This window comes from Coregonus lavaretus (genome assembly GCF_964263955.1).
Source record: "Coregonus lavaretus genome assembly, contig: SUPER_35_unloc_2, whole genome shotgun sequence".
Taxonomy (NCBI): Eukaryota; Metazoa; Chordata; class Actinopteri; order Salmoniformes; family Salmonidae; genus Coregonus; species Coregonus lavaretus.
In genome coordinates, this window is record NW_028167180.1 from 1,346,058 (window position 1) to 1,418,146 (window position 72,089).

At 43.8% G+C, this 72,089-nt stretch overlaps 1 protein-coding gene across 3 annotated transcripts; it reads left to right on the forward strand.

The window, feature by feature from the left end:
* The first annotated feature begins 16,094 nt into the window (after positions 1-16,094).
* LOC311110166 (uncharacterized protein) lies at positions 16,095-46,043 on the forward strand. 3 transcript variants are annotated; one of them, XM_084188720.1, is made up of 21 exons: positions 16,095-17,501; positions 19,411-19,472; positions 20,564-20,593; positions 20,786-21,027; positions 23,140-23,384; positions 23,614-23,811; positions 26,443-26,538; positions 26,744-26,790; positions 26,903-26,952; positions 27,182-27,213; positions 27,454-27,543; positions 27,782-27,901; positions 30,508-30,642; positions 30,879-30,923; positions 31,218-31,358; positions 31,529-32,758; positions 33,430-33,822; positions 33,980-34,208; positions 44,824-44,952; positions 45,159-45,280; positions 45,735-46,043. In XM_084188720.1, the coding sequence occupies exons 1-21, from the start codon at positions 16,182-16,184 to the stop codon at positions 45,768-45,770; spliced, it is 4,992 nt and encodes a 1,663-aa protein (XP_084044846.1). In that variant the 5' UTR covers positions 16,095-16,181; the 3' UTR covers positions 45,771-46,043. The 3 variants fall into 3 exon arrangements, with proteins under 3 accessions (XP_084044846.1, XP_084044847.1, XP_084044848.1); XM_084188721.1 differs by lacking the exon at positions 27,454-27,543; XM_084188722.1 differs by lacking the exon at positions 27,454-27,543 and having other exon boundaries at positions 31,529-32,734.
* The last annotated feature ends 26,046 nt before the right edge of the window (positions 46,044-72,089 follow it).

Sequence of the window (72,089 nt, forward strand, 5' to 3'; positions counted from 1 at the left end):
TTTTGTAACTCTTCATCAGAAGCACGCTTTTTGTAAGTATTTGGCATAACTGTCCACTCCAAGTTTAGCTGGAATTTAGCCCGAAAGGATTTGAGAAATGTGATTGGTTGATGATAGGCCTATGACATTGACCTACGTCTCGTCTTGCGCAGAATATCAGATCTCAACAATGACTGGAGAAGGGTTTAACATCACCTGTACCACGTCCTTATCATACTGTATGCATCTTTTCATGAGGCGCAACGCGACTGCAAGAGACGGGCTGGAATGACTGAATTAAATACAGGACCAATCAACCTTTTATTTTCTAAATGAGTTGCATTTGAATTTGTTGATCAAATGCAGGACATGATTGTTTGGTTGCGGGATGTGGGACAAAGGGACAAAATACGGGACGCACAATCTGGGACAACATGTGGTCACCCTATAGTGAAGGACGGATCATTTACTACTGTATTCAAAGTATACCTATATCCTGAAGTTATATTTGAAAGTTTTAATGACAGGATCTTTCTCTAAACATATCGGGACAATTATTTATTTTAATAAGTAAACATTAGCAGCGTTAGCGAGGTAATAGGGACTGATTCCTGTATAGTAGTCTCTAAATATCATGTAAGCATTTGCAGCCTTAGCGAGGTACTAGGGAGTGATTATTGTATAGTAGTCTCTAAATACCATGTAAACATTAGCAGCGTTAGCGAGGTATTAGGGAGTGATTCTTGTATAGTAGTCTCTAAATATCATGTAAGCATTTGCAGCCTTAGCGAGGTACTAGGGAGTGATTATTGTATAGTAGTCTCTAAATACCATGTAAACATTAGCAGCGTTAGCGAGGTATTAGGGAGTGATTCTTGTATAGTAGTCTCTAAATACCATGTAAGCATTAACAGCCTTAGTGAGGTATTAGGGAGTGATTCTTGTATAGTACCCTAAATACCATGTAAGCATTAACAGCCTTAGCAAGGTATTAGGGAGTGATTCTTGTATAGTAGTCTCTAAATACTATGTAAACATTAGCAGCCATTAGCGAGGTATTAGGGAGTGAATCCTGTATAGTAGTCTCAAAATACCATGTAAACATTTAGACAATGACTCATGACATCCAATGAATCATCCTATCATCATAGAGTTGAACACTAACTAACTGAGGCTTAAGCTTAAATAAATCAGCTGTTTAATGTACTTGGTCCAGTGGGAGGTGGGAGTTAAGTTGAGGATGCTAAGTTGGAAACATATGGTGCGTCATTGCCCCTGATAAGGACATCTTCAGGGCAAATAAATACCTGCTGTAAAGCCAGCGAGCACCAGAGCCACCGGCTGTGCAGACAGAGGAGAGGAGTCTTGCCCCAGCAGGCTCTCTCCCTCTCTGAGGGGGATATGGGGGATATACGTTTTACGACTGGCAGCCGCGAGTTTTACGATTGGCAGCCACGCTAGCTGCCTGAGTCACTCACAGGCACTGGTCATGCGAAGCGAACGAGAGAGCAGTCTCACCTGTCGCATTCCTTTTTTTAAAACCCCTGTCTGGTCTTTTGGCTTTGGCCTTGGATTTGTTTGCTACATACGCACAATAACATATTCAAGTTTGTAGAGGCCTGTAAGAACAAAGTAGAGTTGATAGGGATTGTCCATGGCTGTAATAGTGACTGTTCTGGCTTGACACGGGTTGGCACGTGACACGGGTTGGCACTTGACACGAGTTGGTACTTGCTGAGCCCTACAATCCACTGTTTTCCTGGCTGACACCCCCTGGGTTTCCACTGTTTTCCTTGCTAACACCCCCTGGGTTTGCACTGTGTTCCCTAATAACACCCTCTGGGTCACTACTGTTTTCCCTGATAACATCCCCTGGGTTTCTACCATTTTCCCTGCTAACACCCCCTGGGTTTCTACTGTTTTCCCTGCAAACACCCCCTGGGTTTCCACTGTTTTCCCTGCAAACACCTCCTGGGTTTTCACTGTTTTCCCTGCAAACACCCCCTGGGTTACCACTGTTTTCCCTGCTAACACCCCATGGATTACCACTGTTTTCCCTGCTAACACCCCCTGGATTACTGTAGGGCTGTATCTCTACTGTCTGTGCGTGACCCTTTAACCCTCTCATTAACCACATTCTAGGACTTGTATGAGTCTTTGGAAACCTACTTGATTAGAGGTTCAAACAGGGTCCTAAATAAGCCAAATGATCATATCATGACGTGTGCACATGATCCTCTCTTAACTTGGCCAATTGTCTATTTCACCACAGTCAGAATGATCTCTCAGAATGAACTCTCAGAATGATCTCTCAGAATGATCTCTCAGAATGATCTCTCAGAATGACCGTGAAAACACCACACTGCGTATGTGCATAACCTATACCTCATCAAACTGCGTGGCATTCCACTGACACATTGTAACACGGGTTGCCGAGGATCTAAAATAACCACTCTAAAAAGGTTGGCCATGGCAGGGCTGCGTGCGAGAGAAAACAATACAATACGTTTATACACATGCAATGTGACAGAGTCACAGGTGGCCACTGTGGGTCAAGGGGGCCTTATAATTGTACTTTAACTGTCTCACATGGCTAGAGTCCGGACTGCAGCTTTTCACAACAGTGGGCTTGTAAACTAAAGGCGTAAATCAAAGCTTTCAGGCCCGTTGTTTGACAGCTTTGTGAGTCAGGGAATCAATGAATCAATGCCTGACAAACACTCGTGCCCCACAAAACACCACAAGGCATGACTGTAACATTTTCATAGCGGTTGTTAAAAAGTCAAAAGTCACCAGATCAAGAGTGAAATATCCAGATAAACCTTTAGAGGCAGCAGATTTCATTATGGATGGCCCCAGCAGGAATTGAATCCACAACCCTTGGCTTTGCAAGTGCTATGATCTACCGACTGAGCCACAAGACCAAACGTCTGTTCATTGTTATTACACGTGCTGTTATGCCTACAGTTATGCTTTGTCCATAGATATACCTAACAGAGACTGTTTCAGCACTTCAGTCGCCTAACTCTTAATTAGATACACCTAACAGAGACTGTTTCAGCCCTTCAGTCAATTGAGGAGATTCACATCACACCTCACAATTACTGAGCTCATCTGTTGGAAGCAGTTTGAAGGGTCAGTTTATGCAAAGGGGGATCTGAGTGGGGCACTCCAGATCAGGGTAAGGGTTCTGGGGTCTGCCAAGTAACAGAGGCTGAGAGGACCTCCCTCCTCCCTTATTCCTCTCATCAATCACACAGCGAGACACACTGGACCCAGTAGGACAGGGATTGGCAATTCCAGTCCTCGGGGGCTGGAGTGGTGTTACACTTTTCCCCATCCCAGCTGATTATTCTAATTTCATCCTAAACTGAAGATCATATTTAGTTGACTATTGGGGTCAGGTGTGTTAGCTGGGTCTGGGGCAAAAGTGTGACACCAATCAGGCCCCCGGGGACTGGAGTTGGCCAAACCCTGCTGTAGAGCATTGCTTTGAATGTGTCATGCTCAGAGGAAACAAAATTCTCTGCGTGACTGCAATTAGATGTAATCACAAGACGCTTGTCAATGAAACAGTCTTCGTGGCATTTATGATATCCACATGTGACGGGACAGCACGTAGGACGGTATAACTCAACTATAGATGTAGCAGAGAATAAAGTGTCAAAATCAGAGATGGTCTATAACAGTGCTTCTCAACTCCGGTCCTCGAATACCCCGAACAGTACACATTTTTTATTATAGTCCCAGACAAGCACACCTGATTCAACTTGTCAACTAATCATCAGGCCCTCAATGAGTTGAATCACGTATGTTTGTCCACAGCTACAACAAAAATGGGTGCTGTTGGGGGTACTCGAGGACCGGAGTTGGGAACCACTGGTCTGTAATGTTGTCTCTTAGTAACGGCTTAGCTGAAATGCGCCAAACCTATTCTGAGGTGCTTATTAAACACGAGTTGCCTATATCCCATTGCCTGTAGGAACATAAAGTCCTGCTAATGCACCTTATCATCAGGTTCTTCTGGGTTCAGTTTTAATTGGTGCTGTGCTTCTCTGCACTGAAATGTCACACCGTGTACCTGAATAGCACAAATTAGCAATGTGCTAGACGGACACGATGGCCACAGATTGGTTAAAAGGGAAAGGCGATACCGTAAATCATTATATTTGCCAGCAGTAAATCACTTGGAACTGGCCGCTACCCAACAGGCACTACGTAGCCTAGTTATTAGCATTGCATGTCATCCATTTATAAAGCTTTAGCTCAGGCACTTTTAGCTTAAGGCCACATTGAAGGGTGTGACAGCATGTTTTCACACAACTGGGAAACTGTGTGATTCAGTAGGTAGGTTCTGACTGTAGCATTGTGGAATTCCTCGCAGTCTCAGCCGTGACCTCCTTCACTCTTGGGAGCGAGAGGAGTCTTAAGCAGCATCCCAAATAGCACCCTATTCCTTAAATAGTGTACTACTTTCAAAAGTAATGTACTGTATGCAAAAAGCTGCCATTTGGTACGTTGTCTTAGAGTGATGGCCACTAGCCTATACCCACACCACATCACAGACCTGGGTCTAAAAATAAGAGGAGTCCTAAAAAAGATTTATGTCCTAAGCACTCGTGATGGGCACTTGAGAGACATGGTGTCAGAGTGAGAGAGTGTGAGCTAAATGAACTGCTGGGGAGTGAGAGAGGGAGAGAGAGCATATGGTTTAGTTGGTGGATAGTTTTTTAGCTCTCCTCCTCACTACTGGTATTCTGCAGCCAAGTCAGCACTTAAACCCTATGGTACATTTTCATTTCTACAGTGCTACATTCTCGCGTTGAATCTCCATTCTGCATTTGTATTGCCCAGTCATTTGCATAGAGCTGCTGATGGCTCAGCCACTCTGCGGTGTTGTTGAGGGCGTGGAACGGAACGGCTGGCGACGCTCTGAATTTACACCCCAGACTACCGCGTGCCGCTCAAAGTCATGAAGCCTACCCCTGTCGTGCATTACTGTCACACCGCAAAGTGGGGTCGGGGTGGGGGACCAACGGGGCAGTTCAGGGGTGTTACGTTGAGTGATTCATCCAATCCCCTTGGGTGCAATAGATACAGTAGCAGTCGTCTAGGCAACAGTGTGGGCATATTGAGTTAATCTACTGAGGAGTGTTCATGATGTGCAAACAAAGCTACCTTTCCCTGTTGATTGTGTTGTTACTTGGTCCAACTATGTGCTGTTGTATTGTCAGAGTTGATAGGAGTTGACCTTAACCGCTGGTCCCAGGGTCAGATATGTTCTATCCTAATGAGGATTTGGGCTCAGGACATCTGATTCTAGGTCTGTGTTTAGGGGCCAGTTCAACCTCAAGGTTAGGTGCCAGTTCAACCTCAATGTTAGGGGCCAGTTCAACCTCAAGGTGGCTTGCTGAGATACCTCTCTAGCACAGTGGTTTTCAAAGCACTCCTCTGGTACCCCCAGTAGTTTCACAATTTAGTTGTAGCCTTGAAATTGCTCACCTGATTCACCTATTCAAAGGCTTGATAATTAAATAGTTGACAAGTTGAATCAGCTATGTTAGCTCTGGAATACATCAAACACATGGAACGGCTGGGGGTCCCGAGGAGAGATTTGCTTTAGCATGGAAGTCTGACTTCTGAGTTCAGTTGGCTGGATGCTCTCCAGTCCACCACCTGCTCTTAATTAGTCCTACTCTACTGTAGTACTATATTACACATTGACGATATCGCATCCCAGCCTGGAAGCCAATCCATTATGCAGCACTGTTAACACCCAGGCTGTCTTCCCCGTCGCTGCCATGACTGCTGATGATGCAAACCCCATGGGGAGAAGTGAGAAACACCCCACACCGCTCTGTTTGTCCCACCGTGGCACCCGTATCATTTTCATCCTGTCTGCACCAAATCAATACAGTGTCTCCTCTCATCGTTCCGAGGTTGATTTGAAACCCCCGCCCACGTATCTTCCCAACCCGACTCCCCCCTACTCGCCCCACCTTGGAAGAAAGCGCCACCTTGTAGTACTTCCTCCTATCTGCCATATTAATGTGTCCCTAGCATCTAGGGTAGGCTTACGGCAGCAACGACAACCACACACCAATACAGCAGCAGTAGTAGCTGGGGGTCTGTAATCTGAGGACGCGGGCGGCTGATATAAGAGAGTGTTGGGTCTACGGAACAAGATGAGCAGTGAGATTATACTGTTGGGGATATTCTGGTAGCAAGAGCACATGGTCATCTTATTTAGTCGAGACTGGTCGAAATAGAGATATGCTATTTTCTCTGTGTGGTCAGTTGTGAGGTTTGATTATCAATTTGATATATGAAGTCTTAAATTGTTATATAAATTGACTTTGCCACAGAAATAGACTGGACATTTAAAAAAATGGTAGGCCCCTATTTGATTTGAAAGCGTAGTCACACAGACACAGTTTATGGAAAGGATTTACAGACATCTTCTCAATGTTTTTCCCCAGAACAATAACCATATTATTACCTTTGAAAATAACATGTCACATGCATCACCATGATCATTATCACCATAATCCTCATCATCATCTTATTTTCCCTTAGCTGGGTGAAATAACTGAAAACACCCTCCACCGTCATGGACGGACAGTAGTCATTGGTTTGTCATCACATGCTCATGCAACATGCCTACCAACGGCATCCATCTTGTCATTTTGTAATATGCTTGGTATTTATAGTACACATACAAGATGGCATACAGTGCATTCGGAAAGTATTCAGACCCCTTTTTCCACATTTTGTTACGTTACAGCCTTACTCTAAAATTAATTAAATTCAATTGTTTCCTTATCAGTTTACACACAACACCCCATAATGACAATGCGAAAACAGGTTTTTAAAATGTTTGCTAATTTATAAAAAAAAAAAAACATAAATACCTGTAATGAATACTCGGACAGGGTGATAAGATCCAATCGCAGAATAGCGATGCTTTATTAGAGTACAGACAAGGGAATAGCTTAATCGTGGTCGGGCGGGCTGTGGTCAAAACCGGGCCAGGCATAGACAGGCAGAGGTACCAATGGAGCGGGCTTAGTCGTAGTCGAGGGCACAGGCACAGGATCAGAGGACGGTAATCACTGGGGTAGACAAGCAGAGGATTAAGCAATTCGGGGAGTCAAACAACAAGGCACAGGTCGGATACACGGGTAATCAAAAACAACAAACTCTCTCTCTCTCTCTCTCTCTCTCTCTCTCTCTCTCTCTCTCTCTCTCTCTCTCTCTCTCTCTCTCTCTCTCTCTCTCTCTCTCTCTCTCTCTCTCTCTCTCTCTCTCTCTCTCTCTCTCTCTCTCTCTCTCTCTCTCTCTCTCTCTCTCTCTCTCTCTCTCTCTCTCTCTCTCTCTCTCTCTCTCTCTCGGAACAAAACGCTTAGCAAGTCACAATGGAACAATACCTCGCGCCGACTGAGCTTCTGAGCACACCTTAAATCCTACACTAATTACTGACAGGTGTGCTCAGAACTCAGGTGAACCAGATCGAGTCTGATGACTCCCCCTCTCTGTAGATCGGGGAAGTGTCAGACTCTGTCTAGACCCTGCCAACTCCCGATCCCTTACAATACCTTCCATTGATCATCCTTGAGATGTTTCTACAACTTGATTGGAGTCCACCTGTGGTAAATTCAATTGATTGGACATGATTTGGAAAGGCACACACCTGTCTATATAAGGTCCCACAGTTGACAGTGCATGTCAGAGCAAAAACCAAGCCATGAGGTCGAAGGAATTGTCCGTAGAGCTCCGAGACATGATTGTGTCATGGCACAGATCTGGGGAAGGGTACCAAAAAATGTCTGCTGCATTGAAGGTCCCCAAGAACACAGTGGCCTCCATCATTCTTAAATGGAAGAAGTTTGGAACCACCAAGACTCTTCCTAGAGCTGGTCACACAGCCAAACTGAGCAATCGGGAGAGAAAACCCTTGGTCAGGGAGGTGACCAAGAACCGGATGGTTACTCTAACAGAGCTCCAGAGTTCCTCTGTGGAGATGGGAGAACCTTCCAGAAGGACAACCATTAAATGTTTTACATTTAAGTCTTTTAGCAGACGCTCTTATCCAGAGCGACTTACAGTTTTTTAGTGAGTGCATACATTATTATTCTACTTTTTTTTTTTTTACCCCCCGTGGGAATCGAACCCGCAACCCTGGTGTTGCAAACGCCATGCTCTACCAACTGAGCTACATCCCTGCCGGCCATTCCCTCCCCTACCCTGGACGACACTGGGCCAATTGTGCGCCGCCCCATGGATTCGAACCAGGATGGATTCGAACCAGGATTCGAACCAGGATATCTAGTGGCACAGCTAGCACCGCGATGCAGTGCCTTAGACCACTGCGCCACTCGGCCACCAATCAGGCCTTTATGGTAGAGTGGCCAGACGGAAGCCACTCCTCAGTAAAAGGCACATGACTGGCCGCTTGGAGTTTGCCAAAAGGCACCTAAAGGACTCTCAGACCATGAGAAACAAGATTATCTGGTCTGATGAAACCAAGATTGAACTTTTTGGCCTGAATGCCGAGCGTCACCTCTGGAGGAAACCTGGCACCATCTCTACGGTGAAGGATGGTGGTGGCAGCATCATGCTGCAGGGACTGGGAGACTAGTCAGGATCGAGGGAAAGATTAAAAGAGCAAAGTACAGAGAGATCCTTGATGAAAACCTGCTCCAGAGCACTCAGGACTTCAGCCTGGGGTGAAGGTTCACCTTCCAACAGGACAATGACCCTAAGCACACAGACAAGACAATGCAGGAGTGGCTTCGGGACAAGTCTTTGAATGTCCTTGAGTGACCCAGCCAGATCCCGGACTTGAACCAGATCAAACATCTCTGGAGAGACCTGAAAATAGCTGCGAAGCGTCGCTCCCCATCCAACCTGACAGAGCTTGTTTTTGCTTTGACATTATGGGGTATTGTGTGTAGATTGATGAGGGGAAAAAACAATTTAATCAATTTTAGAATAAGGCTGTTATGTAACAAAATGTGGAAAAAGTCTAGGGGTCTGAATACTTTCCGAATACACTGTACGTAAATCTTCATTAGCTAATGCTGCTCGCCCATGATCCACTTATCTCCCTGCCTGTTTGCCAGCCGTCCCGTCCTGTCAACATTGTGAACACTTGTTTATCCATTCAGACAGGTGTTTGAATAATGTGCCTCTCTGTCCAATAAATAATGATTGTCGTGAGGCTGAGGGGTGAGGCAGGAGGCTAAGGGGTCAATTTAACTCTGCGAACAGGTGCAGTGGCGGGGGGTAGGGGCCTTGGGGCGAAGGGGGGAGACAACCCCCAAGCATGTGGTGAAACTTATACAGCGTTGTGGGTGGGGATGGAGAGAGAGAGAGAGAGAGAGAGAGAGAGAGAGAGAGAGAGAGAGAGAGAGAGAGAGAGAGAGAGAGAGAGAGAGAGAGAGAGAGAGAGAAAGAAAGAAAGAAAGAAAAAAAATGTGCATGATGAAGAAGACCAAAAACATATATAATCTGACTCAGAGTTCAGAGGTGAGGTGGAGTCCAAGGGTAGGGCTTGTGTGTATTTCATCCCCCGTACATGTCTCTAAACCTAGTATCGGCTGCCGGGGTACGTAGCCTTGCTTCACCAGACATTGCCCACTGGTGCACTTTGGTGATGCAAACAGCAACCAGTTATGACAGTTATGATTGAGAGGCAAGTCATTTGACCACCACCACCACCAAACCCCCTGAGAGAGATGTATGCATTGCGCATACAGTACATAATGTTGTCAGATAGTTCATCCCCGTATCGATTACCAGGACGGCATGGATGGATCGTGTTTCTGTGTCTTTTTTTAAATGTTTCTGGTATCGAATACAGTGCTTGGATCAGATGTCTGTGGCATGTTTAAATACTCCGGCTCTCATTCCTTCTCTCTCTCATCCTTCCTTCTCTCCATCATTCCCTCCGTCTCTCAAACATACAGCTTCTGTCTCTCATAAACACATGCACACACACACACACACAAAATGCACATTCTCTAGGACCTAGGCCTGTATCTCACAAACACACTATTTATCTTTCTCATACGTACACAGCCTCTGTCTATACCTCTCTCTCTCAGTGTGTGGATGACAGCAGTTTAATGTGACCCAGAGGGAATGGAGGCAGTAGCTGTTACAAGCGTGATAATTAGTCAGGTGACGAGCTAATGAGAGCATCATGGGAGCTTTGGCCACAGACACACCGGAATGTCAATTCGATTCAACTTTATTAATTCCCGACAGGAGTGATTTAAAAAATCAGTTTAGACATGTTTGCATTGTTAAGAAAATGACATAGTAGTGTTGAGGTTGATGCAGTCTCAAATCTTAATTTAGCCTCATCCTGAATTTATGTGCTGTTTTTGAAAAAAAAATATGTGTACGGTACATGATATGACACTAACATAACAGTAGGTATCTAATACAGAAGAATGTAACAACAGATTCCCATAACAAATGTCTAATATCACAATATTGACCAAATATGCAATCTGTCATAACTTCGCAAAAAATTGCAAATAGGAGCACTAAATAACTCTGATTTATGCTGGTACTGTGGTGGAAACGTTGTTTGTAGTTTAAATAAATTATATACTGATGAATAAACTATAATTTACACATTTGTATAGAAAATAAGATACTGTATGTGTGATGGTGGATATATATATATATATTTTTTTTGCAGAAAAAACGCAATAGATTGGATTCAATACCTTCGATATTACCATTGGTTCTGCTCTCGATTAATCAGCCTGTTTTCATTGTCGGGCTTTTTGCTCAGGCTGCCATATCCCTCATCACAGGCAAGAGAAGAGCCGATTTCTACAGATCCCACAAAGACAAACAAAGAACCACACCCGGTATTGTATGACAGGTAGCTATGTCTAAACAGATTATTTTCAAAAATATCAACTTCACGGATATCAATCACCGTTCATTCAGGGAGAAAATACCATGTATCCTTCCTTGTTCTGCTGGCATCGCGGCAAAAAACAAAATGGCTTTTGCAATGCAGCTAGTTAGCTAACCTAGGCCTGGAAAGCTGCATTTTGTCGGACACTGTACCTACTCAATGTGAAACGTTTATCCGCAAACGTAAGTTATGAAATGACAGGAATGTATTTGCACTAGTGCACAGCTGGTAGGTAACGTTACTAGCCAATATAATGGCGTTGCAGCAGTTTGCTTAAAAGGTTAGCTAGCTAGTCTTCTTGTTAACTAGCTAAATAGCATTGTAGCTAACTGTCCTAATTTCAACTGGTCAGCGTCAAAGCGCATCAAGGCGTTTGTAATTAAGCTGCATTTGACATCTGGTGCAGTTTGTATATATATTATATAGGCTAACTTTACAGTACAGTTAGAGAAAATCGTGTTATATTAGCGATCTAGCTCATATAATTAATAACCGGCCAGCTACAGATATGTATGTTGCTAGTAGCCGGATAATGGATTAAAGAGCCTACCGTTACTCCTTATAGTCCAAGGGCCTTAATACATGTTATATTTAGAGGCGAATTGGCTCTGGCAGCCAAATACGCCACATAAAGCTCTCTACTTTCATATCACATCAAAATAATTTCACAAATGGAAAACATGCAGTTACTGTACACTGTTTTAAAGGTCGACTTTGGGCAAACATGACATTTTTGTCATTTAGCAGACGCTCTTATCCAGAGCGACATACAGTTAGTGAGTGCATACATTTATTTTTATTTTTTTCTCATACTGGCCCCCCGTGGGACTCGAACCCACAACCCTGGCGTTGCAAGCGCAATGCTCTACCCATAACGTATTTAAACTGTGTAACTGATCAATGCACCATCATACCAGGTCATTTAATGCTTAAAAACACAATTGGATTAATAATATATTTGACCAAAGTGCCATTTCTCCAAAAACAAATCCTGTGAAAATACGTCAACACATGAAGTTACTTGCTAGATAAAGTGGCTAGCTTAGCTAACGAACTAGCTATGTCGGTTTCGGTGCGCATGGCCAGAATGACGGCACCATTTTCTTCTTCTGTTGCTTTTATGGCAAACTACATCCAAAAGTTGTATTGCCGCCACCAACTGGACGGTTTAGAATGACACATTGACTAACCACCAAAGGCACACCCCATTTCTGTTAGAAAATTTAGAAAGGGGCGGGGTTGTTTTTTTTCTTTCTTACCAAAGGTCGACCTTTAACCAGGTTTAACACAGTTGCAGCTGACAGTATTTTTCAGTGACAACACGTTTGTGGGGTCGATCTTCTGTTTACACCCAGGTCTTTAGAGACGCAGAGAGCTAATTAGCACAGATAGTTGACTCGGCCGTTTTCCATAAACAAGCACTGTAACATGCAAATATGGCAGTGTGGGAAACCTAACCCTATAAAGGTGTGTAGTAATTTAACCTTTTAGTTTTTTTGAAAAGTATTTCTTGTTGATATGAAAGATACATTCCTTATGTTTCCAAAAATGTACTGCAAGTGATGCATGTTAAAGTTTAGAGAAAGCGTCTGGTCTCTTACAGCCAGAAGATATGATCATCCAGTGGAGGCTGGTGGGAGGAGCTATAGGAGGACGGGCTCATTGTAATGGCTGGAATTAAATTAATGGAACGTAGTCAAACGTGGTTTCCAGATGTTTGCGTTTGATACTGTTCCATTTATTCCATTCCAGCCTTTACAATGAGCCCGTCCTCCTATAGCTCCATCCTCCACTGCTGTCATCAATAGGCGTTAGCTTCTATCAATGGGGTATGTTGCTAGTTACTGCTCCAGTTGTTGTCAATTTATCAGAATCCTATTGACAGTCAGTGCTCTAGCTATAAACTAGTCCTTTCTTATGCATAGAACTTCTGCTCTTCGAGGCTGATGTATGATGCCAACCCAGAGTAGCTGCTAACTAACCTATCCCTAATATCCACACAAGCTTGCTTGATCAGTAGACTGAATCTGTGCAGGATGCTGTTGGACCTCTCAATAGACTATCATATGAGTCTAATGGCAAAATGGGACGGACATTTACTCATCGACTCCGTAAGGCGTGGGCGTGCTTCAGTTGGACTGGCACCTAGTCGAACCGAAGGAGTGTTGCTCGCATACTCCCTTAAAATACTGTTGCTTGAAAAATGAGAAAAAGGCAGCAATAGTACTTTGTCTGTTTTGAGACTCCGTAGCCAGTATACACTTCCTCAAAAGTCAGAATTAATCTAAGATAACTCAAGAAATCTGTCATTAATTTTTATGTTTTTGCTGAGGAGATCTTAGTCGCCCAATTTTACATCTAACTAAGATGTTTGGTGCCGTATTTGTCAATGAAAAAATGTGCATGACAATGAGTCGTCTCATTGAATGACAACAGACTTTTTAAAAAAATCCCTACTGTTGACCAGTCACAGATGAAAGGGGCGTAGACTTCGACTGCCGACTTCGGCTTGCCTCGAGAAAAACAGTTGTGTGCCTGAACAGCTGAGGAAACCCTTATCGAAGTCCAAAACGAACAAAAATGTCACAAAATATCATAATACATGCACAAACTGTTCTGAACTGTTTCGGCTGGGAAGCATGCAGACGCCTTTACGATTGAATCGCTCTGTCATCTGAAATCTGTAAAAAATACTGCTGTTTGGGCGTCTATAGAATTTATGAATAATTTTTCCCATAATTTTCCTTGTTTCAGGTCAACATCATATCAAATTGTACATGTATTTGAATACAAGCAAGGAACCAGATTATGTAAAACATAACATAAGCAACCGAAAACAAAAGTGACATAGGGCTGGTCGGTATAGCGTATTTTACAATGTACCGGTATTGATGCACGGACCGGTTTGGGTTTTTACTTTACCTTCTATAACGGTATTTGAATATTTGCTTCGTCAAATCTGATACGCCATTTGTAACGTCCATTTTTATAGTTTACGCCGCTAATTGAATCATCTCTTTCCGCTCTGTCTCTATGCCGCTTTCCACACAGACCTAGCCCCGCCCCCTGTCACTCATGGAGCGCATTTGTTGTTCCTCGACCATGATACACTTGTGCATTGTCAATGCAGCACATGCAGCAATGTTTTCACTTTGCTTCTTAATATCAATCCACAAGTGTTCTATAATTACACTATTAGTTTGTGTTTCTTACATCTGCAAATGGCTAGTTTGTCTTTTCGTAGCAAGTTGGGCCTAAATCGTGTTAGCCGCTAATGCTAATTGCCAGTTAGATGGCTAGCTAGCTAATAAATGTACTGAGTCAGAGCAAGCGTAACTAGCTATGCAGCCTGATAATGCCAGTGATGGTGTAGATCTAAATCAGAATGTTTGTGCAACAGTATCTTCTAAATCAAGGAGGGAGACGTGAAGCCTGAATATGTTAGCTACATGATGTAGGTAAGAGAACATTACATGTACACAAAAATTATAGGGTCCCCTAGGAAACACTTATCAACTCTTTGGTTGCTACCCTGTCTCCTCCCTGGCATTTTTGTTCATTGTCATGTCAAACAACACTTTATTCAAAGTGTCCACCTATTATATTCTAACTGTAGAATTAGAATAATAATTTCCATGATGCTTCACCCAAGTGATCGTTTGGTTTACGTCCACTCAGTCCCTTAAGAGGGCAAGGTAAATGCCAATAAATACACAGCCATACTGAGTGAGTGATCACCTTCAACCTATGGTGAAGAATTTCTATCCTGATGGGCGTGGTCTCTTCCAAGATGACAATGTCCCCATCCACAGGGCACGAGTGGTCACTAAATGGTTTGATGAATGGAAACGATGTAAACCATATGCTATATGCCACCACCACCATCAACAAAACACCAACTTATGGAATTTCCTGTGGAAGAATGGTGTTGCATCCTTCCAATAGAGTTCCAGAGACTTGTAGAATCTATGCCAAGGCGCATTGAAGCTGTTCTGCGGCTCGTGGTGGTCCAACGCCCTATTAAGACACTTTATGTTGGCATTTACTTTATTTTGACAGTTACCTGTATATTACATTTTAGTCATTTAGCAGACGCTCTTATCCAGAGCGACTTACAGTTAGTGAGTGCATACATTTTTCATACTGGTCCCCCGTGGGAATCGAACCCACAACCCTGGCGTTGCAAGCGCCATGCTCTACCAACTGAGCCACAGGAGGCCTATTACATAACATTATTACATTTTTATTACATTAACAAAAATATACATTCTTTCTTATTACCCATTACACTTCTCAGGGTATCTGGAGGATTAGGGGAAAGATAGCATATTTCCCCCGTCTTTGTTCTGAAATATGAAATTTGTTTTCTCCAGTGACAGCCTTTTCAATGTCTCATAATACCACTGATTGTTATAGTAGGTTTCTGGTCTTTTATCCAATTCAAAGCAATACATTTGCAGGCCACAAAGGATATATGTTTTTAGGAGATTGAGTTGTGCTAGGGTAAGTGAAGGCCTGTTTTCTGTGACACCTAATACAAGTAGCCACGGGTCCATCCTTATAGGACATCTAAACATGCCCTTCAGCTCAGTTTAGACATTTTCCCAGAAAATTGTTAGTGTGGTGGGTAGGTCTAAAACAAGTGGCCTTGGGTACCTTTCATTGTTGTATTTACACATGTTATTATTTTATTGGCGTTTGTATCAAATTGGCGGTAAGTCTAATGGTGTTGATTAGTTACATAACATTGCTTTGCTTTTCCACCCTGCAAAAGAGCATGACTGCAAGACGTTTGAGAGAAGATGAAGATAATGGAATTTTCCCTCCCCTAACCACTCAATTTAAAAGGAAACAAACAGTGAAATCTTAGACATTTCTCATAGGGACCCCCTCCTGTAAGAAAATCAAAAAGAAGAAATAATTTTAAAAACAAATCAAATATAAGGAGGCCCAGCATCTGTAATCCTGTTTCTGCTTTCCACCTCTCAGCTTTGCGTTGCTCACAGAAAGTCGATCCCAGCTCCTACCCTCTATCAGCTTGGGCAGAGGAGCAGCCAGCGCCTTCGGTACCATAGGCCGGGGAGCCCCTTTCCTCTTTGGACCGGCCGCGGCTATCCGTCTGGCACAGATCGAAGCCCAGCTAGCCCTGCACCAACTCAGCGTCATCGCCGCTGCCAGTAACCACGGCAACCAGCAACTGGCCCTGCTCAACATTCTCCAGCAAGCAGCTGCCAACAACATCGCTCAGCAGCGCACCCCCGTCATGTACCAGCCTCAGCAACCGGGGGCGCCCTTCAACAGGCCCAGGATCATGCCATACCAACAACCGGGCCGCTCTACGGACGGCAACAATATGGCCCAGATGAACAGCTACCAGGTGGGTCAGTTCCCGCCGCAAACACCGCTACCCGAGGAGCTGGAGTCGGCCATCTCTGTCCGCGTTCAGGGCGGGAGGGACGAGGACCACCGCCTACTCAACCAGAATACCCAGATCTCCCGGCAGCTCGGTGTAGACCTCCGCATGCACGGGGTCGGTCAGGGTGAGAGGTCAGAGACTGGCTATTCCAACAGCAACAACCTTGTCTCGCTTTCCTGCGATGACCAGCAGAGTCAGATGCAGGATGTGGACTGGTCCAACTACCAGACTCCCAGTAAACTCTTTGGTCTCAATCAGCAGCAGCACCTCCAGCAGTCCTCCCACTCTCATGCTAACCCTAACAGCGGGCATTCAGGAGGGGGCATGCAAAGCTGGAATGCTCCTGTTTCTGCACAGGGTCGTCCACAGGGCGGGGACATGCAGGGTCTGTACGTACCCGAGAGCGCAGGCAGTATCCTGGCCGGCTTCGGCTTGTCAAACGACGACCTGGAGGTTCTCAGCCACTACCCTGACGACCAGCTAACTCCAGACACACTGCCCTTCATCCTACGTGACATACAGATACACAAAACAAACAGAAACACAGGCCCTCCTGCGTTCTCTCAAACTCTCCCTCCTATTCCTAACCTGCCACCACCGCCTCGTCTTTCTCCACATCAGCGGCATCCCGCGCCTTCATGTACGCCCGACATCCCGAGTTTTCTGAGTGTGACGCAAACGGCGGGTAAAGTTATCGACTACGGCCACGCGAGTAGGACGGCGGAGGAGGGCAGAGACCCTTACAAACGTGAGCTACTGCCTAAGGAGAGAGCGGCTAAACCAGAGTACAAGTCCACCAGCTCGTCTTTGAAACGTAAAGCTGAATCCCCAAGGCGGCACCACTCAAACGACGACTCCTCCGACTCAAAGAAAGACAAAGACTACAGGAGGCGTGCTCCAATCCCCGACGCTCACAAGCACAAACAAACGCCCGTCAGAGAGCCGCCATCGAGATCTCGGTCGGAGCGCGAAGGGTCCAGAACAAGGCCACAGTTTGAAGCCAGGAGTGAGTCGTCAAAATCAACCAGACCCTCCGGCGCCAAACGCAGCTCTAGTGCCCCCAAGAGGCTCCCAACACCCACCATGATAAGTGATTTCTCGGCGGACCCTCCGAAGGTGTATCCCCACACCTGCTCCCTGTGCGACATGCAATGTGAACGGGCTAAGGTGAGTACCGTACCTAGCCAAGCAGAGATTTTGTTTTTGTTAAACGGATACTTCCGGATTTTGGCGATGAAGCCCTTTATCTACTTCCCCAGAGTCAGATGAACTCGTGGATACAATTTGTATGTCTCTGCGTCCAGTTAGAAGGAAGTTGCTAACTAGCGTTAGTGTAATTGCTAACTAATGTTAGCGCAATGACTGGAATTCTTTGGCAACTGCTAGCATGCTAGTAGATACCTTAGACTTCCAGTTGTTGCACTAATGCTAGTTGGCTTTGGCTCGCAAAGCTACTTCTAACTTCCATCATACTGGATACAGAGATCTAAAAATGGTATCCATGAGTTGATCTGACTCTTGGGAAGTAGATAAAGGGCTTCGTTGCCAAAATCCCGAAGAATCCCTTTACGCTTTTAAAGGCCCAATGCAGTTAAATGAAAAATCCACTCAGACTATCTTTTGGTATTTTTATCATTAGTCCACTGTTGAAACAGTACCAAAATGTTTTGAATGTCAGCAGTCAAGTTTTCAAGATATTGGACTTTCAAGAAGCAAAGTGTCACGTGCCACATCGTCATGATGACGCAAAACCCTTCGCGACTGTATCAATAGTGGACTAAGAAAGGAAAAAAAGCAACTAGTTTTTGGGTGGATTTTTCCATTAAACACCATAACCACTTTTACATACACACCAGGCATAAAACATAGTGAAATACATCACAGAATATTGGATTCTACTTACAAAAATAGACATATTTTAAGCAATGGTTAAACAATTGTGATTCACATAAACAGTTTGTACATTGTAAATTTGGTGAGCTTACGCCGATTAAAACACCTGGTTTTCTGAGCAATCTTTCAAATGATTAGGACATGTAAACACCTTAATCAGCATTCCAGCAGTGTGTTTGATCTGCAGTTGTGCTAGCATCAGCCGAGCAAGCCTCCCTCTTTAGCGAGAGTGAAGTGAGTTCGGAACAACAATGTTTGCGTCTTACAAGTAGTTTTCACATACAAACTTTCTATGTCCGAAATCAGAATCAAATATGCTTCCCAAAAATAACATGGTCGCTGTGGTAGAATGTATATTTTGATTAGCAATTTTCTGCATTTGTCAGCGTGGCATCAGGTAGCCTGATTCCAGATGTGTCCATGTAAACAGCATTATTAGGGAAATCGTTCTTCTTGCAAAGCATGTAAATGTTTTATTAAACTATTATATTAATCTGACTAGCCACAATAATCGCATTATTGTGTGCATGTAATCGTACCCATTATTTTGTAAATCCATGTATGGTTGGTGTTACTTTTGAGTTGTTCAACTTTTTAATTTTTTTACTACTACAACAAAAAAACTAAAGGATAATTACAAATATAAAACATTTGCACCACAAAAAGTAGCCTAAGCCTAACCCATACTCGGCTGATGAAGAAGATGAAGATTGCAGAAGACATGGATATCTGCAAAAGCTGAATCGTATTTGTGGTGAAGAGGACTAACTTTGCCCAGTATTCGCTCTTCTGCAGTGTACCAAAACATTATCAATGCTGTTTATATACATTTTGTTTCTTTTACAGGTTGTTGCAAAGCCAAAATGTATCTTTATTCCATACCTTCAAATTTTGAAACTTTCTTTAATACTTTGCCATTTGACTTGATGCCTCAAACATGATCAAGTAGGATCGATACATATCTTTTGATTAGCTTGTTGAGGAATGCGTTCAAGATATGGAAGACCTATACATGTCGACAATACCCCTAAATATACATTCAGGAAATAACTCTCCCAAATACATACATAAGCATAGGCACTATGGTGGTGTAAATGTGTTCATACCAATCACATCACTCTGCTGGACTCTGGTAGATATCTAACCATGATTTCTTTATTTTCTTTTGTTTTTTTCCTCACAGGACTGGATCGATCACGTGAACACAGTCAACCATACAGCTAGCTGCAGAGATCTCCGCAACAAGTGAGTGGTTAAAAAAATTACTGTTCAAACCATGCTGGCAGTTAAAATCCTTAAGTCTATTGACGCACCTGTGCATCAGTCTAAGTAACAAAACTTTAAAAAATCCATCAAAATCCATCAGTTTAACTTAGAGATTGGCTGCGTCTCAATCCATCACATCCGTCTATGTCAGCCTTCCACATCTGCGGTGGAAGGTGGCAGAGCTACAGCGGTGTTTGTCAGACCATGAGACATCCTGAAAATCGGTCTTCTCACGTTGAGGTCTGTATCGTCCGAATGGTTTGAAAAGTGTAATGGGACTCGTCTGAAGTCAGTAACGTTGATGTGCCAACTACTGTCTGTAGCATCTGAACCATTTGAGCTAAAAGCTATGACCCCACTATGGAAAGGGGAGACTCAAGAACACAATAGTGTTCTCCGTTTTGCTCTACGACCCCCAAAAAGGACTCTTCTGTAGGTAACCCATACAAATGAAGGAAGTATGGAGGTAGTTTTGTTCCAACAAAAATAAGGGGTTAAATGTGTCCAAAAAAATAAAATGTTCCTGAGCTTACTTATATCTGCTAGATATAGGACAGAAACTTCAGATCCTTATTATTATTACTGGCTTTTTTGCCATTTATGAATGTGTTATTCAATGCTTTTCTATGGGCTATAGTAGTAAAGGCCAAATTCAATATTTCATTATTTCTTTATAAATTTTGGGGATACTTAAAGGGGTCCTAAAAATTCTAAATCAAATAGCTAAATGATCCATGGTATGACCATCTTAAAACGATTCCATATGTTAGTGGCAGGTAGCTTAGTGGTTAAGAGCGTTGTGCCAGTAACCGAAAGGTCGCTGGTTCTAATCCCCAAGCCGACTAGGTGAAAAATCTGTCGATGTGCCCTTGAGCAAGGCACTTAACCCTGATTGCTCCTGTAAGTCGCTCTGGATAAGAGCGTCTGCTAAATGACCAATTTAATTAATTTAATTAGCACCACACCCCAACGGCTTAGACTTCAAAAGTTAACTAACATGTTAAAACCAACAATAACACATGAATAATGTGTAGGATGATGTACTCATGTCTCTTCTTCCCCCCCCAAAGGTATCCAGACTGGAATCCAAATGCCCCAAGGTGAGAGATGTTTCTAAAATGTAGGACTACCTCTTTTTTTGCCCTGATTGTCCAATCGTACCTTTTGAGATCACAACTGTGCAACTGACAAACCTATCATTTTCCTCTGTTGGTGTTGTATGTCACTGGGACTTTGAGTCATGTATAATGTTATATTGTTCTTCTGACTCTCTCCCCTTTGCCCGAAACCAGGAGGGACCCGTCTCCAGGTCAGGATGCCACCTGGCATTCCCTGGAACGCTCTCCCTCCCGCTCAGTCTCCCATTCCCTGTCCTGGTCCCCCACCCCTCCTCCAGACCGAAGCAGAAGGATCTCTCCGCCCACCCCCCATGGACACGCCCCACACACCTCTGGCCGGCACAGCCCCTCCCAGTCCCATCGGGGTTCCGCCTCCAGCGCACACAGACCGGAGAAGAGGACCAGTGAATCCTCAGGTAAGCCACTTGGCTAGATGCTAATCTGGGCTAGTGGTTGACACTATGTTTACCAGACCCAGATGAAGCGTGTTCCTGAAGTGCTAGTCTGTTGGCACTGTAATATATCTGCCTTGTGCTGCATTGTCATAACCCAGACATCATCTGTTACCCCTACATCCAGGGATATCTACTGTACTACAGTTGAAGTCGGAAGTTTACATACACTTATGTTGGCGTCATTAAAACTTGTTTTTCAACCACTCCACAAATTTGTTGTTAACAACCTATAGTTTTGGCAAGTCGGTTAGCACATCTACTTTGTGCATGACACAAGTAATTTTTCAAACAATTGTTTACAGACAGATTATTTCACTTATAATTCACTGTATCACAATTCCAGTGGGTCAGAAGTTTACATACACTAAGGTGACTGTGTCTTTAAACAGCTTGGAAAATTCCAGAAAATGATGTCATGGCTTTAGAAGCTTCTAATAGGCTAATTGACATAATTTGAGTCAATTAGAGGTGTACCTGTGGATGTATTTCAAGGCCTACCTTCAAACTCAGTGCCTCTTTGCTTGACATCATGGGAAAATCAAAAGAAATCAGCCAAGACCTCAGAAAAAAAGTCTGGTTCATCATTGGGAGCAATTTCCAAACGGCTGAAGGTACCACGTTCATCTGTACAAACAATTTGACATTTTAGTCATTTAGCAGACGCTCTTATCCAGAGCGACTTACAGTTAGTGAGTGCATACATTTTTATTTTCATACTGGAATCGAACCCACAACCCTGGCGTTGCAAATGCCATGCTCTACCAACTGAGCTACATCCCTGTCGGCCATTCCCTCCCCTACCCTGGACAACGCTGGGCCCCATGGGTCTCCCGGTCGCGGCCGGCTACGACAGAGTCTGGATTTGAACCAGGATCTCTAGTGGCACAGCTAGCACTGCGATGCAGTGCCTTAGACCACTGCGCCACTCGGGAGGACGCAGCCGCCATACCGCTCAGGAAGGAGACGCGTTCTGTCTCCTAGAGATGAACGTACTTTGGTGCGAAAAGTGCAAATCAATCTCAGAACAACAGCAAAGGTCCTTGTGAAGATGCTGGAGGAAACATGTACAAAAGTATCTATATCCACAGCAAAGCGTGTCCTATATCAACATAACCTGAAAGGCTGCTCAGCAAGGAAGAAGCCACTGCTTTAAAACCGCCATAAAAAAATCCAGACTATGGTTTGCAACTGCACATAGGGACAAAGATCACACTTTTTGGAGAAATGTCCTCTGGTCTGATGAAATAAAAATAGAACTGTTTGGCCATAATGACCATCGTTATGTTTGGAGGAAAAAGGGGGACGCTTGCAAGTCGAAGAACACCATCCCAACCGTGAAGCATGGGGGTGGCAGCAGCATGCTGTGGGGGTGCTTTGCTGCAGGAGGGACTGGTGCACTTCACAAAATAGATGTCATCATGAGGAAGGAAAATTATGTGGATATATTGAAGCAACATCTCAAGACGTCAGTCAGTTGGTCGCAAATGGGTCTTCCAAATGGACAATGACCCCAAGCATACTTCCAAAGTTTTGGCAAAATGGCTTAAGGACAACAAAGTCAAGGTATTGGAGTGGCCGTCACAAAGCCCTGACCTCAATCCTATTGAAAATGTGTGGGCAGAACTGAAAAAGCGTATGCGAGCAAGGAGGCATTCAAACCTGACTCAGTTACACCAGCTCTGTCAGGATGAATGGGCCAAAATTCACCCAACTTATTGTGGGAAGCTTGTGGAAGGCTACACGAAAGGTTTGACCCAAGTTAAACAATTTAATAGCAATGCTACCAAATACTTATTGAGTGTATATAAATTTCTGACCCACTGGGAATGTGATGAAAGATTTAAAAGCTGAAATAAATCATTCTCTCTACTATTATTCTGACATGTCACATTCTTAAAATAAAGTGGTGATCCTCACTGACCTAAGACAGGGATTTTTTACTAGGATTAAATGTCAGGAATTTTGGAAAAACTGAGTTTAAATGTATTTGGCTAAGGTGTATATAAACTTCTGAATTCAACTGTATATCTACATCATTATAACCATGACATCGTCTGTTACCCCTACCTCCAGGGATATCTACTGGGAGCTCCTCTCGAGGCCTGAAGCGTTCTAGAACTGACACCGCCAAACTCGGTGGCCACGGCAACAGAGCTGGGGTTTCTGGGAACCGTGAGTCCTCCTTGTCATCCGCCAGCAAGTTTCCGGCGTCCATGTCTGAGAAGCCACATCGTCCACCTTCCTCTGCATCCTCTTCTTCTAAGCCCGGTGCCAAACCAGTGGCTGGGAAGGAGACCACCCCAGGACAGGACTCAGAGGTGTGCCCCTCGCAGAGCTTTTGGTTCTGTCTTTTGTTTGCTATGCACAGTGTCATTGGGGCTCTTAAGGTTAACTACATTATCAGTAATAATTACTTTCAGTAGTAATATCAGTAGGGAAATATGACAAATTGAATTGCAACTAACTTATATGGATAGCAGCTTCTTCACATGACTATCCAACCCAAGCAGTACCTGTAAACCTTCCTTCCTTGATTTTTTGGTCCAGTCTTCCAACGCACCACAGAAGAAGCCGAATCCAACACTGCAGAAGAAGAGTCATCCAGGTTCCTACCTGCTCTATCTGACGGGCCTCCCTGCAGATGCCAAGTACCAGGAAGTGGTATCACTGGTGCAGGCCTTCGGCAAGGTCACCAACGTCCTCATCATCAGGAACGAGGAGGAGAACCAGCCGCAGTACGCTAAAGTGAGTATAGATAACTGTGTATGAGTGTGTCACGTTAGGCATCATACCCTTTTAATGCTAAGTGCGCTGTCTTTTTGATTAATATGAATACATCTTGTTTAACCCCCTAATCTATTTTCCACTGCCCTGCATAGTAAATAAAAAATCCCCATCAAATTACGTTAGTTTAAGCATTGTTGTGGATTTAACATCCAATTTAGTTGTTTTCCTGTTATAAAAGTGTGATTTTTGAGAGCGAAAACCAGAAAAAAATGGGGGAAACGGAAACCTGAAAAAACTAAACGGAGCAAACAGAATTTTGGGAAAAACTGAATCAGGGAATATTTTTTGGCCTCTATAAATAGGCTGAAGCATTCTATTCTATTGGGCTAGATCCCAGATGTGATCTTTTAACTAGTTAGCTTCCTATTGATGAATTCGATGTTCCAAAAAACTTGCAATAACACAGTGAAATATAATGTAGGCCTACCTTTTAGGTTCACTTGGGGTAAACTGACACCCAGGGTAACACGCCCCGTGCCTGTACTTCTCACAGAAACCAATCATGTCACCATTTTTGCCCCCAACACTTTCCCTGGTGGCCACTACTCTTGCTCAACAAAGAATGTCATCCCTGGGGGGGGGTGAATTTGAAGTAGTGTGGCATTTTAACCCAAGTTACCCTACAATTGACCTGTGTTACATTTAGCCCCTCTCTCCCCTATGAACTCAAGGCACTGCTAAAAACTCCAGGTTTAAAATGGTGCAGCTCGCACATATTTAGGTGTTGACAAATATATAAAGTAGGAATGGGAAGATGGGATCCCCTCTTTTTAACAAAGGCCGTTCAAACTGCTGTTTTCCCCACGATTGCATTAAGAGTTGTTGCTCATAACTTGCATGTGCCTCGAGAGGAATAATTCTCTGGCATAGAACCCACAACAAGCCGACTAGGTAACTATTCCACTGTGGGGTATTCTGGTTCTTCTATTCATTACTCGTTTTGTTTGCAGAAGGAAAGTAAATGTGGACTGTTCTGGGGCGGCAGGTAGCTTAGTGGTTAAGAGCGTTGTGCCAGTAACCGAAAGGTCGCTGGTTCTAATCCCTGAGCCGACTAGGTGAAAAATCTGTTGATGTGCCCCTTGAGCAAGGCACTTAACCCTAATTGCTCCTGTAAGTCGCTCTGTATAAGAGCGTTTGCTAAATGACTAAAATGTTAAATGTTCTAGCATCATCAAAGTGCGCCAGGCAGAAATATATTTTTTTAATCTTCCAAATGCTTTTGTCGCAATGGCACTGATTTTGCCGTGGCACAGCGCCACATATAAATGACTGCAGCGGAAACACTGATGCACTATACAGTATATACAAAAGATTGTGGGCACCCTTTCAAATTAGTGGATTTGGCTATTTCAACCACACCATAGGAAACATTGGCAGTTGAATGGCCTTACTGAAGAGCTCTGTGACTTTCAATGTGGCACCGTCATAGGATGCCACCTTTCCAACAAGTCAGTGCGTCAAAATGCAACAGCTCAGCCGCAAAGCACGTAGCGCGTAAAAATAGTCTGTCCTCGGTTGTAAAACAAGTTTCAAACTGCCTCTGGAAGCAACGTCGGGAGCTTCATGAAATGCGGATGCCAGGAGAACGCTACCTGCCCCAATGCATAGAACCTGTTCTCAACTGGTTTACCTGGTTAAATAAAGGTGAAATAAAATAAAAATAAAATAAAAATAGTGCCAACTGTAAAGTTTGGTGGATGAAGTATAATGGTCTGGGGCTGTTTTTCATGGTTCGGGCTATGACACTTAGTTCCAGTGAAAGGAAATCTTAATGCTACAGCATACAATGACATTCCAGACGATTCTGTGTTTCCAACTTTGTGGCAACAGTTTGGGGAAGGCCCTGTTTCAGCATGATAATGCTCCATACAGAAATGGTTTGTCGAGATCGGTGTAGAAGAACTTGACTGGCCTGCACAGAGCCCTGACCTCAACCCCATCGAACACCTTTGGGTTGAATTGGAACGCTGACTGCGAGCCAGGCCTAATCGCCCAACATCAGTGCCCGACCTCACTAATGCTCTTGTGGCTGAATAGAAGCAAGTCCCCGCAGCAATGTTCCAACATCTAGTGGAAAGCCTTCCCAGAAGAGTGGAGGCTGTTATAGCAGAAAAGGGGGGACCAACTCCATACTAATGCCCATGATTTTGGAATGAAATGTTCGACGAGCAGGTGTCCACATACTTTTAGTGTATGTGATGTGGCTTGATAAATATGTAATATTTTAATATTGTTAAAAGGACTGGGTTTTGACAGGACTGAGAATTGCCAGGGACCTCACAATGCGATATTATCATGATACTTAGGCTCTGATACCATATGTATTGCGGTTCGATACTGTTATTTATATGTCTGCTGCAGAGGGACAAGAGTTTTGATCTGTCATGGAAATAAGTGCTAAAAACAAATTGGCTTCTTATTTAAAAAGAAGATGGAGAACAAGCTATGAAGGAAGAATACTGGAGTTTTGGTGCAGGTACAGCCAACTAGCGCAAAAAAATAATATTGCGATATGGAACTGTATCATTCCTTCCCCATCACTACTTTTTGATCCGTCTGTCTAACCTCTGCCCTTCTCTGTTCCTCCAGGCCACTGTGTGCATGCAGAAAGAGCAGGACGCTAAAGCTCTGGCTGAGTGCCTCACTCTCAACATACGGGAACACCCCATCACTGTCTCTGACCAGGTTTGTCCCTCCCTGCTTACCGTACCAAAGCCACCTCAGCTTCCAGCTGGGTATCCATCCACTGAACTTCGTATCATAGAACTGGCTCATGTTTCCCTTGTAGTGAAGAAGCTAATAGAAAGAGAACAGAAAGAGAGAACAGAAAGATGAGAAAATGAGGTGTATAAAATATAAATGTAAATATGTTTATTTCTTTGTTTTACAGAATGGTGAGGAGGATCTTACTTCCTCGATACCTGTCATTATAAAAGGGTAAGTATTATGCATTACCTGTATATACTAGGGTTGTCGTTGACCCCCTGAACTTTGCCACTCGTGTGTTGTTACGGAGGCAGTTATTCACACATTTCATTACTCTCCGTAGAGAAGTGGTCGGTGCCCCCAACGAGACCAACACGACCGTCAAAGGCCCAGGTAAAAATACATACAATTAATGTTATTTTAGGGTGAATCCCAAATGGCAGCCTATTCCAGTTATAGTGCACTACTTTTGACCAACGCCTATGTACCCTGCTCAAAAGTAGTGCACTAAATGTGGAATAGGGTGCCAGCCTTAAATGTCTAGATTAATATTCAACTAATTTGATAGACCTGATCAATACGAGTTGTGGAATTGAACATTTATTTTTATTTCTTCCCACAGAAACCAGCGTTGGTCAGAAGAATTTAAATGAGGTACTGTATTATTTGTCTCTGTCGCTTATTTGCCAGTATGTCTATTAATATTTTCTTATTGAGTATTTCAATGTTATATATCTACAAAAATACAAATAAGCTGATGGTTGTGAGCCTGGGTAGTGTTCCAGTTCATCTTTAACACTTTAAAACATTGGAGAACAGATTGTCAGCCAGTCAGTCAGCCAGTCAGCCAGTCAACAGTGTCTGAGCTGTAAGATGAAATGGGTTTCCCAACAGATAAACAGGGAGCAGGTGAAGAGGAAGAGGAAGAGAGGATGTAGAGCGGGACAGAGCCAGAGACTCAAAAGACTGCTGAGGGAAAACAAGGTGCAGAACTGAACTGATATCTCATAGGCCCAGGCAGGGGGTGCTACATTATGAACATTCAAATAGAATTATATAATGTAGATTAGACTTGATTTAGCCCCGTCAGGACAGGTAGAATAGGAAATTGTCAGCTCTATTCATGATATCTCTGTATACAACGTTCTGACCGTTTTTTCTTCTTCTTTTTTACCTCACTGAATACATGAATGTCTTTGTCTCCTGTGGTTTAACCTTTTAGAGGGGCATGGTCAAGATTACTGGACTTCCTGAAAGTGGCTGCTCCGAGATTGATATCGCCAAGCTGGCCCAGCCCTTCGGAACACCTGTCAAGATCCTCCTCATCACCACGCCCAGTGAGGTAGGCTGGCGACCCACAATACATCACTCACTGTCACATTGATTTGCATTATGTGGCTTAGGGCAGTGTTTTCCAACCCTGGTCCTCCACTACCCCAACAGTACACATTTTTATTGTAACCCTGGACACGCACACCTCATTCAACTTGTCAACTAATCATCAAGCCCTCAAAGAGCTGAATCAGGTGTGTTTGTCCAGGGCAACAATGAAAATGTGCACTGTTGGGGTTACTGGAGGACCGTGGTTGGGAAACACTGGCTTGGAGCACGATGCCAGTGACATCAGGTTGATTCCCACTGTCGTGACGTGATTACTTTAATATATGACTGTTATATATCGAATCGCCTGACTATGTTTAATTGTCCCTCGATTAAATTAATCATGTAACAATTAACTCATTAGGAATTTGGGGCACCACGGAAGAAGTTGTTTAACAAGTTACCATCTCCCGAATTAAACTCTTAGAAGATATATATGTTATATCGATAAGTCACTTATTAAATAATTACCTCTTATCAGTCTCATTCAGAACGTCGCATAATCCTTGAACCTGCAAGAACCCTAACCTTATTGATGAATCAGCAATACACAAATTGGCTTAATTATTTATTTATTTACTAACTAAATAATAACACAATACAAACACACACAGGTTATTGATTACTAATGTAATACAATGAAAACAGGTCCCTAGTGGACTGGACTAACAATAGCATGAATGCTTGGGTAGAAGGAGGGTCAGAGTGGAAGGGAGAGACAGAGATTCAAACTATCGTGGTTACTTTGGAAACAACACTCACGGAAATACAAATGCGTAAAATCCCACTAAGCGCACATTCGGATTAGAAATCCAACATGTATTTACGTGTAGCTGTCCTCAATAGTTGAGTTGATGATGTAGGACTCTGGTTTGCCCACCAGAGATCCCAATGTCCTTGGTAGAGTTTCTGGTCGTAGTGGTGGTTAGATGGATACTTCAGCACGTACCCTGTAGTTCGTAGAGTTGATCTGTTAGAATAGATACTTCAGATGTACCATTTACATTTACATTTACGTCATTTAGCAGACGCTCTTATCCAGAGCGACTTACAGTTAGCGCATACATTATTTTATCGAACCCACAACCCTGGCGTTGCAAACGCCATGCTCTACCAACTGAGCTACATCCCCTGCCGGCCATTCCCTCCCCTACCCTGGACGACACTGGGCCAATTGTGCGCCGCCCCATGGGTCTCCCGGTCACGGCCGGCTACGACAGAGCCTGGATTCGAACCAGGATCTCTAGTGGCACAGCTAGCACTGCGATGCAGTGCCTTAGACCACTGCGCCACTCGGTTGTCTGAGAGGGATTGTCCTTCCCAACTCGTGTCTTTAGTGAAAGTTCTCTAGACGACTATACATGCCAGCTGCAGACTGAGATGATAAGGTCTAGTGCATTGTCTTCTTCACATCGTGTAGAGGTTGAGAGTTTCAGTGTTTCTCCATTTCAAACGTGTGGACTAAAGTCTCACGTTTTCTGGTCTTTCTGGTCTAACCATTTTGTAACGTGTAGCTTCAGCTTCACGCTTCCTGGTCTGGTAGAAATTCAACCATTTGCAACATCCGGCTTATAAAATAAATAATATAATATGCCATTTAGCAGATGCTTTTATCCAATGCGACTTACAGTCATGTGTGCATACATTTTTACGTATGGGTGGTCCCGGGGATCGAACCCACTACCCTGGCGTTACAAGCGCCATGCTCTACCAATTGAGCTACAGAGGACCACTTATACCGTAGTATGCTTGGTCTTCCTTTAGAAATGGAGTTGTAGTTTAAACCATTTTGTAACGTTTAGCTCACACTTCACGTCTGCTGGTCTGTAGAGTTAATTTGTTTTTCAAGGCTTTTTATGCACTCGGGGTAAAAGGGGCATTCCATCATGTTTTTGCTCATCTGGGCGTGGCCACTGACTGAGAACAAATCAATATGGAAAACAATCTAATCTAGAATGCTAAAATCACATTGTCATCTTCACAAAAGTATTATTATACTTAATCATTCGTTTTAGACAACAATTAGATGCAAACCTCATAACTGGCAAGTGTACACCCCCAGAGATACAGTTATGTTGTTCCACCGTCTTTAATGACATCACAACATAGTAACAAATTTGACATGATTGCTCTTTAAGTCGCCACCGACCATTTCCCACATTCTTTGAAGTATGAATATTGTTTCATTATCCACTTTTGGATGTTGGAGTTTTGGCGGGAATAATCTCTGTGTTAACAAAGGGATCCTTTCTCCCAATACTTCATGGCAAGGAAGAGAAAGTCTGAACGGTATTTACGACCGGTCATAAAACTGGCCCCCAGGAGAGGGTGTGTTCAAACCTTTGCCTAGCCGGCATCTTTGATCCTCAGCCCATGAGGGCAAGTCATGACACTACAAAGGACTTGTTGTATACATTGGCACTTTTAATGTTCTGTCAGATGCTTTGGATAAAATAGTCGGTTTAATGGCAATGTCATATGATTTTCACATTGATTTAAACAATATAGCTTGTATACCCAATGTGACTGACTGTTGGTGACCGTTTGTCTGTCTGTGGTCCTCCCCAGGCTCTGGTCACCATGCAGGATGTGGAGTCAGCCCAGGAGATGGTGAAGGTTTACAACAACATGCCTGTCTGCATCAACGACTCTGTTCTGAACATGAGCCTGCTGCCAAACCTCCAGGTGGACTTCAACAGACCAGTAAGATACTGTGGCTTGACATACTTGGCTCATTCCTATTAGCTCCTAGTGGAGCACAGGGCCTCAAACGTGCATCTCCAGCAACCTGTTCTGGGCAGTTTTCTTGACTTAGTTTACAGGTGGTTGCTGCAGGGTAGCGAGAAATGTTTACTAATGATAAGTGTTTATGCACAAACTTGTTTTGCACTGATCTAATTCAGTGATGACATAACTTTTCATTCCATTTATTACCACAGGTGGCACTTTTCCATTCATTGATGGGACCAAGGAATCCTGTTAGTGTGAGTATTTCTCTGTGGGTTCAGGTAACCTAAAAGGCTCTTAATAATAACATTGTTTCCACCCCAAGGAAAAGGTAGAAAACACAAACATCCCACCTGATTTAAGACCTAAGTGTTGAAACATTTATCCAAATGAAACGAATCACACCCAAGAGCATATATTATTGCAGAGTGTCCCTTTTAAAATGTCTAATAACTATTTATAAAGTTGAGCTTCTTGATAATAATTGGTCAAAATAAAGTTGTTTGTAATTGATAAATAAATGTAAATGTTACCAATACGTCCTGCATAAGGCGGAGGTGGGAGGTGATGATGACTGGAACCGTCTCCTGGTTGTCAGTAACATTCCGGCCACGCCTTCCGGCCCAACAGAGATCCAGAAGCTGATCCAGCGCTTCGGCACAGTCCAACAGACTCTGGCACTCAAGGACAAGGTGAGGGACCCGTGGGTGGGGAGGTGTGGGGTGTTCAAGTGTCTGTCAAGGAGAGGGACATCTTAGTGAGGAACGTCTGTTTTTGTGTTTGTGTGTGTTCAAGTGTCTTGTGTCTGCCCTGCCTACAGTAATTCCACTCCATCCAATCCTATTTTCTTTACCCCATGCAGATCATCTTTGAGATGGGAACAGCAGAAATGGCCCAGAGTGTCTTCAACCGCTTCCAGAAGTTTCCCTGCATTGTTCAGAACAACAAGCTCGCCTTCTCCTGGAAACCTGATCCCAAGACTGATCTACCTAAAGTCAACATCTCTGCCGGCTCAACAGCGCCAACTGGTGGCAAAGTCTCCCAGACTGAAGAGACTACTACACCCCCTGGTGGACAGGAGGACTCACTGTCTCAGTCAGGATTAAAGGTGGCGAAAGGAACAGGGGTCGATTCTAACGTTAAAGGACAGGAGATTCAGCCAGGTGATGAAGGGATGAAGGTTGAAGGAGAGGTTGAAGCCACAGAGAAGGAGTCTCCAGCATTAGGAGGAAAGGAGCAAGAGGAGGAGCCTGATGTGTCTTCATTACAGCCAGCAGGAGTGAACCAGAGAGAGGATACAGAACCCAACACAGACCAACCTGGAGGTCAGGGTGGAGAGGAGGTCATGGAGAAAGTTGCAAACATTTCAACAGCGGAGTCCGAAGAGACTGAAGAACCAGTCGCCTCGGATGCTACCGCCGCTCCTCAAGCTGCTAAACCAGAGACAGCCACCTCCGCCCCAGCCCCAAATGTAATGGCGGCGATCATAGAGGCCTTACGACAGGAGAGCAGGAACAGATCCTCTACCAAGCTTACCACTGACCAGGCTGCAGCTGAGAATCCTCCAGGTAAACAACCAACAGATAAGGAGACTCCAGATGTCCAGGCGGCGCCTGCTCTACCCAGAGTGACCCCTGAGATCCTGAAGGTACTGCTGGAGGAGTGCAGGGTCCGGTCCTCCAGTAGGGCCAACGCTGAGCAGGCCAGGAAGGAACAGGACCAGGCGCCCCCTGCAGACCAAAAGGCTGGAGGAGAACAGGTCACCAAGAGGAAGACCCGCGAGGAGGAAAGGGAGGAGAGAGAGAGAGCGAGGAGGGAGAGGGAGAAGAGGCTGAAGGCCCAAGAGGAGGAGAGGGAGCAAGGAAGGAGGGACAGGAAGTTAAAGGCCCAGGAAGAGGAGAGGGAGAAAGGAAGGAGGGAGAGAGAGAAGAGGCGGTCCCACAGGGAAGGGTCATCAGGATCACCGGGGTCCAGGTCCTCTATGAGGTACGAGGGGAGCCGGCGCAGTGGGAGGAGCGGCGCCAAGTCTGAGTCCAGGAGAGGAAACGGAGAGGACAAACACCCCCATGTGGTCAAGAGCAGCAAACAGCAGGTAGGAGAGGTGCTAGTGTGTTGGTATTCACTCTATATACACAGAGGACAAAGCATTAGGAACACCTGCACTTTCCATGACATAGACTGACCAGATGAAAGCTATGATCCCTTATTGATGTGACTTGTTAAATCAACTTCAATCAGTGTAGGTGAATGGGAGGAGACAGGTTAAATAAGGATTTTTAAGCCTTGAGACAATTGAGACATGGATTGTGTGTGTGTGCCATTCAGAGGGTGAATGGGCAAGTCAAGAAAGATTTAAGTGCCTTTGAACAGGGTATGGTAGTAGGTGCCAGGCGCACCGGTTTGTGTCAAACCCAGCAGCGTTGCAGTTATTTTCATGCTCAACAGTTTCCCCGTGTGTATCAAGAATGGTCCACCACCCAAAGGACATCCAGCCAACTTGACACAGCTGTGGGAAGCATTGGTGTCAACATAGGTCAACACCTTGTAGAGTGTGGGGGGGAACTCAATATTAGGAAGGTGAGACTGTTAGGCATACTCAGTGCATATATAGATAGATCTCCAGTGAACAGTGTCATATCTATACCCATCATGATTATAGAAGAATGCCAACATCAACTTTCCAACCATTTTGGGGAATGACTTGCCATTTTGAGGAAAACTGTGGTTTTAAAGTTAACTGTCCTCTTCCCTGTGTTCTTTCAGGAAGAGGAGGAGTTAGGTGAGAAGCACGTGCCCTTCGACATGGAAGACTTTGTGACTGTGGACGAAGTGGGGGAAGTAGCTGCGGTGCCCCATCCGCCCCCCGAGACAACCACAGAGGTGACTGAGGTTACGGAGTTGACCGGCAACGACCCTGTGACCACACCAGCCTCTGAGGCAGAGCAGCAGGGACCAGCAGACACTACACCGATGGAGGTGGAGGGTGAGCCTGGGACAGCAAAGGTACAGGGGGAAGCGCTGGACAAACGAGGACAGAAGGAGGAGGAGGGGTTGGCCCCAGCAACCACAGAGGAGGGGTCGGTGAAGACTGCAGAGGGAACTGGGGAGGTGACAGAGGAGAAAGTTCCAGACTTTCAGGATGACATCATCAAAGAGGTCAGTGTGTCTTTAGTTGCATTCCTACTTACTTGAATAATCCCTCTCCTAAATGAAAGGCTTCAACACTATAACATTCAACAATGAGAAGATCAGTGATAAGGCTACTTCAACCGAGGAAGGAAAAAATGAAGTGTTTCATTACTCTCTCCTTCAGCCTGTGGTCACCGTGCCGAAGACAACCTGCGATAAGTTCACTGAGGAGTCAGAGGTGAAAGGTCACGATGAGGCCACACCCACAGACGCACCTGCCGCCGCTGGAGAAGAGGAGGTGGAGGAAGAAAAGGAGGATGGAGGTGTGGAGGATTTCAACAAGGGGACGTTTCTTACGGTGGACGAGGTGGGCCAGGTGGAAGAGGACGGGAAGAAGAGGTCTGCTGAGACAGGTAAGAAACATACTGTATATCACTGCTATGGTCGTCTCTTGAAAGGCCATCATTGTAAATTAAAATCTGTCCTGCTGTGCTTGCTTGTATAAATAAATGTTTTGAAAAAGTTGTTGCGATATGGTAGGAAACCGGCCAGTAGAGGTAAGAAACAAACTTAATGTTGTAAAGTCAATCTGCAACATATTTGTCTGAGGAGACTGGGTTGTGTTCAGTAGCGAAAACCTTTTGAAATGGAAAACAAATGAGTGTTAAGTCCTGGTAGTCCCTACTTGATGCCCTTTATCGTGAGGTAACTAGCCTCTGATGGGTCCTTTATCCTGAGGTACTTAGCCTCTGATGGGTCCTTTATCCTGAGGTACTTAGCCTCTGATGGGTCCTTTATCCTGAGGTAACTAGCCTCTGATTGGTCCTTTATCGTGAGGTAACTAGCCTCTGATGGGTCCTTTATCCTGAGGTAACTAGCCTCTGATGGGTCCTTTATCCTGAGGTAACTAGCCTCTGATGGGTCCTTTATCCTGAGGTAACTAGCCTCTGATGGGTCCTTTATCCTGAGGTAACTAGCCTCTGATGGGTCCTTTATCCTGAGGTAACTAGCCTCTGATGGGTCCTTTATCCTGAGGTAATTAGCCTCTGATGGGTCCTTTATCCTGAGGTAATTAGCCTCTGATGGGTCCTTTATTGTGAGGTAACTAGCCTCTGATGGGTCCTTTATCCTGAGGTAACTAGCCTCTGATGGGTCCTTTATCCTGAGGTAACTAGTCTCTGATTGGTCCTTTATCCTGCGGTAACTAGCCTCTGATGGGTCCTTTATCCTGAGGTAACTAGCCTCTGATGGGTCCTTTATCCTGCGGTAACTAGCCTCTGCTTTGCCACAGGAGGAAAAAGACAACAGGCTAACCAGCTCTAAGGTAGAATAGCGCTTGAGATATGGTAGATAGCACACTGCATATGCATAGTAGTGGTTGAGATGGCCATCCGCCTTTTGTTGATAAGTGGTCAATGAATGGTAACCTGGTTTACATAGATTAGTGGTTGTGGTCATTGTATATGAGTGGTTGTGGTGAGGTCAGATAACCAACTGTATCTAGATAACCGCTAGATATGGTAACCGCTAGATTGCTGGATCAAATCAAATTGTATTGTACTAGAAGGCTAGATGTTAAAATGTGGTATCTATGGTAACCACTAGATCAAATAAAATCAAAACTGTTTGTTGTAGGGGTGTAATGGTACACGCAATAGTACCGAACCGTTGTTATGGGGACCTCAGTTCGGTCCGCACTGTGAACCCGAATGAATAGGTAAATAAATACAAATATATATATTTAAACGCCTGCGCTGTGTTGTCTGCCTCCTGAGCTGAAAGAAAACATTCAGCCTATTCCGTTAACACAAGCCTATGTGCACCTTGTAGTCAAAATTATTTGAATTGTCACATTTCAAACTGTCCTTTTGTGAGGCGCAGCCGGGAACTAGTTCTGTATGATGGCGAGTGGTGGGGTGGATAAACCAAGAGGATTCGCCATCAATATTTAAATCTCCAGTTTGGGAAATTGTTGGTTTCCCAGTAGATGACAGCGATGGACAAGAGAGTATGTCGCCACTGCTGAACCAGAATAGCCTATGCAGCTGCCAACACCTCAACATGTTGACACATTTACTCAGAAATCACACCAGTATTCCTACCATCGGAGTAAGACGGAAACGCAAAAAAACAACGTTGTCTCCCCTCTGCATTCAAGTAGCCCGTCGCAACTGATTCTGACCGGGCAAAATAAATTACAAGAGCGATAGGTATATTTATAACCGTGAATATGAGCCCATTCTCTGTGGTTGAGAAGAATAAGGGGGTTTCAGCACTTCGTCAAAGTGCTCGAGCCACGATACGAACTTCGCCCTCTCGCACCCATTTCAGCAAACGGGTAGGACCCGCTCTATATAAGCAGGCTAAAGCCGAAGTTGTCCATGTATTGGCCAGTGCACCCCTGTTGCGCTTCCTGCAGATGGATGGACCTCCAGGGCTACTGAACAGTGGCAGCACATCACATGACCCCGGACTGGGAAATGAGGAGTACCGTGCTACAGACACGCCCCCTTTATGAGAGTCACACAAGTGTGCATATTTTCTCTATATTACAAAACATTATAGCATAGTCCTATGTCTGAGACGACATGTTTACATATTAATTTCACTAGTATATTGCACTTTATTTGAGTGTTGTCGAGTAATCGAAGTGTTATTCCTGATTGAGCGTTATGACTCATTTTACAACGGGTGGGTCTAGTCCTCAATGCTGGTTGGTTAAAAGCGCATTCCAGCCAGTGTCTATTCCACAAGTTACCACCGGCTAAATCTATGATGTTAAAATGCCTATTTACTCTGTTCCATCTGACTGCGCAATCCACTGTCTCATCAACCCAGCCAAGCAATTTATAAACTTGATCTCCACTATAAAAAGCATCTAGACCAGGGGTGTCAAACTCATTTTAGCTCAGGGGCCACATGGAGGAAAATCTGTTCCCAAGTGGGCCGGACCGGAAAAATCATGGTGTATATATAACTTAAAAACAACAACTTCAGATTGTTTTCTTTGTTTTAATACGATCAACATACAACATAAAGCTGGAGCCTGAGGACAGTGTGTCCAAAATAGTACAAGCACAACATCACTATTAATCATAAAACACGTCAAGTTTATTTGAAAATTCTAAAGAAAAAGAACACAAACACACAATGCGTCAGTGATTCACATAAGTATATCACAGATCACAGAACTATATCAGGGTGTCTCATGTAGCACTAAGTGTGGTTGCATAGTTTATTTGACTCCTGATACCTGGCATCTTTCAGCTTTCACCAGCGCATCAATATCAGGCGTCACATGCTGAGTGGCAGCCAACTTCAGGATGTGATTCAAGTGCTTGTGCGTGAGCCTTGAGCGCAGCTTTGTTTTATTTATGCTCATTACAGAGAGAACTTGCTCACAAAGATATGTGGTTCCAAACATGCACAACAGTTTTGCAGCGAGGGCTGTCAAGTTGGGGTAACCTGGCAAGAGATTCTGATAAAATGTGTCCAAGCCAGCTGCGGCAAATTTGCCCTTCAAATCCGAGTCACACTGCAAGTCTATTATTTCAAGTTGGATGCTGACGGGCAGATCAGAGGGATTCACGGTGAATGGCGAGCAAAACACGTTGAAGTCTTTCTCCAGTTCACCAAAAATCTGAATGCGTTGCTCAAACTCCCGTAACAGTCCCGTTATTTTATCTTTGAATCGCTTCATGTCTGCCACATGTTGGGTCGCGCACACATTTTTACATTTTACATTTTACATTTTAGTCATTTAGCAGACGCTCTTATCCAGAGCGACTTACAGGAGCAATTAGGGTTAAGTGCCTTGCTCAAGGGCACATTAACGTCATTTAGCAGACGCTCTTAGCCAGAGCGACTCGCAAATTGGTGCGTTCACCCTATAGCCAGTGGGATAACCACTTTACAATTTGGGGGGGGGGGGGGTTAGAAGGAACACTTTATCCTATCCCAGGTATTCCTTAAAGAGGTGGGGTTTCAAATGTCTCCGGAAGGTGGTGAGTGACTCCGCTGTCCTGGCGTCGTGAGGGAGCTTGTTCCACCATTGGGGTGCCAGAGCAGCGAACAGTTTTGACTGGGCTGAGCGGGAGCTATGCTTCCGCAGAGGAAGGGGAGCCAGCAGGCCAGAGGTGGATGAACGCAATGCCCTCGTTTGGGTGTAGGGACTGATCAGAGCCTGAAGGTACAGAGGTGCCGTTCCCCTCACTGCTCCATAGGCAAGCACCATGGTCTTGTAGCGGATGCGAGCTTGGGAAGGTTGAACACCAGACGGGCTGCGGCATTCTGGATGAGTTGTAGGGGTTTAATGGCACAGGCAGGGAGGCCAGCCAACAGCGAGTTGCAGTAGTCCAGACGGGAGATGACAAGTGCCTGGATTAGGACCTGTGCCGCTTCCTGTGTAAGGCAGGGTCGTACACTCCGAATGTTGTAGAGCATGAACCTGCAGGAGCGGGTCACCGCCTTGATGTTGGCGGAGAACGACAGGGTGTTGTCCAGGGTCACGCCTAGGCTCTTCGCACTCTGGGAGGAGGACACAGCGGAGTTGTCAACCGTGATGGCGAGATCATGGAACGGGCAGTCCTTCCCCGGGAGGAAGAGCAGCTCCGTCTTGCCAGGGTTCAGCTTGAGGTGGTGATCCGTCGTCCATACTGATATGTCTGCCAGACATGCAGAGATGCGATTCGCCACCTGGTTATCAGAAGGGGGAAAGGAGAAGATTAGTTGTGTATCGTCAGCGTAGCAATGATAGGAGAGGCCATGTGAGGATATGACAGAGCCAAGTGACTTGGTGTATAGGGAGAAAAGGAGAGGGCCTAGAACTGAGCCCTGGGGGACACCAGTGGTGAGAGCACGTGGTGCGGAGACCGCTTCTCGCCACGCCACTTGGTAGGAGCGACCGGTCAGGTAGGACGCAATCCAGGAGTGAGCCGCGCCGGAGATGCCCAGCTCGGAGAGGGTGGAGAGGAGGATCTGATGGTTCACAGTATCAAAGGCAGCAGACAGGTCTAGAAGGACAAGAGCAGAGGAGAGAGAGTTAGCTTTATCAGTGCGGAGAGCCTCCGTGACACAGAGAAGAGCAGTCTCAGTTGAATGACCAGTCCTGAAACCTGATTGGTTTGGATCAAGAAGGTCATTCTGAGAGAGATAGCAAGAGAGTTGGCTAAAGACGGCACGCTCAATAGTTTTGGAAAGAAAAGAAAGAAGGGATACTGGTCTGTAGTTGTTGACATCAGTGGGGTCGAGTGTTGGTTTTTTGAGAAGGGGAGCAACTCTCGCTCTCTTGAAGACGGAAGGGACATGGCCAGCGGTCAAGGATGAGTTGATCAGCGAGGTGAGGTAGGGGAGAAGGTCGCCGGAGATGGTCTGGAGAAGGGAGGAGGGGATGGGGTCAAGCGGGCAGGTTGTTGGGCGGCCTGCAGTCACAAGTCGCAGGATTTTATCTGGAGAGAGAGGGGAGAAAGAAGTCAAAGCATAGGGTAGGGCAGTGTGAGCAGGACCAGCAGTGTCATTAGACTTAACAAACGAGGATCGGATGTCGTCAACCTTCTTTTCAAAGTGGTTGACGAAGTCATCTACAGAGAGAGAGGAGAGGGAGAAGGGGGGGGGGGGGGGATTCAGGAGGGAGGAAAATGTGGCAAAGAGCTTCCTAGGGTTAGAGGCAGATGCTTGGAATTTAGAGTGGTAGAAGGTGGCCTTAGCAGCAGAAACAGATGAAGAAAATGTAGAGAGGAGGGAGTGAAAAGATGCCAGGTCGGCAGGGAGTTTAGTTTTCTTCCATTTCCGCTCCGCTGCCCGGAGCTCTGTTCTGTGAGCTCGCAATGAGTCATCAAGCCACGGAGCTGGAGGGGAGGACCGAGCCGGCCGGGAGGATAGGGGACACAGAGAGTCAAAGGATGCAGAAAGGGAGGAAAGGAGGGTTGAGGAGGCAGAATCAGGAGATTGGAGGGAGAAGGATTGAGCAGAGGGAAGAGATGATAGGATGGAAGAGGAGAGAGTAGTGGGAGAGAGAGAGCGAAGGTTGCGGCGGCGCATTACCATCTGTGTAGGGGCAGAGTGAGTAGTGTGGGAGGAGAGCGAGAGAGAAAAGGAAACAAAGTAGTGGTCAGAGACATGGAGGGGAGTTGCAGTGAGATTAGTAGAGGAGCAGCATCTAGTGAAGATGAGGTCAAGCGTATTGCCTGCCTTGTGAGTAGGGGGGGACGGTGAGAGGGTGAGGTCAAAAGAGGAGAGGAGTGGAAAGAAGGAGGCAGAGAGAAATGAGTCAAATGTGGACATAGGGAGGTTGAAATCCCCCAAAACTGTGAGGGGTGAGCCATCCTCAGGGAAGGAACTTATCAAGGCGTCAAGCTCATTGATGAACTCTCCAAGGGAACCTGGAGGGCGATAGATGACAAGGATATTAAGCTTAAATCGGCTAGTGACTGTGACAGCATGGAATTCAAATGAGGAGATAGACAGATGGGTTAGGGGAAAAATTGAGAATGTCCACTTGGGAGAGATGAGGATTCCTGTACCACCACCCCTCTGACCAGATGCTCTCGGGGTATGCGAGAACACATGGTCAGACGAGGAGAGAGCAGTAGGAGTAGCAGTGTTTTCAGTGGTGATCCATGTTTCCGTCAGCGCCAGGAAGTCGAGGGACTGGAGGTTGGCATAGGCTGGGATGAAGTCAGCTTTGTTGTCAGCAGAACGGCAGTTCCAGAGGCTGCCTGCGACCTGGAACTCCACGTGGGTGGTGCGTGCAGGGACCACCAGGTTAGAGAGGCAGCAGCCACGCGGTGTGGTGCGTTTGTGTAGCCTGTGCAGAGAGGAGAGAACAGGGATAGGCAGAGACATAGTTGACAGGCTGTAGCAAATGTCTACAAAAATGCAGAGGAGATCGGAATGAAATGAGCTAAGCATCTGGGAGCGGAGAGAGCAGGGCCTCCCTCACCAAAAACGTCTACCTCAGAAACTAAAATTGTTTCACTGAACCACCCGAACAAAAACTCTCCCAACTTCCGCCTTTAGAAATCAGAATTGTTGTGAACCACAGCGGTTCAATGTTTAAAGGAATAGACTCAACCCACTTTATTCAGCTAGCCAACTATGACACCATAGCTAACTAGCAAGCTAGCATCCAATAACAATAACACACCGTTTAGCACCAACACTTGGTCACAACAAACCACCAATAATGTGATAACACACTAAACAGATCATTCGTGTCTGTGTCAAGTTCCTTTCATGACGCAGCAATGATTAGACGTTGGCTAGCTAGGACAAGTATACTGTATTTAGCTACTACCGTACAGTTAGCTGTCGTGTTGGGTAGCTAGCAATGGCCACTTTGTTGACTTTGTTTGAAGAACAGCTAGCTAGCTAGCTTCGTGCTACACCCGGCACACAATGGCTATTGTGTTGACTCTGACTCTGTTCGAAAAAACGGCTAGGTAGCTCGCTTCGTGCTACAGCCGGCACTGCCAAGACACAGTAACTACACACAACAACCCACGATGCCTAGCTATGACGCCGTAGCTAACTTGCAAGCTAGCATCCATTAACACACAATTTAGCATCAATACTTGGTTACAACAAACTGCCAAGAGTGTGTTAGCACACTAAACAGATAATTCAAGTCCGTGTCTAGTTCCTTTCATAACGCATAACGCAGCAAAAAATTTAACGTTGGCTAGCAGTACATTAACATTGGAACCAGCTCTCCAGCGTTGCTAATCGTTACCAGTAGCTACCCGCTAGCTAGCTAGCCTCGTGCTTCGATACTAACCTACAATTACCTACGGAAACCTACAATAACAACAATACTAACCTATAATAAATACAATACCTAACTACGGCTAACTACCTACCTACGATCTAATACATGGTTAAGCAAAAATTAAACGTTGGCTAGCACTACATTAACATTGGGACCAGCTCTCTAGCGTTGCTAATCGTTACCAGTAGCTACCCGCTAGCTAGCTAGCCTCGTGCTTCGATACTAACCTACAATTACCTACGGAAACCTACAAAAACAACAATACTAACCTATGATAAATACAATACCTAACTACGGCTAACTACCTACCTACGATCTAATACATGGTTAAGCTTTACTCAACACCAAATGAGAAGATTACCTCCTGCTTACCTCCAGCTAGAGAAAAACACGACCTCTCCCGACAACGACCAGATCATCATTTTTCAGACAGGGGAAGTGAGCTGCATCACCACCGGCAAGTTGCGTCTCCCACAATGACAGCTTCAACTTGAAAGAACGTATGCTGTCATAATACTGCGTGACAACTTTGTTGCGCCCTTGCAGCTGTTTGTTGAAGTTATTCAGGTGCTCTGTAACATCCACCATAAATGCAAGGTCCTGCATCCATTCTGCGGAATGGAATTCTAACACTGTTCAATTTCTTCTCGTAAATCAAAGAAACGCCTCAGCACCTCGGCTTAACCATCTTACCTCAGTGTGGTATGGCAGGCCATAGATGTGGTCTTTCTCTCTGAGAAGGCTGTCAAACTGACGGTGATTCAGGCTTCTGGATCGGATGAAATTAACAGTTTGGATGACCACCTTCATGACGTTATCCATCTTTAATGACTTGCAACACAAAGCCTCCTTGTGCAAAATACAGTGAAAAGTCAAAAAATCACGTCCTCCATTTGCAGATTGCACTTTCTCTCTGAACTTTGTCACAACGCCTGCTTTTTTCCCGATCATTGAGGGCGCACCATCTGTAGCCAGGCTGACAGCGCGGGACCAGTCCACTCCGACCCTGTCCAGCGCGCCGACGAGTGCGGTAAAAATATCAGCTGCTGTCGTTGTATCTGTCATCGGCACCAACTCCACGAACTCCTCGGTGACGGTCAATGTGTCATCAACTCCGCGGATGAAAATGGCCAGTTGTGCAACATCTGTAATGTCCGTGCATTCATCAATTGCAACCGAAAACGCAATAAATGACTTTACTTTTTGCTTCAACTGGCTGTCCAAATCCACTGAAAGATTGAAAATCCTGTCTGCAACTGTGTTTCTTGTCAGGCTATTTACAAAAGCCTGGCGCTTTTCAGGGCACACAATCTCCGCTGCCTTCATCATGCATGTTTTTACAAATTCACCCTCACTAAATGGTTTTGAAGCCACTGCGATTTCATTAGCAATGAGGTAGCTAGCTTTCACTGCAGCGTCACTGATGTCTCGGCTGTGAGTAAACACAGACTTGACCTACTTGCTCTGCCCCGGTATAAACAGTTTGCTTGCTTAACACAATTGCTATTGCGCCATCCAGTGGACGCAATTGGAACAGCAGTTTATGTTATTGAAAAATTGCAGCGCATTTTTATACTTTACAAAATCATCTCGCGGGCCGGATTAAACCCGTTTGCGGGCCTGATCCGGCCCGCGGGCCGGACGTTTGACACCCCTGATCTAGACAGTATCTCATTTCTTTTAGACTAACATTTAGTTTTCAACAGCTGAGATTTGTATAAACCTTGCTGTATGTCTCTCCGACATTTGCAACATTGTTTCAATATTCAAATTCGATCTCCAACTGTCCCATAGTAATGAACGTGTAGGGGTCGGGAGGAGAGAGAGAGGCAGGCAGCGTTTCTCAGCCAGTCGAAATCATGAATCAGCTGGCTTCATTTTTATGGATATATACAAAGAAATGTCAATTGAGAAAAGTTAAAACGAAACGAAGTGCAGCTAGTTTGCAGTCTTTCCAGCTTCAGTTTGAAGTTATTGTGTTAGCTGTGTTGTTGGCTAGCTCCTCTGTCCAACAGTGTCCTGACGAGAGAGCACATTTTCTATGCCAGGTGAAATCACGCCTCATTAGCTCATTGTTATCAATGTATCCAAATAAATGTCACTAGAAAACAGCTTATGCAAATGCAGCTACTTAATGTAGCTGTTATTCTGGTTGCACTTTTTGACGTGGCTGTAATTTAGCCGTAGTTGGCTAGCTAGCAATCAAGGGATAAGAACGTTGCCAGCCAGTATGCAATGGAACATTTAGAACGAACGACTGGGTCACGTCCATAGATACAGAACAAAAAGACTGAACGACTGGGTCCCGTCTCTGGCAACCGAACCAATAGAACGAACAAACAGCCGGCTTGGGTATCAACCCTAGATTTGTGTCGGGACAATATCTTGTGGAAGGATGAAATAGTATGAATAAATTCATCAAAATAACGTTTTTAATTAAAATGTGTCAATCATTATTTGAATATGTTGGTAACCCGTTGTGTAAAAGTGATAATGCCCTAGAAGCCGGTGTTTGGAGGCCAATATATCCTCAACACCGGCTTCTCTGGCATTATCACTTCATTATCATATATGGAATCGGGAATATCAACACTGTATTTTCTTAAATAAACAAAAATTAACTACAGTAACGGTTGGCATTTAATTTTCCCACTGAACCGTGACCCCCAACACCGCAATACATATCTAACGACGGGTTTGGTGAACTGTTACAGTCCTAGTATGTAGCTCAATGGTAGATATTGTAACCACTAGACAGCTAGATGTTAAACTGTGGTAGTTGTGGTAACCACTAGACGGCTAGCTGTTAAACTATGGTAGAGGAGAACTCAGCCAAATCAACGGTGGTAGCAAGCTCATGTTAACATGGTTACCAGTCTGTTTGTGTTCTTATTCCACTCAATGCCACTCCTCGTCATGCCAAACGTGGCATGATGGCACAAAATGCTGGGTTCTTTGAGAGGTTGTAGAAAATGATGGTTGGTTGACAACCTGAAACCACATTTGTTGGATTGTTTCTAAGGTGTCAGTGATTTTATTTTTGTGATTTAATGTTTTAAAGATCTTTCACACAAACCCACATACAAAGCCCTGACTTTTCAACAACAACAAAAAATCCTACCTTTTTGTAAGGACATTCTGGTGACTTGTCAAGTCTGGGAAAACCCACACACCAACAAACAGAACAGAACAAACAGAACAGACACAGCTACGGTGTCAGTGATGACCCTGTTCCTTCCTCCATCTTCTCTTTCATCTCTCAGTGGAGTCGAAGCGAAGGAGGACATCTCAGGAGGAGAGAGAGGAGGAGGCAGCGAGGAGGAAGATGAAGATGGAACCCCTCTTTTCTAAAGACTACAGCATCCCTCCTTTCAACCCTGACAGCCCTGTCGGTGAGACTCAATTGATGCTGCTTTCGACATTCAACCATTTGTTGTAATTGATTAGGGTATTTTTTGATGATAAACTAGCTCATCTATTATCAGAATACTGTTTGTGGTAGGTGTGGTGTGTATATGTTTACATAGGTCCCATAGTATAATCACGTCATTTGTCATTTTAAGCTGGTTTTGTTTCTGGTGTGTTTGATCACTATCAGGCATGGAGTTTCTGGTCCCCAAGTCAGGCTTCTTCTGCAAGGTGTGTTCTAAGTTTTACAGTGGAACTTACGAGGCCAAGAAGACCCACTGCAGGAGCCTCAAACACCATCAGAACCTGGAGGTGAGAACCCCAAACAACCAATCAGCCACAACACTGACAAATCAACCACCAATCAGCAAGAACATTTTGACAATCGGGTGGGTGGGGCCAATTCCATTTGGTAAAACAAATTGGAATTTCAGTTTGCTTCCTGAATTTAAATATTGAACGTTTTTACCTTTTTGATTTTTATCGGATTCTACTTTACTGATTTTAGTTTTACGTGCTTGATTATTAATACATTGACACTCATGAGTGGAGAAGGAGATAAAGGAAGGTGTCCTGTCATGGAAAGCATCCCCAGACAGGCGTAAGATCAGCAGTAGTGGCTCTTTCTCTCTCTCCTGGAACCCTTATGTTCCACATAGGAATCAACAGGATCTAGAATTTCCGTTTGCTTCCTGAATTGAAATGGAATTGCTAGTAAGTAAGCTACTCATGAGTTTGTTATTTTTGTCTTTTTATTATTTTTCAGAAATCTCTGGAGAAGTGGAGAGCGAAGAAAGACTGACTCTGCATGAGTTAAATATTGACTCGCTGACTGACTGCGTCCCAACCACTCACTGGCTGATTCATTCCTGTCTATTAACTCTTTCCCCCTCTTTCCCCACTTTCTTGTTTTTGTGTTTCTTCCCCATGGGTCCAAACTCTCACTCTCTCTCTTTCTCTCTCATAACTGTTTAATTTTGTTAGTTATTTTCCCATTATATAGAAGAGAAGTGACTCAATAGAGAGAAATTAAAATAGAAACCAATGAAAAATAAAGTGTTTTATTCAATCGGTATTTCTCCCTTTTGTAATTGAAACCGTAATTTAAAGGCAGATATGTTTACCAGAGTTATCTTTTACCCTTATTCAATACAACTTTATTCATCCCCCCTGGGGCAATTATGTCTATCTGCTTATGCAGCATCCCTTCTGATTTGAATACTGCTAGTTCAGCAGTGTGGTTTCCCCTTGGCGTCCATGCGCACCAAGGGAAATGTACTGATTTCCATGTTCAACTCATGCATGGACCATTAGCTTCCCCCCAGCTATAGCACCACTAGCCACTGTGCAAAAACAGCTAACCTCCTGTTAACATGGAAAGTAAAAGGCTTGGCTTGAGTTAAGGGGTCTTGCTCTTTTATATACGGTAGCTATTTCAAATCCATACATTCCAATGACTCAATACTTCACTGCAACTGTTAATTTATGTAATAGGGAATTCTCAGTCAACATATATATTTTTAATTGATAATACATGAGTAGCATTTCATAATAATATTTTTTATCTATATAGTGCTTTTCAATACAAGATTCTCAACAACTCAATTTGCCTAAATGATCCCTTGGCCTCTGTGACACAGACTTTCAAATCACAGCTCCAGTCATTTGCATCAGCAGCCTCAGCCGCTGGCCATGTTTGCCATGTTCACATTTTCCACAGTGATCATGACTTTGCATAGCGCTCCCTCATCCTGATGCTTCAGTCTGACACCACCTTGGTGTGTGTGGCCTGTGGCTCTAGAATCACAATCTGTCTATAAACCATTCACACAGAGACCAGAGAGAGTTTTCCATCCAGGTATATCATGTTGATTCTTTATGATAGTGGGTTTACATCAAATATAATGGTGGGGAAATGCATGTCATAAGTTAATGGCAATCTACTGAACTGTAATTGTGAATTACCTTTTACAATGCTTTTGTTATTTAATAATAATTTAAGTTTAGCTGTTTAAATGTAAACTGCAAAAAAAGAAACGCCCCTTTTTCAGGACCCTGTCTTTCAAAGATAATTTGTAAAAATTCAAATAACTTCACAGGTCTGTTTACCATCCTTGTTCAATGAACCATAAACAATTAATGAACATGCACCTGTGGAACGGTCGTTAAGACACTTAACAGCTTACAGATGGTAGGCAATTAAGGCCACAGTTAAGAAAACTTAGGACACTAAAGAGGCCTTTCTACTGACTCTGTAAAACACCAAAAGAAAGATGCCAAGGGTCCCTGCTCATCTGCGTGAACGTGCCTTAGGCATGCTGCAAGGAGGCATGAGTACTTCAGATGTGGCCAGGGCAATAAATTGCAATGTCCTACTGTGAGACGCCTAAGACAGCGCTATAGGGAGTTAGGATGGACAGCTGATCGTCCTCGCAGTGGCAGACCACGTGTAACAACACCTGCACAGGATCGGTACATCTGAACATCACACCTGCGGGACAGGTACAGGATGGCAAAAACAACTGCCCGAGTTACACCAGGAACGCACAATCCCTCCATCAGTGCTCAGACTGTCCGCAATAGGCTGAGAGAGGATAGACTGAGGGCTTGTAGGCCTGTTGTAAGGCAGGTCGTCACCAGACATCACCGGCAACAACGTCGCTGGACCAAACAGGACTGGCAAAAAGTGCTCTTCACTTATGAGTCGCGGTTTTGTCTCACCAGGGGTGATGGTCGGATTTGCGTTTATTGTCGAAGGAATGAGCGTTACACCGAGGCCTGTACTCTGGAGCGGGATCGATTTGGAGGTGGAGGGTCCGTCATCGTCTGGGGTGGTGTGTCACAGCATCATCGGACTGAGCTTGATGTCATTGCAGGCAATCTCAACGCTGTGTGATACAGGGAAGACATCCTCCTCCCTCATGTGGTACCCTTCCTGCAGGCTCATCCTGACATGACCCTCCAGCATGACAATGCCACCAGCCATACTGCTCGTTCTGTGCGTGATTTCTTGCAAGACAGGAATGTCTGTTCTGCCATGGCCAGCGAAGAGCCCGGATCTCAATCCCATTGAGTACGTCTGGGACCTGTTGGATCGGAGGGTGAGGGCTAGGGCCATTCCCCGCCAGAAATGTCCGGGAACTTGCAGGTGCCTTGGTGGAAGAGTGGGGTAACATCTCACAGCAAGAACTGGCACATCTGGTGCAGTCCATGAGGAGGAGATGCACTGTAGTACTTAATGCAGCTGGTGGCCACACCAGATACTGACTGTTACTTTTGATTTTGACCCCCCCCCCCCCTTTGTTCAGGGACACATTATTCAATTTCTGTTAGTCACATCTCTGTGGAACTTGTTCAGTTTATGTCTCAGTTGTTGAAACATGTTATGTTCATACAAATATTTACACGTGTTAAGTTTGCTGAAAATAAACACAGTTTCTTTTTTTGCTGAGTTTATATCTTTCTTCCCCAATGTTCATTGAATTGCAGAAACCTTGTGCCTGTCACTACGGCTGCTGTTAGGTTCTCTACTCAAGGTACAGACGGACACCTGATAAAAGCTCAAAGTTGATTAAATCACCCAACTGGATGCTTCAGCTGAATAGCACAGTGCTAGTCACACAGTAGTTTATCTAAAGTACATGGGGTAAAAGTCTCCGTAGGATGACCCAGGCTGGGCCAGATGGCTGTCTCGGTTCTCACTTCTACCTGCGTCCTGTTATTCTCACTCCACTCCCCAACTCCCACGTTGAAAGCCATCTTCACTTCCCACAGAAACTAGACAGTTGGACAGTAACTCAACCTTATCATAACCCAGACAGGTGGTTTCTATTTATTTAACCCCAGACAGATGGCTCCTATCCAACACTTATGGAATCATTGTGGCACTCAGACATGCCCCTTCTGTACTTTCCCTATGCCTAAATACAATTCACATGGATTTAACCTATCAGTAGTCATTCGGTTCAACCTAGTGACTACTGATACACTAATTATACAAGAAAAGGTGATCAGGTCATAACGGTCTCCAATAATACCAATCTCATTCTAGAGTCACAATCTGTCTATGAACCCTTCAAACAGTGACCAGAGTTTTCCATCCAGATTTGTCAACAAACATGAATTCAACATGAAATCAACAAAAGGTCACCATGTCATTGGATTTAGGCTGGCTAAAAAAAATATGTTGATGACTTTTAGCAAATCCACTAAGTTTTCAACATTGATTCAGCATCTAATTTATTTAGTGTTTTACCCCTTTTTTCATGATATTGGTAGTTAGTCTATTACCATCGCTGTAACTCCCCTACGGACTTGGGATAGGCGAAGGTCGAGAGCCATGCGTCCTCCGAAACACAACCCTGCCAAGCCGCACTGCTTCTTGACACACTGCTCGCTTAACCCGGAAGCCAGCCGCACCAATGTGTTTTAGGAAACACCGTCCAGCTGGCGAACGAAGTCAGCTTGCAGGCTCCCGGCACGCCACAAGGAGTCCCTAGAGCATGATGGGCCAATTGGTCTTCTGGTCACGGCTGGCTGTGACGCAGCCTGGGATCGAACCCAGGTCTGTAGTGACGCCTCAAGCACTGCGATGCAGTGCCTTAGACCGCTGCGCCGTTCGGGAGGCCTACATTTGTTTTGTTGTTGCTTGAAATGACTTTTTTTGCCCAGTGGGCATGTAGTGGTTGAATACATACTTGCCAAGGCTACTATTTCAACAGCGTGTGGAAGACATAACTATACTAATTTATATGTTGTGAATATATATGATTGGCAGATTTTGTATGGTTACGAAAGGCGGTTACACTAACCCTGATTTGCCTATCCTTAACCTTTAAGCTAACATTAAATCCAAACCGTAGCCCTAAAGTTAACGCTAAACCCACCCCCCTAAACCTAACCTTAACCGTGAATTTAACACGTTTCCAATCCCTGTCTCTAATCATCTTCCTAAATGTAACATGGGTCCTGTGTGACTCAGTTGGTAGAGCATGGTGCTTGCAACGCCAGGACTGTGGGTTTAATTGACCTGGCCTCTGTAAATTGGTATAGAATCAGCTTGAGCCCCTCTGTCGAAGACGCTTCGACTTTATTTTTTGATGTTTTCAGTGGTATTGTTAACAAACTCCCACCCATAAAGAAAATGAGTTAAAAACAGGTTCAGCCCCTGGTTCGACCGTGAAAAGCTCGGCACACGCTTACTCAGGCTGACTGGCAATCATTAAGGCAAATGAGAAATAAGTGCACTCAGGCTATCCGGAAGGCTAAAGCTAGTTACTTTAAGGATCAGTTCTCTCTCTGTGGGTCTAACCCCAAGAAGTTCTGGAAAATGGTTAACGACCTAGAGAATAAACCCTCCTCCTCACAGCTGCCCATGTCCCTTAATGTTGATGATGTGGTTGTTACTGACAAGGAGCACATGGCTGAGCTCTTTAATCACCACTTCATTAACTCAGGATTCCTATTTTACTCAGCCATGCTTCCTTGCCCGTCCAATATTTCCTCATCTCCCAGTCCTTCTAATGTGACTAGCCCCGATGCTCCTCCCTCTTTTTCCCCTGCCCCGCTTCAAAGTTTCTCCCTGCAGGCAGTCACGGAGTCTGAGGTGCTAAAGGAGTTCCTTAAACTTGACCCCAAAAAACAATCTGGGTCAGATGGTTTAGACCCTTTCTTCTTTAAGGTTGCAGCCCCTATCATCAACAAGCCTGTCTCTGACCTTTTTAACCTGTCTCTCCTCTCTGGGGAGGTTCCCATTGCTTGGAAGGCAGCCACGGTGCGTCCTTTATTTAAAGGGGGAGATCAAGCTGATCCTAACTGTTATAGGCAAATTTCTATTTTTCCCTGTTTATCAAAAGTGTTGGAAAAACTAATATTCAGCTGACTTCCCCTCAGGTTATGGATGTGTCACTGCAACCTTAAAGGTCCTAAATGATGTCACTATTGCCCTTGATTCAAAGCAACGTTTTGCTGCTATTTTTATTGACTTGGCCAAAGCTTTTGATACTGTAGACCATTCCATCCTTGTGGGCCGGCTAAGGAGTATTGGTGTCTCTGAGGCGTCTTTGGCCTGGTATGCTAACTACCTCTCTCAAAGAGTGCAGTGTATAAAGTCAGAACATCTGCTATCTCAGCCACTACCTGTCACCAAGGGAGTACCCCAAGGCTCGATCCTAGTCCCCAAGCGCTTCTGAATTTACATCAACAATATAGCTCAGAAAGTAGGAAGCTCTCTCATCCATTTATATACAGTCTTTTACTCAGCTGGCCCCTCCCCGGATTTTGTGTTAAACTGTCTACAACAAAGCTTTCTTAGTGTCCAACACGCTTTCTTTGCCCTTTAAACTTGTTCTGAACACCTCAAAAACAAAACAAAGGTCATTGGGTTTGGTAAGAAGAATGCCCCTCTCCCCACCGGTGTGATTACTACCTCTGAGGGTTTAGAGCTTGATGTAGTCACCTCATACAAGAACAAATGTTCACCATAAATGCACCTTTATAACCAAGGATTGTATCTTTCATCACATTTGCAGATTTAAACTCTCTACAATAAAGCTTTCTTAGTGTCCAACACGCTTTCTTTGCCCTTTAAACTTGTTCTGAACACCTCAAAAACAAAACAAAGGTAATTGGGTTCCCTAATGTGATGAGTAGATTGGATAGTCATAATTTAGGCTATTCATGAGCGTGTAGGGGGCGGCAGGTGGCTTAGTGGTTAAGAGCGTTGTGCTAGTAACCGAAAGGTCGCTGGTTCTAATCCCCGAGCCGACTAGGTGAAAAATCTGTCGATGTGCCCTTGAGCAAGGCACTTAACCCTAATTGCTCCTGTAAGTCGCTCTGGATAAGAGCGTCTGCTAAATGACTAAAAATGTAAATGTGTAGTGGCTATACGTTATCAGAGTCGTTTCTTTCCTTTGCACAGGAAAAGTGTGGCCTTCGATCAACATTTCATGCAATTCTATTAGACTATATATGACTGGAGACCTTAGCAGATTATTTTTAATAAGATGGTAGCCTAGGCCTACTCTGCTGACACTGACAACAGAGCAATTTCATAACCTTAACCTGCTGAATAAATTCTGCTAATCTGCTACGGAAAGTCAAATATTACGTTAATTTGACAAAAGCTTAATCCCTTCTAGCCATGACCATGAAAAGTGGAGAGACAAATTGTACAATATGATGTCCATATAGCCTGGAGGAGGACATTATTATTGTAAAAAATAAATATAAAAAAACAGTGGCACTGACCCAATGATAATTTGTTGACAACTTTATTAATGAGGGGAAATGTATGGACATTATAGCATAGGACAAAGGCTTCAATGGGATAGGACAACCTGCTGGGCTGGCTGTTGGTTGTTCCATCCCAACAATAGATATAATCTTTATACAACACCAAAACACCTGAATGAATTAAACACAACCGAAGAATTAAGAGCCCTGATGGCATAGGTGACCTGATGAAGGGATATTCTAACATCAGGTGTGTTTTTCATTTGTTTATGTACTGTAGGTTCACCGGCTGACCTCTATCAAGACACTCATGTCGACTGGATTCCCACTGTGAAGATGAGCAATGCTGCAGCAGCATCAGTTTCTACTTCTTCTACTTTGTCTTGTTCCAGATGTGAAAGGAGACTCAGTTATACGAGATGGGTGTCATATGCTGTGCTTTGGTCAATCTGAATGATACTGTTGTGCCATTTCAATAGAAAGCACCTTCACCTTAAAGTGCCCCCTTAAACCTTATGAATATATTAAATGTATACTGAACAAAAATATAAATGCAACATGCAACAATTTCAAAGATTTGACTGAGTTAGTTCATATAAGGAAATTGGTCAATTTAAATTGAATTTATTAGGCCCTAATCTATCGATTTCACATGACTGGGAATACAGATACTGTATGCATCTCTTGGTCACAGATACCTTTACAAAAGTATGGGTGTGGATCAGAAAACCAGTCAGTATCTGGTGTGACTACCATTTGCCTCATGCAGCGCGACATCTCCTTTGCATAGAATTGATCAGGCTGCTGATTGTGGCCGTTGTCCCACTCCACTTCAATGGCTGTGTGAAGTTGCTGGATATTGGCGGGAACTGGAACACGCTGTCGTACACGTCTATCCAGAGCATCTCAAACATGCTCATTGGTTGACATTTCTGGTGAGTACGCAGGTCATGGAAGATCTGGGATATTTTCAGCTTCCAGGAATTGTGTACAGATCCTTGTGACATGGGGCCGTGCATTATCATGCAGAAACATGAGTTGATGACGGCGGATGAATGGCACGACAATGGGCCTCAGGATCTAGTCACAGTATCTCTGTGCATTCAAATGGCCATCTCTAAAATGTAATTGTGTTCGTTGTCCATAGCTTATGCCTGCCCATACCATAACCCCGCTGCCACCATGGTGCACTCTGTTCACAATGTTGACATAAGCAAACTGCTCGCCCACACGACCCAATACACATGGTCTGCAGTTGTGAGGCCGATTGGACGTACTGCCAAATTCTCTAAAACGACATTGGAGGTGGCTTATGGTATAGAAATGAACTTTCAATTCTCTGGAAACAGCTCTGGTGGACATTCCTGCAGTCAGCATGCCAATTGCACTCTCCCTCAACTTGAGACATCTGTGGCATTGTGTTGTGTGACAAAACTTTACATTTTAGAGTGGCCTTTAATTGTCCCCAGCACAAGGTGCACCTGTGTAATGATCATGCTGCTTAATCAGCTTGATTTGCCACACCTGTCAGGTGGATGGATTAATTTAGGGGAAATTCTCACTAACAGGGATGTAAACACATTTGGCCACAACATTTGAGAGAAATAAACTTTTTGTCCATCTGGAAAAGTTCTGGAATCTTTCCTTTCAGCTCATGAAACATGGCACCAACACTTTACGTTCATATTTTTGTTCAACAACATATACAATACTGTTTATGATATTGTAAACATACTGTAATTTAATAATAGTCTGTATTGTTTTATCGGTGTAATGAAAAGTTTTTGTGTCATCTCTGCTTTGCCCCACTGAATACAATGTCTTTCTTATAGCCTAACTATTCATTATTTTACAATTGAAACAAATTTAGCATAGATAATGTAGTTGTTGTAGTAGTCTTAAGCAAACCATCTTCATTATTACAATGGCACCTCCAGGTGCTACTCAGACCTGGGAGAAAAGTATCTGGAATTGAACTTGGTAGTAGTAGTTGTGTGTATATTTTAAGCTAAGTATCCCATCATCTCCTGTTTCCAGACATTTCACCACCTAGATTACAAGGGTTGGATTTGCACAAGGCATGTACAAAACCTAGTATAATGATTAGCCTCATATACATTGTCTACTGGTATTGTTTTAAAATTGAGAACATATAGCTGAGCAAAATGTAAACAATGTGTGAGTTAAGCGATTCTCTGCTTCAGATGCACAATGTCAATGGGTGCATTGAAAATGCCCATAAGACCAATGCGATCATACTGTAGTGTAGGCCTATGGCGGCATTGGCGTTGCATACCATTATCAGCTGCAAAATGGGTTCACATGGCTGATATCCTGAAAGAAACGAGTGATAATCAAATAAAACTAATTGGAGAGCTTACGACTGAACGAAAAGGTCATGCTCATTTGAGAATACATCTCAGATACACACAAATTAGACAGATTCCCTTCCCTTCTTTATTGCAGGATTGTGATCTGTGATTAATCAACATTGACACTTGTTCATCTTGAATAATAGTGTTAAGTTAACAATTAAAACTAGGTTAAACACTTCAAAGAATCAACACTATATCATATAATTTCAAAGTGTACAAGTAAGTTAACTCATATGTAAAGGCTAGATATCTTAGTAACAAGTAGGCTATTATTAGACAAGAATAATTTCAGGTGAGCAGACTTCTGTTTTAGCCCAGCAATAGCACACTTGATTATCAACTAATTAGGTTTGATAAATTGAATCAGGTTTGTTACTGCTGAGCTGGAACAGAAGCCTTCACACTCATCAGGGTTGGCCTGCTCAAGTTGTAATAGGTATATACATTGTGTAACTTTTAAACTGTATTTTTATTTACAGAATGTGCTGACATAGGTAAACATATAATCCATGGTATACAAGGATGTACTCTTATTCTCTTGGGACATTCATTGGGACCTCTTGATCTGCAGACTTGCTTGTGGGATGAAGCAACTGCAGACAGGGTTTCACGGCTCTCTGTATCTGAGGCCAGAAAACATCCCAAAGAAACAGACTGCATTATACTCAAATTAGACAGCACTGAATATTATGTTGCTATATCTCTGTCCTCAGTTTCTCACTAGGGACTAGAACTGGATAATCTTTTCATAATGTCCTCCCACAAAGGTACCTGCCCTATCCAGAGTAGCCTACTCTCCCTTCTCTGACAGCTGGAACTGCTGGCTAATCCTTTCACCCTGAGGGTGACCTTCCAAGGCTGTTAGCTAGCTAGTAACCTACCTACAAATGCATCAAGAGAGCTAACTTACTAGCAAATATGAAGTTATCTAGCTGGTGATTTTTTATTCACTTGGCTAGCTATACAGTTTGAAAAGTTAGCTAGCTAACGTTAGCAGCTCCTTTGAGTTAGCCTGTACAAACAGTTCATGTAGTAAGCAAGCTAGCTAGCTAATAACAGCTACATTTTCAAAATATATTTACTTACTTGAAAAACTAAAAACTTGACTGCCTTAATTTTGCTGGACCCCAGGAAGAGTAGCTGCTGTTCCGGTGGTAGCAAAACGCAGCCAGCCATGTGGACAATTGGAGGACTTCCGCCAAACTGACTCTGGTCTTCCAACATGGCGCCTGGTGCGGTTGCTAGGTGATTTGTGACGCGACTGCAAGCCCTCTATTGGTGCTGTCACTTAACCCTTGTTTACATTGGCAGTTTGAAGTGAAGTAATTTTTTTAATAATAATAATAATATGCCATTTAGCAGACGCTTTTATCCAAAGCGACTTACAGTCATGCGTGCATACATTTATTTGTGTATGGGTGGTCCCAGGGATCGAACCCACAACCTTGGCGTTACAAGCGCCGTGCTCTACCAGCTGAGCTACAGAGGACCACATTTTTGCATATCTGATTCAAATCTGTTCTTTTTCCTGCAGTCTGAATAGCCAAAATGAACATGGAATCAGATATTTCAAGCCACATTTCAAATGACCTTCGTAGGTGGTTTGAAATCAGATACAAATCAGATTAATAATAATAATATGCCATTTAGCAGACGCTTTTATCCAAAGCGACTTACAGTCATGCGTGTATACATTTTTTGTGTATGGGTGGTCCCGGGGATCGAACTCACTACCTTGGCGTTACAAGCGCCATGCTCTACCAGCTGAGCTACAGAGGACCACAATGGCCTTGTGAATTGTGTCTGAACAGTCAAATCTGATTTATTAGTGAATGTGCTAGAAAGTTGACTGTTGTGGCTAGCCAAAAAGGAATTGTTTTTCAAGATGGATCATCTTATCCTTTGATAATTTAAAAGTGTTCTTACACTGTGATTTTGAACATTCAAAGCAACTGGGAAATGTCCATGGAATGCGTTGTTGTCACCTTAGTTTGCTACATAACTTCTGAGATATAGGAAGCACCACCACCAATCAGCCTACACCGCTGCGCACACACCTGTCATTACTATGACAACTAGCGTAGACATGTCAGCAAATGCCTGCTGTCTGAACACACACAAATCCAATTTGGTCACTTGTAACTTGCTGTTTGGACAGTCAGTATTCCAAAATGGATTAATATATATATATATACAGTGCCCTCCACAATTATTGGCACCCCTGTTTAAGATGTGGTCGAGGACTTCCAAAAATTATCATAAAAAAAAAAAAAAAACATAGAACCCAAATGCAAAAAAAATAGAAAAATCCAACCTTTTATTTAAGTACATTACTTTGGTGTAAAAAAAAAAATCACACATTTAGAACAAAAAAAACTTGAAATCATGTGTCCCACAATTATTGGCACCCCTGATGTTAATACTTTGTACAACCCCCTTTTGCCAACAAGACAGCACTTAATCTCCTCCTATAACATTTCACAAGATTGGAGAACACAGAGAGAGGGATCTTTGACCATTCTTCTTATGCACTCTCCTCTTTAGCTCGCCCCACAGGTTTTCGATTGGGTTGAGGTCTGGGGACTGAGATGGCCATGGGAGGACCTTGAGTTTGTGACTGCTGAACCATTTTTGTGTAGATTTTGCCACATGTTTTGGATCATTATCCTGCTGAAAGACCCAATGATGACCCATCTTCAGCTTTCTGGCAGAGGCCATCAGGTTTTTATTTAAAATGCCCTGGTAGTTCAAAGCGTTCATAATGCCATGCACCCTAACAAGGTTCCCAGGGCCTTTGGAAGAGAAACAGTCCCACAGCATCACAGATCCTCCACCATACTTCACGGTGGGCATGAGGTGCTTTTTGGCATACTCATCATTTGTTTTACGCCAGACCCACTTAGAGTGTTTGTTGCCAAAAAGCTCAATCTTAGTCTCATCTGACCAAAGCACACGATCCCAGTTGAAGTCCCAGTGCCGCTTAGCAAACTCCAGACGTTTACGTTTGTGAGTGTTAGTGAGAAAAGGCTTTTTCCTTGCATGCCTCCCAAACAGCTTGTTGGCATGTAGAGAGCGTCTGATGGTTGTTTTGGAGACTTTGTGACCCCAAGATGCCACTCTTTGATGCAATTCTGTGACAGTGAGCTTAGGACTTTTTTTTACTTCTCTTACCATCCTCCTCACTGTGCGTTGTGGCAAGATAAACTTTGGACCTCTTCCAGCCTTGTTTGTCACTGTTCCAGTTGTTTTAAACTTCTTAATGATTCCTCTGACTGTAGATACGGGGAATTTAAGGTGAGTGGCTATTTTCTTGTAGCCATTGCCTGACTTATGAAGGTCGACACAAATCTGCCTTACTTGAATGGTGTGTTCTCTTGTCTTTGCCATGTTGACAAATGGGTAAGAGAATTAGGCCTCTGTGTCACGTCATATTTATACCCCAGGGAAACAGGAAGTCATGAATTACTAATTAAAAGTTCATAGATACCCTGACCAACTTTAGCAACTACAGAAAAATATATATTTTTACAAATCTATAAAAAATTTCAGCAGAATTGTTAGGGGTGCCAATAATTGTGGGACACATGATTTCAAGTTTTTTTTTTCTAAATGTGTGATTTTTTTTTTTACCACCAAAGTAATGTACTTAAATAAAAGGTTGCATTTTTCTCTTTTTTTGCATTTGGGTTCTATGTTGTTTAAAAAAAAGAGAGAATTTTTGGAAGTCCTCGACCACATCTTAAACAGGGGTGCCAATAATAGTGGAGGGCACTGTATAATAATAAAAATGATTTGAGCGTTAAGGCCTGTAGTGTAAACAAGGCTTTACAAAACCTCAATCAATCATAGACTGTGTATGGACATTAGGTCCTGTCAAACACAATAATTTGCATAGGTGTAATGACCTGCTGCACCTGTTTGTGACTCACAGGTGTTGAAGCTGGGCCTAATAGACCTGACTTGTGTTCAGGACACACCAAATGGAAAATGCTTTGAATAGGAGTAAAACACAAAGATGATCATTCTCATTGGATAAGGTTAGGAAGTACCTCCCTTCCATCTGTTTTGCCCCTGTTATGTTGTGTCTGTTGTGTTTGACCCAGCATTCAGTTCTTGATGGACACAGACTTTCCAGGAGAGAGAAGAGCTCCATCAGTCAAGGTTTGACATTTTTATTTTTCCTCTTCAAAATCAGAATTGTTGCTGTAGAAGAAATATTCAGTTCACTTCTGAGGTTTTCCACTGTTCAGGAATTCTTAATTATTTCATAGCATAAAAAATGTCTGAATGCTATAATTGATGCATGTTTTATATGAATATCTTACAGGAATTTGTATTTTCAGTTTGTATTGAGGTAACAGTTTAAAAGGCTATTTTAAATCTGGTGTTGACAGTTCATTTTTATGCATTTATCTCTCTCTCTCTCTCTCTCTCTCTCTGGCTATGCAGAGCACGCTTCCTCTATCGGCACTGCCTGCTATGCAGTCAATCTCATCCTCAGTTTCCCCACCAATGTCTACGTCCTGTGGCTGATAGTGACCGGAGCTGGAGAAACGATGGCCTCAGAGTTCTTCGCTCTCAACCTGGCCGTATCTGAGATCCTCTCCTGCCTGTGTTCTGTCTTCTTCTTTGTCTACATACACCTCCCTATTCCCTCTTTCCTAGCTCTAGTAACATTCTGTGGTGGTTTTCTCATCTTTGGTCGAACCCTGTTTCAGAGCTGTATATGTTTTGAACGCTACCTGGCGGTTGTCCACCCTGTGGTCTTCCTGAAGTACAAACTCCTCAAATACAAGGTGGCATGTTCTGGGTTAGTCTGGTTGGTTGTGATCGGGTTCTGTCTTACTTTTATTCTGGCAAATAGTCTAAATGTTATATATTTTGCGTCTTTGGGTGAAATTCTGGTCTTCATTTCATTCATGTTATTCTGCTGCCTCTCAGTTCTCATTGCTCTGAAATGTCCAGGGCCGGGGGAAGGGGACAGGGAGAGGGAGGTGACAAATAACATGAAGATGAGGGCGTTTAAGATCATTTTGATTATCATGGTGGCTATGATGGTGAACTACCTCCCATGGGTAATAATTTGTCCTTTTATTGGAATCTTACATTTGAGGCAGTTCCTTTCAGCAATATATGTTTGTGTCTTCATTAGTGTGGTCTGTGGGTTTGTGCAGCCCCTCCTCTACCTCCACAGGGCTGGGAAACTGCCCTGCATTAGAGGTCTTTAAGAGGGTTGATATTTAAAGTTTCACCTGTTACAGATTGCCAATTGTAACCTGTTTGTTTACACCTGTTAATTGATAGCTTGTAAAGAGGTTGATAGTTGTTGATGCTCTGCATAAATATGTACAGTTGAAGTCGGAAGTTTACATACACTTACAGTGGGGAAAAAAAGTATTTAGTCAGCCACCAATTATGCAAGTTCTCCCACTTAAAAAGATGAGAGAGGCCTGTAATTTTCATCATAGGTACACGTCAACTATGACAGACCAACTGAGGAAAAAAAATCCAGAAAATCACATTGTAGGATTTTTTATGAATTTATTTGCAAATTATGGTGGAAAATAAATATTTGGTCACCTACAAACAAGCAAGATTTCTGGCTCTCACAGACATGTAACTTCTTCTTTAAGAGGCTCCTCTGTCCTCCACTCGTTACCTGTATTAATGGCACCTGTTTGAACTTGTTATTAGTATAAAAGACACCTGTCCACAACCTCAAACAGTCACACTCCAAACTCCACTATGGCCAAGACCAAAGAGCTGTCAAAAGACACCAGAAACAAAATTGTAGACCTGCACCAGGCTGGGAAGACTGAATCTGCAATAGGTAAGCAGCTTGGTTTGAAGAAATCAACTGTGGGAGCAATTATTAGGAAATGGAAGACATACAAGACCCCTGATAATCTCCCTCGATCTGGGGCTCCACACAAGATCTCACACCGTGGGGTCAAAATGATCACAAGAACGGTGAGCAAAAATCCCAGAACCACACGGGGGGACCTAGTGAATGACCTGCAGAGAGCTGGGACCAAAGTAACAAAGCCTACCATCAGTAACACACTACGCCGCCAGGGACTCAAATCCTGCAGTACAAGACGTGTCCCCCTGCTTAAGCCAGTACATGTCCAGGTCCGTCTGAAGTTTGCTAGAGTGCATTTGGATGATCCAGAAGAGGATTGGGAGAATGTCATATGGTCAGATGAAACCAAAACATAACTTTTTGGTAAAAACTCAACTCGTCGTGTTTGGAGGACAAAGAATGCTGAGTTGCATCCAAAGAACACCATACCTACTGTGAAGCATGGGGGTGGAAACATCATGCTTTGTGGCTGTTTTTCTGCAAAGGGACCAGGACGACTGATCCATGTAAAGGAAAGAATGAATGGGGCCATGTATCGTGAGATTTTGAGTGCAAACCTCCTTCCATCAGCAAGGCCATTGAAGATGAAACGTGGCTGGGTCTTTCAGCATGACAATGATCCCAAACACACTGCCCGGGCAACGAAGGAGTGGCTTCGTAAGAAGCATTTCAAGGTCCTGGAGTGGCCTAGCCAGTCTCCAGATCTCAACTCCAAAGAAAATCTTTGGAGGGAGTTGAAAGTCCGTGTTGCCCAGCGACAGCCCCAAAACATAATAATAATATGCCATTTAGCAGAAGCTTTTATCCAAAGCGACTTACAGTCGTGCGTGCATACATTTTTGTGTATGGGTGGTCCCAGGGTGGTCCCGGGGATCGAACCCACTACCTTGGTGTTACAAGCGCCGTGCTCTACCAGCTGAGCTACAGAGGACCACATCACTGCTCTAGAGGAGATCTGCATGGAGGAATGGGCCAAAATACCAGCAACAGTGTGTGAAAACCTTGTGAAGACTTACAGAAAACGTTTGACCTGTGTCATTGCCAACGAAGGGTATATAACAAAGTATTGAGAAACTTTTGTTATTGACCAAATACTTATTTTCCACCATAATTTGCAAATAAATTCATAAAAAATCCTACAATGTGATTTTCTGGATTTTTTTTTCTCATTTTGTCTGTCATAGTTGACGTGTACCTATGATGAAAATTACAGGCCTCTCTCATCTTTTTAAGTGGGAGAACTTGCACAATTGATGGCTGACTAAATACTTTTTTTCCCCACTGTAATTGTCTGCATCACTTCCAATCCCCCATATCTTTTTTTATTTCTCGCAAATATATATACATACATATACATATACACATACATACATATAAATACATATACATATCCTTTTTAAAAATATATTTCTCTTTATTACCTTCCAACCCCACCACCCCTTCCCTAATTGGAGTAAAATAGTGAACAACAACGTTTAGGCCTCTACTTCCAGCTTATACATACTTTATACGTTTTATGGACACAGTCAATTGTATAATAATTACATTTAGTTTGTTTTTACTACTGAACTTCCTCTACCCTCAACCTCTCTGATCGTTTTCATGATGTCCATCCGGTTTGCTTCTATATGCCATATCTTTCTAACTGTGCTCTTTCACAAAAGCTCTCAACCTATAACCTATATAATTATTATGGACACAGTATGCTTTACATTAGTTATCCTGTTGTTATTAGTTGTTGTTAGTTGTTATTAGTCCCATCCTTCAGCTCCATTCAATACCTCCCATCTCTGTCTTAACACCATCCATATTGGATTTCTATTTGCCATATATTTTTAAACTGTACTGTTATGTTTCACAAAAGTTCTGAACCCTTCTATTCTCATTGTTTCTACAGATTATAAATTGAAAATAAACATTTTTGCTAAAAGTATTATTATATTATTGATTGATCGACTGTGACTTTTCAGATCACCCAGTAGTGCTATATGCAGGTTTAGCTCCAGGTAAATATTGCAATCCTTCAGCCATTCCTGGACCTGTGACCAAAAACAAGCTACAAATGGACAGTACCAAAACAAATTATCTAATGATTCTGTCCTCTTGTCAGTGCTCTGGTCTGCATTCCAAATGGCACCCTAAATCCTTATACACTGAGTTTACAAAACATTAAGAACACCTTCCTATTATTGCTTTTGCTATCAGAACAGCTTAAACTTGTCAGGGAATTGACTCTACAACGTGTCAGAAGCGTTCCACAGCGATGCTGGGCCATGTAGACTCCAAACCTTCCCACAGTTGTGTCAAGCTGGTTGGATGTCATTTGGGTGTTGGACCATTCTTGATACACACGTGAAGCTTAACGTAGGTCGGGGTGCCTTGTAAGGATCCGATGGCGAGCGAGTAAACTGCCGCTCCCATCAATCCTATTAGCCAATCTTCAATCATTTGAGAATAAATTGGATGACTTAAGATTACGGTTATCCTACCAAAGGGACATTAAAAACTGACTGAACGACGACATGGACAATGTACAGCTAGCGGGCTACAGGATAGAACGGCTGACTCCGTCAAGACAAGGGGTGGCGGTCTGTGTATATTTGTAAACAACAGCTGGTGCACAAAATCAAATACTAAGGAAGTCTCGAGGTTTTCCTCGCCTGAGGTAGAGTTTCTTATGATAAGCTGTAGACCACACTATTTACCAAGAGAGTTTTCATCTATATTTTTCATAGCTGTCTATTTACCACCACAAACCAATGCTGGCATTAAGATTGCACAGAATGAGCTGTATAAGGCCATAAGTCAACAGGAAAACGCTCATCCAGAGGCAGCGCTCCTAGTGGCCGGGGACTTTAATGCAGGGAAACTTAAATCAGTTCTACCTAATTTCTACCAGCATGTGAAATGTGCAACCAGAGGGAAAAAAACTCTAGACCACCTTTACTCCACAAACAGAGACGCATACAAAGCTCTCCCTCGCCCTCCATTTGGCAAATCTGACCATAACTCTATCCTCCTGATTCCTGCTTATAAGCAAAAACTAAAGCAGGAAGCACCAGTGACTCGGTTAATAAAAAAGTGGTCAGATGACGCAGATGCTAAGCTAAAGGACTGTTTTGCTAGCTCAGACTGGAACATGTTCCGGGATTCTTCAGATAGCATTGAGGAGTACACCACATCAGTCACTGGCTTCATCAATAATTGCATCGATGATGTCGTCCCCACAGTGACCGTACGTACATACCCCAACCAGAAGCCATGGATTACAGGAAACATCCGCACTGAGCTAAAGGGTAGAGCTGCCGCTTTCAAGGAGCGGGACTCTAATCCGGACGCTTATAGGAAATCCCGCTATGCCCTCCGACGAACCATCAAACAGGCAAAGAGTCACTACAGGACTAAGATTGAATCGTACTACACCGGCTCTGATGCTCGTCGGATGTGGCAGGGCTTGAAAATTATTACAGACTACAAAGGGAAGCACAGCCGTGAGCTGTCCAGTGACACAAGACTTCCAGACGTGCTAAACCACTTCTATGCTCGCTTCGAGGCAAGCAACACTGAAGCATGCATGAGAGCACTAGCTGTTCCGGATGACTATGTGATCACGCTCTCCGTAGCCGATGTGAGTAAGACTTTTAAGCAGGTCAACATTCACAAGGCCGCAGGGCCAGACGGATTACCAGGACGTGTACTCTGAGCATGTGCTGACCAACTGGCAAGTGTCTTCACTGACATTTTCAACATGTCCCTGACTGAGTCTGTAATACCAACATGTTTCAAGCAGACCACCATAGTCCCCGTGCCCAAGGACTCTAAGATAACCTGCCTATATGACTACCGACCCGTAGCACTGACGTCTGTAGCCATGAAGTGCTTTGCAAGGCTGGTCATGGCTCACATCAACACCATTATCCCAGAAACCCTAGACCCACTCCAATTTGCATACCGCCCCAACAGATCTACAGATGATGCAATCTCTATTGCACTCCACACTTCCCTTTCCCACCTGGACAAGAGGAACGCCTACGTGAGAATGCTATTCATTGACTACAGCTCAGCATTCAACACCATAGTGCCCTCAAAGCTCATCACTAAGCTAAGGATCCTGGGACTAAACACCTCCCTCTGCAACTGGATCCTGGAATTCCTGACGGGCCGCCCCCAGGTGGTAAGGGTAGGTAACAACACATCTGCCACACTGATCCTCAACACGGGGGCCCCTCAGGGGTGCGTGCTCAGTCCCCTCCTGTACTCCCTGTTCACTCATGACTGCATGGCCAGGCACGACTCCAACACCATCATTAAGTTTGCCGACGACACAACAGTGGTAGGCCTGATCACCGACAACGATGAGACAGCCTATAGGGAGGAGGTCAGAGACCTGGCCATGTGGTGCCAGGATAACAACCTCTCCCTCAACGTGACCAAAACAAAGGACATGATTGTGGACTACAGGAAAAAAAATAGGACTGAGCACGCCCCCATTCTCATCGACGGGGCTGTAGTGGAACAGGTTGAGAGCTTCAAGTTTCTTGGTGTCCACATCACCAATTAACTATCATGGTCCAAACACACCAAGACAGTCGTGAAGAGGGCACGACAAAGCCTATTCCCCCTCAGGAGACTGAAAAGATTTGGCATGGGTCCTCAGATCCTCAAAAAATTCTACAGCTGCACCATCGAGAGCATCCTGACTGGTTGCATCACCGCCTGGTATGGCAACTGCTTGGCCTCCGACCGCAAGGCGCTACAGAGGGTTGTGCATACGGCCCAGTACGTCACTGGGGCCAAGCTTGCTGCCATCCAGGACCTCTATATCAGGCGGTGTCAGAGGAAGGCCCTCAAAATTGTCAAACAGTCATAGACTGTTCTCTCTGCTACCCCATGGCAAGCGGTACCAGAGTGCCAAGTTTAGGTCCAAAAGACTTCTCAACAGCTTCTACCCCCAAGCCATAAGACTCCTGAACAGCTAATCATGGCTACCCGGACTATTTCCACTGCCCCCCCCCCCCCCCCCCCCCACACCTTTTAACTTTTTTTACGCTGGTGCTACTCTGTTAATTATTTATGCATAGTCACTTTAAGTCTACCCATATGTACATATTACTTCAACTACCTCAACTAGCCGGTGCCCCCGCACATTGACTCTGCACCGGTACCCCCCTGTATATATAGCCTCCCTACTGTTATTTTATTTTACTTCTGCTCTTTTTTTCTCAACACTTTTTGTTTTATTCTACTTTTTTATTTAAAATAAATGCACTGTTGGTTAAGGGCTGTAAGTAAGCATTTCACTGTAATGTCTGCACCTGTTGTATTCGGCGCATGTGACCAATACAATTTGATTTGATTTGATTTGAAGCTGTTGAGTGTGAAAAGCCTGGCAGCATTGCAGTTCTTGACACAAATTGGTGCACCTTACTACCATACCCCGTTCAAAGGCACTTCAATATTTTGCCTTGTCCATTCACCCTCTGAATGGCTCACATACACAATTTGTGTCTCAATTGTCTCAAGGCTTAAACATCTTTCTTTAACCTGTCTCGTCCCCTTCATGTACAGTACACTGATTGAAGTGGATTTAACAAGTGAAATCAATAAGGGATCATAGCTTTCACCTGGATTCACCTGGTCAGTCAATGTCATGGAAAGAGCAGGTGTTCATAATATTTTGTGAACTCAGTGTATACGGCTCTGGAGAAAAGAAGTGTACTATGTAGGGAATAGGGCAGAGGGTTCACCAACTGGCGGCCGCCGGCCAAATTTGGCCCGCGGGTGGTTTTATTTGGCCCCCCAAGCTTTCAGAAAAAAATGTATATATACAGTATATATTGGGATTAAAACACAACCTTGAGATACAGGGTGGGGTGGGCAGCCGGGGCCTGGGGGTGTCACGCTGATGTTACCGGCTGTTCCCGGCTGTTTCCCTCCACGCACCTCAGTTCCCCATCCATTGCTTCATCACTTACACCCTGCTCTTCCTATTGGTCGATCTATTCTGCAGCCTCTCCATCTTCCGTGTCCTGAAGTGCCCCCCGCAGGGCAGGGAGAGATGGAGAGAAGAGGAGGAGGGGAGAGGAAGAAAGAAGGGATGAACTCCATGAAGAAGTGAGCCTTCACAATCGTCTCTGTCATTCTGGCGGTGATTTTAATTAACAACCGTCCGACAGTGGTCATTTACCTGCTGTATAACTCCATCAGAGCTGAAGTGTTCTGCTTGATCGATGCTCTCCACTTGTTACTCCTGGTGGTCTGTGGGTTGGTGCAGCCCTTCTTCTACCTCCACAGGGCTGGGAAACTACCCTGTTGCCTCAGGGACCAGTGAGGGAGAGGTGGCACAACCATAGAAATAGAATTGGGTACACACAAGATGTCCGCTGGTCCACCCATCTCACAGCATTGACTTGAATTGCAATGCCGTTCTAGCTATGCTATTTCTTTGGGACACCACTTTGTATATATTAAAGTATATTTAAAGGGAAAGTGTGAGATTTTGACACATAAGTCATTTTTCGACTTTCCCAGAGTCAGATGAACTCATGGATACCATTATTATGTATCTGCATGTCAGGTAGTTTCGTTAGCTAATGCTATCTAGTGTTAGCGCAATGACTGGATTTCTAACGGAAATTTCCTTCATTTCTTTCCTTCAAATCGGACGCGGAGTTTGAATAAAGAGCTTATTTTCCAGAATCTTGAACTGTCCCATTAAGCGCCCAAGATCCAGAACAACAGGATGTGTACCCATGTGTACTGTACATACCTTAACAGTATGTGGAATGAAGAGATAACTAAACTACAGGTAGTGAATATATACAACTGCCAGATATGTATGGTTCCGAATGGCGGTTACACTAATCCTGCTTTGCCTAACATTAACCCTTAAGCTAACCTTAAACTCAAACCTAATCCTAAATGTAGCCCTAAAGTTAACCCCTTATGACACCCATCCCCCTAAGCCAAACCTTAACCCCTAACTTTAGCCCTAAATGTAACTAATTTCGATCCCTATGCCTAATCCTAACATTTTGGATCTGTGTGGTTGAATATACACTTCATAAACTATATCTGTTTTTAGTTGTGTTTTTACAGCCACGTCACATGGTTAAGAGGTCTCCTGTCCCTAGATGCAGTCAATTACAAAACCTCCTCAATCAATCATGAACTGTATATGGCCATTAGGTCCCTTCAAACAAAATAATTTGCATAGGCGTAATGATCTGCTGCACCTGTTTGTGACTCACAGGTGTACAAGCTGGGACTAATAGACCTGACACACCAAATGGAAAATGTTTTGAATAGGGAAAAAAACTAAGATGAGCATTCTCATTGGATAAGGTTAGGAAGTACCTCCTCCATTCCATATGTTTTGCCTGTATTATGTTGCACCTGTTGTGTTTGACCCAGCATTAAGTTCTTGTAACAGACACAGACTTTCCAGGAGAGGAGAGAAGAGTTCCATTAGTCAAGGTTTGAAATTGTTATTTTTCCTTTTCAAATCTGAGTTGCTGAAGAAGATTTAGTATTCAGTTCACTTTAGAAGGTTTCCCCTGTTCTGGAATTCTGAATTATTTCACAACAGAAAATATGTCTGCATGGTATAATTTATGCATGTTTGATATGAATATCTTACAGGAATTTTATTTTAACTGTTTATTGATGAAACACTTTAAAAGACTATTTAAATGTACATGTATATTGTATGATCTGGTTTTGACAGTTAATGCATCTCTCTCACTCTCCCTCTGTCTCTCTCTCTCTCTCCATGTGAAAGATGAATAATTCCAATTCAGCTGCAAACTCTTCCCTGCCTGGGTATCCATTTGCTGCCTACTTGTCCGAAGAACAATCATTCAGCATTGCTTGCTATGCAATCAACTTTATCCTGTGTCTCCCCACCAACATCTACGTCCTGCGGCTGATACTGACCGGAGCGGGAGGGACGATGGCTTCAGAGTTCTTCGCTCTCAATCTGACCGTGTCTGAGATCCTTATCTGCCTGTTTTCTATCTTCTATTTCATCTGGCTAAAGCACCCCACAATCGTTGTCTCGTATATCATGGTATTTCCTAGTGGTTTTATAATGACAGGCCGTCCCCTGTTCCAGTGCTGTATCTGTGTAGAGCGCTACATGGCAGTGGTCCACCCTGTGGTCTTCCTGAAGTACAAACCCCTGAGATACAGGGTGGGGTGTTGTGGTGTTGTCTGGCTGATGGTTCTTGGGTCCTGTCTGTTCTTTATGCTGGTGAATGAAAGATCTGTTGTATTTTATGTTTACTGGGGTGAGTTTCTGATGTTGTTTTTGTTGCAGCTATTCTGCTGCCTCTCAGTTCTCAGGGATCTGAAACGTCCCGGGCCGGGGGAAGGGGAGAGGGAGGGGACAAATAACATGAAGATGAGGGCGTTTAAGATCATTTTGATTATCATGGTGGCTATGATGGTGAATTATCTTCCGTATGAGGTAACTCTACCTATACAAGGTTATTTGACTGTTGGAGAATTTTTGTTAGCCTTAAACATTTGTTTGATCATCAATGTGATTTCTTGTTTGGTGCAGCCCCTCCTCTACCTCCACAGGGCTGGGAAACTTCCCTGTATCAGAGCTCTCTAAGAGATAATACAGGCTAGATAATAGGCTTTATGTAGTCCAGTAGGTCTACCACCTGATTCTAGGGGTGAATTGTTTAATTTATGCTTATATACTGAAGATATGCATAGTGTAATTATTGTTAATTGATGGGTTCATGCAGGGATCATCTGCAAAAAAGACTGTGGTCTCAGCATGACTCCCTGCTTAAATAAAGGTTAAATAAACGAGTTACAACATACACTACCGGTCAAAAGTTTTAGAACACCTACTCATTCAAGGGTTTTTCTTTATTTTTACTATTTTCTTAATTGTAGACAATTGTAAATGTATTAAGAATTCAAGGCCCACTTAACCAGCATTGATACCACAGCAATCTGCAGCGATACGCCATCCCATCTGGTTTGGGCTCAGAGGGACAATCATTAGTTTTCAACAGGACAATGACCCAACACACCTCCAGGCTGTGTAAGGGCTATTTTACCAAGAAGGAGAGTGATGGAGTGCTGCATCAAATGAACTGACCTTCACAATCCCCCAACCTCAACCAAATTGAGATGGTTTGGGATTCGTCGGAACGCAGAGTGAAGGAAAAGCTGCCAACGAGTGCTCAGCATATGTGGGAACTCCTTCAAGACTGTTGGAAAAGCATTCCAGGGGAAGCTGGTTGAGAGAATGCCAAGAATGTGCAAAGCTGTCATCAAGGCAAAGGGTGGCTATTTGAAGAATCTCAAATATAAAATATATTGTGATTTGTTTAACACTTTTTGGGTTGCTACATGATTCCATTTGTGTTATTTCATAGTTTTGACATCTTCACTATTATTTTACAATGTAGAAAATAGTAAAACTAAAGGAAAACCCTTGAATGAGTAGGTGTTCTAAGACTTTTGACCGATAGTGTATATGTAGCTGACAGACTATGTTTTGATTAGATACTAGTTATATCTTGGTTAAATGTATTTTTTAATCCCTTCCCACTGAAGTGGAAGAATACCTTTTTAATTGTCTTTCTAGAACTAGAACTATAGATTACTTTCATATCTGTATTTAATAGTTAAATGGGCGATAATACCCACATTGTACAAGTTTTTTTAAAGTGTGTATATTACATGTTTACTTTTAGTTTTTCTTCTTTGGATACTAAATAAATACTTGTGCTGAACTACACATGTATCCTTCTGTTATTTGTTGTAAAGCAGAGAAAACATTCAGACCTCATTACTACACTACTATAACATGTGAGGAGGCTACAGCTAACAAAGAGTGACTAAATGTCAGAAGACACTGTCATTAACCTCCGCATACAAATGTTAGCCTCTTTACAAGGATTGTTCTACCAGTTAGCCTTGTATACAACTTGGTAAATTACTTATATTTATTCTATCATATAATAGTGAAATGTTTGGCTAGCATGTAGCATTTCCCAACTCTGCGTTTTACATGTAGTCCTTTAGTTCCAAAATCCTCTCCAATCACATTGGTCGTTGTTGATCCTGTCACACTAAGGCTAATAGGTGCATGTCATAGAATAGAATAGAATAAAACTTTATTGTCCATCCAGGATGTACATTTTTCTTTGGCATCACCTTCCATTAAAAGGATCACATGAACATACAGTACATTCTCACATCATACACATTTAAACCAGTCAGCCCATCATGTTGCATACACTATAAATATACAGGACATTAATACATTTACTCATAACTGACCTCTGTCCCAACTGCACCGGATAGATAAGTATATATACTGATACATTTTACTTTGCGTTTAGTAGTCCAACAGCACAAGGAACAAATTAATGTTTGAATACGTTCTTCTTGGCCATGGGAATTCTGAAGAACTGGCCAGAGGAAAGCCTGTAAGCAGGTGTTTGCTGTAGATGTACGTAGCTCAGTTCTAAGTAGAGGCACAATTGCAAAATGACCAGGAAGAGAGGAGACACCCACCTCTCTCTCTCTCTCTTTCTTCCAAAGTGATCTATTAGACATCAAAGCTGGTACTCCCAAACTGATATAATAAAAAGTTCAACTCTTCCAACCATTCCTCCTTCCTCTCTGGATAATATGAGCACGCTTCCTCTATCGACACTGCCTGCTATGCAGTCAATTTCATCCTCAATGTCCCCACCAATGTCTACGTCCTGTGACTGATGGTGACCGGAGCAGGAGAAACAATGGCCTCAGAGTTCTTCTCTCTCAACCTGGCCGTGTCTGAGATCCTCTCCTGCCCGTGTTTTGTCTTCTTCTATGTCTCATCTTTGGTCGAACCCTGTTTCAGTGCTGTTTATGTTTTGAACGCTACCTGGCGGTGGTCCACCCTGTGGTCTTCCTGAAGTACAAACACCTCAGATACAGGGTGGCATGTTCTGGGCTAGTCTGGTTGGTTGTGATCGGGTTCTGTCTTACTTTTATGCTGGCAAAAAGTTTAAATGTTATATATTTTGCGTCTTAGGCCAAAGGCTGGTTTTGATAAGGGTTGCAAAATTACGGTAATTTCCACCAAATTCCCAGGTTTTTCCCGAAATCCTGTTGGGAAGATTCCTGGAATGAGGAAAGAATAAGCAGGAAATGCGATTACCTATCAATCTTCTTGCTTTAGATTGCACCTTTATGTTACCTTTCAGTTATTTAATAGTGAGATGTGACGATAAGACTTTGTACAAGGGTTAAAACTTGTGTATTTCATGTTTACTACATTGTTTTCCTTCATATTGAACAAATATGTGAGCAGAACTACTCATGTAGCTGTCTTTATCTTTTTGAAGAGCAGAGAAAATCAGCCAATGATACAGTCAGAAAACATAAACAAAATGTACATACACATTTGGGTCTCTTAGATGGGTTTGGGTCCAGTCAGAGCAAACAGGCTATTTGCATGCAGTAGCGGTGCGTGGATAAAATCACTGGGGAAGCCAAGACAGAAAAGAAAGCCATATTACAACCTATGTGTTGTGATAATTGCTTTGTTTGTTCAATAACCTGTTAGTTCATATGCCTTGCGACTGTGATATGTAGGCCTAAAGGTCGAGACAATAAGAAGACACAGTGGCAG

What these genes read in the sequence shown, in the direction of transcription:
- LOC311110166 (XM_084188720.1), top strand. Translation starts at nt 16,182, where the DNA reads ATGTACCAGCCTCAGCAACCGGGGGCGCCCTTCAACAGGCCCAGGATC. An exon ending in GTCAGAAGAATTTAAATGAG is followed by an intron (nt 27,214 to 27,453) that starts GTACTGTATTAT and finishes GTTTCCCAACAG; the next exon opens with ATAAACAGGGAGCAGGTGAA. An exon ending in CTCTGGCACTCAAGGACAAG is followed by an intron (nt 31,359 to 31,528) that starts GTGAGGGACCCG and finishes TACCCCATGCAG; the next exon opens with ATCATCTTTGAGATGGGAAC.